The sequence below is a fragment of the Corvus moneduloides genome, chromosome 6 (assembly GCF_009650955.1).
Source record: "Corvus moneduloides isolate bCorMon1 chromosome 6, bCorMon1.pri, whole genome shotgun sequence".
NCBI classification, from domain to species: domain Eukaryota; kingdom Metazoa; phylum Chordata; class Aves; order Passeriformes; family Corvidae; genus Corvus; species Corvus moneduloides.
Window position 1 is genome coordinate 18,386,143 of NC_045481.1, and position 72,089 is coordinate 18,458,231.

Sequence of the window (72,089 nt, forward strand, 5' to 3'; positions counted from 1 at the left end):
TAAAATTAACCCATTCTCATCAAAATGAAAGAATTTTTACTATCAGTAAAATGGAGTATTTTCAGACTGCATTATTGAAACCCAGGAAGAATTTGAATTTCATGTGGGACAAAACATGGATTGTGATTAGGATAAAAATATTTTTCATCTCTGATGTTGTAATTTGAAACCTCACCGATGAAAAAAGAGATATCTTCAACTAGTTACTATTAAAAAAGACTTCTTCAGTTAGTCATGCTTGCATCCCTGAAGAATTTGATAGTGTTGATTTGGGTTTTTTTTTAAAGCATGGTATCTTAATTTAAAGCAAGCTTTTAAAGGGAAGACAGAAAAACCAAACCTTTCAGTGACTTATACCCCTATGCACTTTCCTATATTGGAGTTTTCTGAGGTGACAATTGCCTCTAGAAATGTCAACTCATTTGCATTTACCTTGGACCAAACAAACCATTATGAATACAGACATATCAATGTTAGAGAAATCATCAACATTTGTTATTGGCCAGAACATGAATGAAAACTTGGCAAAAAAAGTGCTGATCCATCAGTGACAAACAGAAATTCAGATATTATTGACTTCCTCATGACATCAGAAGTCAGGGAACATGGAAATGGGAGTTTAAAATATATGAAGTCAAAGGTGCAACTTCTAGGAAACCACTTGACTTTTCATCTTCCCTTGTAATTACCTAGTGTACATCTGGGAAAAAACCATCTCTTCTTTCTAAAATTCCAGAGGACATCCATATTTTATTATAGCAGATTTGTCACTGGTTAAACAAACTTGCCTAAAGCAAGTCTCTGTGTTCTTAGCCTCTAATAATATGAGGGAAGTATAAAATATTAAATGCACCCCACTATTAATCTGGAAGTGAATGAGTATTTCCAACTGATGTTAAAATGTTAAAAACATGCATTAAACAAACCATCATTAGTTACTAACATTTGAACGCATTCTTTACTTAATACTTTTCAGTGTCATTCAGTGTTTCTAAAATGTCTCTTAAATAAGTAACAACAGTATCTACCTCAATGAACTTAAAGGATAACTTCCAAGAACAGTGTTCCCATTAGCCACCAACACTTTCTTTAGGCTCTGGAGTAACATAATAGAGTAGAATAGAATAGAATAGAATATAAATAGGACATTATATATAATATATATAATATCCTATGTTGGTTGGGATATTATATATAAGGAAAAAATAATAAATGTTTTTATAAGCTTACTGAAAAGTAAAGAAGGGTCTCTTGGCATTACAGGCAAAAATACAAATACAATAAATATTAAAGTAAATGTTAAAGACCAAGCTAGTTTTATTTTGATCAGTTTTGATGTAAACTTGATATTTGCAAAAATGAATATGGAGATTTTAGAAGACTGATGGGATTCAAAGAAATTATAAAACCTTTATGCTGCAGAAGCCTTGGAGAAACGTTAGAGGGCCCTAACTGAGGAATGGGGATAACCACAAAGTGACCCAAAATTTTTATTGGTTCTTTCACAAGCAAGTCTCTTGTGAGTCGAAATTCCACAGTGAGCTTCAGGTCAATATCAGAACATTGTGGAAAATACAGAGCTGCTGCTGATTCTCAAGAAAACTTTCACAGACTTCTATGTTGCCGTATCTGAATCTGAATCTGTATACTTATAAGCCATCAGCTCTTGCTCCTTGATGTCAGGTAGAAAATTCTGGGTAGGAACCTACTACTTCTAGAATACTTAAATTACTGTATTATTGCCCTCCTGCCTCAGTTATTCTTATAAATGGATATTTTTGCCTTTTTCTGTTCTGAAAATTATCCCTACAGGCTTGTTAACTAAGAGTGGATGGAAGATTTCCATTACAATATATTTGATGTACCTACCCCAGAAGAAATGGCAATTTAAAGTAGCACTTGTGCAGGTGTCAGCCAAATTGAATATTTCAATTTACTACAGAGCTTGAATTTGTGAATATCCAAATAATGTTGGAAAAATGTGATAAAGCTTTTGCTACCAACCTTGTGTTGCTGCTGCCTGCCTGTACAGCAGAAATGTTTCCTAGTACACTGTTATCAATTTTCAAATGATCAGGTTTCTAGGAATAAAAGTAGAAAAGTGTGAGAGTGAGAGAGTGTAGAGATCAATTAAAAGTATTTAGAATTCATCTTCACTTATCTTGGGTCTTCAAAGGGAAGCAATTATGCTGAGAAGGTACTTTGCTTAGAAGGATGTTAGACAAAGATGATGGGGTTTAGCTGCTGAAATGAGGGAGTGCACATTTGAGTAATCACATTTAAAATTTGATTCATCCTTCAGTATATGCCTGCACTGGACAAAGGATTAATTCCTTAAACTCCTCTGACTGTATTAACTGGATCTTCTTGGCTACAATGGGACCCTCTGCAGCCAGTTGAGCTTGGATAGATATGGCATCATAGATAACCTAAATCATAGTAATCCCTTTATATCAGGAAAACTTGCACTGTCTAGAGTGAAAAACTAGAGAAAGGGGAATACACTATATACTAGAGATCTAACTGAAGACTCTTGTCTAAATGGGAGTTCATAATCAGAAAAGATGAAAAACTTTACCATTTTTAAAACTGGAGCTGGGACACATATATATATATGTATATATAAATATATATACATAAAAGGAATTGCAGAACATACTGTAGTGAGAGAAAAGAACAGGACTTGACTGAAGATATCCTTTCCTGTCCTATATTATATTGAAGTAAATCTGGAGAAATAGGTTCAGAATTTCAGTATAACTATTCATATAAGCATAAGTTAAAGCCCTCTCCCATAGTTATACAAAACTTGCTATTAAAAAAAAATCCTGCAAATAAATTTATAACAAGAATACACTAATAATGTAAATATAATGCTACAATGAAATCAGTGAATATTATATTTTATCCTAGCTAATACACTTAGAAAAATATTTTTAAAAGATATTGATGGTCATTTTAGGTGTGCATTAACTGGCTATCCTTACAATTTTCATCCTAATTGCTGTTTTTCATTCCTATTCAGAGCTTTTCACATAACAAAAAAATCCCTCATGAATATTTTAATGAATAAATAGAGTTGCTATGCTGTTATTCTGTATACCTTATTGTATATTATTTGACAGTATTCTGACAACTGACACTTTGTTCATGAAAATGAGTGCAAATCCCACAAGTGAAAACCAGTGTTGTTCATCCAAAAGCCCATACTAGTAATATATTCTATGGCTTTCTCTAGTTGTCCTTGTTACATGCTTGTTTAAAAAGGATCACATATTCATTGGGCTCCAAAAACAATACTATAAGACTTAAGCAAAAGACTATATATGATAAAGGAGTGCCCCAAATTGACTGATTGTTCTGAAATGTGCCATTTAAATAATCTGATCAATGATTAAGTATTTACAGTATGAATAATTAAGGCTACAATCGAACCACAAAGAATAATTAAAGACATAAAAGAACTTGCATGGTTAGAGACAAACATACTTTAAAACTCTTTGCCGGTTTGTAATAAAACTTGTTTACAGATTGTGGTGTTGGTTGTCAAGGATGCTAGAATTAACAAACAAGGGAGAGGGAAGAGGAGAGAAGCTGACAATTGTGTTGTTTTGCTCTGGTTTAATATAGATGGCACCTCTACTGATTGTACTGGGGCATGATGGGAATAAACTCTCAAGTAAATATAATAAACACAACACAAAAATTAGCAAATCCAAGTATTTGAACAAACACATAAATACAAAATAGCCTGTAAACTTACTTTAGGAGCCTGGATAAAAATATATGCTGATAACATCTAGTCTTCTGTTTTACCTCCTTGTGGTGATTTTTCTTCACCTTGAAACCATATCTTTATCTTTTCCCTTTGACTCCTCTTTGTCTAATAGTTTTTGTTCCAGCTTCCATTTTATGATTGCTAGAGCTCATGGTTGTGATAGTTCCTCCTTTTAAATATTTCTGGTTTATTAGCCCTTTAGAAATGGCATTTCTAAAATCCATTTGTTCTCTAATTCCTTAATTTTTGAGAGAACAATCTCTTTAGTGTCTGTTTATTCATCTTTAAATTTTAGGGTTGGGCTTGGATTTGATTTAATCTCTGTTACAACTTTATAACCCTTGCACGGGTAGCTTTAATGCTCCCTTGCATCCAGTGAACAGACATTCTTGTTCATAATACAAATCTTTGAAGCTTGACATAATTTTTTGTTTCAGTAGGATGTACTCAATCAGCAGCAATTATGCTGTTTCCAAGATGTGGTGTCTAGGCAGGGGGAATACACATCTAACCAACTCCAATCCCAAACCCCAAGCAACAGGTTTTGGTTTTTTGAAGACTGAAACAAACAAACAGAGTTGCCAATAATGTTGAACAATTTACTGTTATTTTTAATAGAGGTGAACTAGGCGTTTTAGTATTTATTTGAGATATATATATCTTAAAAAAAAAAAAATATATATATATAATGAGTCACCGGAACAGCTAATTTGAGAAGAATTAAATTCAGTTGTACTCGCAATCTGTCTTTACATCTGTGCTTTACTAAGTTTAGGCTTGCTTCTGAGAATTATAGTATAAAGTGTTACATATGCAAACTCAGGTTCCTGCAGGACCCTAATTTCTCTCCTGCATTAGGCTACTTAGTGATCTTTCCTACCAGCTTCTCCTTTTCATGTTTAAATTGGATCCAGGAGCATGAAAGATGGCTTATATACCAAGAAAGTGACAAAACTATGCCAGATTATACCAGCTGAGGATTTTTCTTTTTGTCTGTTTCAAATATTCCTTTTCCATATTAGTTAGTTATGGTGTTAAAAAGACATGAGCATATAAGAGAAATCTTTAACAGCTGCACCTCTTGCCCAACTGTTGTGAATATTAACAGAATTTAACCCTGTTGTCAGTATGAAATTTTTCATGATCATGATTGTTCATTTTATCAGGATGGGAGTGAAGACTAGCCCCATCAACTTCTACTCTAGGAATCCCTGGAGCATCATGAGGTACATGATGAATTTAAATCTGATCATGGCCTTAATCTGTCTCCTAAAAAAACCTATAAGATAAAACAAAAAATGCTTTATATAGTAGGAAAAAAAAGGCATTATATCTCTTAATTTTATAAAAAATTACAGAATTTCAGAATGAAAAATATATTTTCTGTAATTTTTCAAGACTTCTCCCGACTTCAAAAAAATTACATAAACTCCAGGTGCACAAATAAATTTTCACTAGTCAAAAGAAACAGTGGAATGTAAATAAAAAATGCTTTCTGATTGATTAAGAGAAAAATGAAAAACACTTAAAAGTGTTATTTTTTATTAAAAAAAAAACCCAAAAATGGACACGAAGAAATCACAAAAGAAAAAGAAAAAAAAAAAGACAGTAAAATAGGCAGTAATTTCCCTTTACAGTATTGATGACAGAAGCAGAAAAGAAGAAGATTCTGGAGAATAAACTGTTGGAGTAATTGCTAGTTGGAGATGTTCTTCTAATTGATTGAAGCTTCCCCTGAGTGTTTACAAATTCTGTGGGTAGCTACCAGACAAAGCTACAATTTCAAACCTCCTGGTTCTCCCGTGTGAGAGAAAACACACAGAAGGCAGCTGCAGATTAAGTCCCAGTTCTGCGGCTGAAGGGAAAAACTGCTGCACGTGGTACCTTCTGCACATGCCTGTGCCTACCCCTGGCCTTGGGCATTTAGGGAAAGCACGTTGATGAACAAGATTTGCTGAGTGTGAACTGTGCTCATTCTAGGAAACACTGGAAACCAAATCTGATTTTCTCTGTTCTATTGGTCACATTTTTGTCTACGTATCTTCTGTTGAAGTCATTGACTGCATGCAGTTTATTTAAGGGAGTTCAGTCAACTGTACAAATAAAGGAGTTTCCAGGAAAAGACGAAGTGTCTGTTAGCTGGATAAGAAAGATATGACTGATACTTGCTTGACATAAATGCAGATTTAAGGACATTAAAATATGTGACAGTGTGTAGACCTTTTTTAACATAGTAACACTACCAATAGCAGAACCAGCAATAAACATTTTTAAACACAGCTAAATATGGAAATGGTATGTAACTGCAAACAGGTAAATGGAGATTTGTGGTATATTTTCTCCAACATGGTATTTTGTGCAAGTAGCAAAATCTACAAGGCAAGAACAAAGTGAGAGATGTCTGATAGAGTAACTCTGCAAAACAAGCAGGGAGGATGTTTGGTGAAAACAGAATAAGTTCTGTCCATCCTCAAATAGAAAAACTATGTCAAAAGCAGCTTACATCACCCCCTTTATTTTGTAGAAAACATTGAGCAGAACAAAACATGAGTAAGGAAAATGGAGAAATAGAAACATCCGTACTTGGGCACCAGTTTTCTTCACCAAAATGCTCTGAATCCTGGCCATCTCCATCTTGGTGACTGGGTACCTCGGTCATCAGCCCTAACTTGCCTTAACTGGAGATTTGTAGGATTGTTCACCTTTGGCTGATTTAACATAAAAGTTCAAGGATTAACTGTCTGCATATGTACTGCTGATGATTATATTGGCCATGTGTACTGTCAATGAATGTCAGTCCAGTAAAATGTTGGATTGAAACTGATTTATCAGTTTTTTAAGCACTTCTATCAGAATATTTCTGACGAAATGCAATATACAAATATATTCAGTCTGTGGCACAGGCAGTCTCTCTGTCTTGTCAGTTTACTCTGTAGTGGAAGGATTGCTTCTTAATGTCCATTCATAGTAGACAAAAAGCTTTTTTCTGCTCATGCTTTTCAGTGCTGCTCTAGCACAATTAAATAAAAGTTATTTATTATTGTATTAAGAGAATATTGAAATCTCACCCAAGGAAATTATTTTGTAGATTTGAATTTTATTACAAGAACAAATAAATAGCTCCTGTTAAGCACATCCACAAAGATCTAAATGCTTCATTATAAGAAGTCTTTAAGATGGGGCTTTTTTCCTCTTCTGACTTTTTTTGCCTTCACTTTTAATTATAGATTATGCTCTGTCAACAGCAATAAAGTACATGGAGGTGTTTTAACTGTACTGCAGATATCAGCATATGGGTATATTTAGCAAATCCAATAACACTTCACCACTCATTCTCAAAGCATTTAAAAGTGTACAAAAGTGTGAAGATAAGCCCCCTTAGAGATCCTCTTGGCTCTGGTGGCATGTAGTAGCAGTTCTTTAGCAGTCTCAGAAACCATGGTCCTTGTAGTTTTCAGATCAATTTGTCTAATGAAATCCAGCAAAGCACAGATTTAAAAAAGTAAAATATAAAAGAGTGAAAAAATCAAGACAATTTTCAATTTTTTTTGAAGCGTAATTTTATATATGTTTTGCAATCTGTACAAGAGGCGAAATCTGTGCTGAACCCTTTGAAATCCACTGTGTCCAAGTAAGAGAGAGCTTTATCTACATGTTTCCCCTGGGAAAGAACAGTCAGCAGATAAGGTGTTGATGGAGACTGTGTGGGGAAGAGCCTGGCATCTCTGTAGATGTGTCTTCTGATATTACAGAATGCAGAGTGGGTGAAAAATGGGACTGGTGACTCTCCAGTGCAATCCCACCTGCTCCTTAGTCCTTGCTTGCAAGTTCTGGCAGCACAGTGCTGTTGAAAGAGCATTAGCTGAAACAGATGGTCTCTGAGAAGGCAGTCATCCAGCCCTCTCTGATCTGAGTGGAAGCTCATGATGTAAATTGTACCTTCCAGAATTAGTCAGATTTCTGATATGGCTGATTCTTGAACCGGTCTCTGGTTATATAATGTGATAGATTCTGGATTCAGAGATACAGGACTAAGTTAGAGATAGTCAAGTACACACCTAAAGGTCCCATTCAAAGAAAACGCATAGGTACAGCTTTAAATCAAACACAGAGTTGAGATGAAACTCCTTAAAATGGAACTCCTAAAGTCAGTGTCTAATATTAAACAAGTGCTTAAATATTTTGCCAATAGATTGATTACTTGCATTGGTGTGATGAAGAGCTTTGCTGCAAAAGCACTTGTAGAAAAAAAACCACTACTATTATTTCCCACATAGCTAATGTGCCATGATTGGCCTTTGAGAATATTTGTCTGCATCCTGAAGGTGGGAAAAGCCTTCTTAGGTCTACTGATAAATGAAACAAATATCTCTGGTCTAGTAAGGATTAGAGTTTATCATTATGAAAGACCATAGGAATTAGGGAAACGCCTAGAGAGCACATGCTTGACTAGAGATCTCTAAATTCTGAGTTCAGTTAGGCCCCTTCTGTTTCCTCTGTCAGTTCTTGGCTTACCCTTTATGTCCTTTTCCTTCTAGTTCCTCATTTTTTATCTCTGTAAGCACCCTTATTATGTCCTTTCCAGTCTTACAATTGGTATCTACTTTTTTTCTTAATTTCTTTCCCTCACCTTTCATAGCAATTTTTCTCTGAATCTGTGCCAAATTACTTCCACTCTCCACTCTATATTTCTTTTCTTTCCTTGTCATTTCCAACCAATGTCTGACCTACTTTTGCTCCAGAAATTCTGTCTGCCCATAATAAAAAACCAAAAAAACCCCCACATATCATGTGCCTAAACACTGATCCATGATCCTCAGAACTGCTTAAAAGCAGCCAAGCACCTAGATGCAGTTTACTCATCCCTGTTCATTCTTTCGAGGGCAGTACTCAGGCATGGCTCAAGCCACAGCAAATGCCAAGGATATTCTCCACATGCAGAAAAATCAAGGTTAGACCAGTTTGATTCTCATGTCCTACAGTCATTCAGGACTATGACTTTGACCCCTCTAACACCTCCAGGCACCCTCATGACAGAGATCAGGGAATGCTGATTGGTTACTGTACAACCCATACATGATTTAAGTTCTGAACTGACCAAACATATATTTATATTTTACAATATAATAGGATTTTGCAATACCTTAGGATACGGATCTGAGACAAGGTCCAGGGACAAGCTCTAATGTATATTACAAAATACTCTGCTTTAGAAAGTGCACTCTTGCTGTGAGCCTGTCTGTGCCACTCAGTCTCAAATGAGAAATCATCCTCAACTTGTTTTACATACTGCTGTAGATTTACCCAAAGGACAGACAATGACTGGCTTTAGAAATACCTCTAGTTTCCTCAGCTGCCTCCCCTATTCTGGCACCCTTAGCAGGAGGGATGTGCCAGAGACTCTCCAGAGGAGAAAGTGGCCTGGAGCAAGCTGTCTTACTGCCTTGAAGAAGTCCCTCATAGTGGCCATAGCTAGTCACCATAATGTTAAACTTCACAAATGTAAGTAGATCTTTCACTGAACAGGCCCTGGCACCTGAATGTGGGGTTTCAATCAGACCTACCAGAGCACAGCTCTGCAATAGACACAGAAAAGCAACAGTGAAATTGCAGTGATGCTTATTTAAGGATGTGAAGCTGGTTTTTGGTGGAAACTTAATCTATGTGTAGATTGCCTTATTTTTCTTGTGCCTAAAAAAGAGCTTATCTTCCACTGAAGACCCTCAAGTTTTATTATTTTTATTTCAGTAAGGACTGACTGAAATAGCAGAACTGGTCGTCAGGGAGTCTATATTTATTACATTTTAAGACAGGAGTTAACCTAATGAGAATATCCGTCATTAGTAGTCTCACACACACACACACACACACACACACACACACACGATTTTGAAGCCCTTGAAGCCTCCCCTGAAGCTTTAATATTTCATTGTTATGACTAACTTGTCCTTATTTTATCAGTTTGCTTATTATTGTTATGCATTTTCACAGGTGAAGCATGGTTGCCCAATTGCCCTAATTTTTCACCCTAGAGTTACAATCACAAAGGCAAATTCACCAGTTTAATTTGAATGAACATCCTTATAGATTCAGGACTCATTTATATTGCTACCAAATGCCTTAGAGATGTATCTAAAGGTATGAAAAGCACCAGTAGATGGCTCTGTAGTTCCTGAATTATAAGCAAGGAAACAAGGGAGGCTTTGATAGCTTTGACTTTTGTGAGTAAATTTGATTTGGTGACACCAATGACAGGAGTAAACTTCATGCCGACTTGCTGAAATGGGACACTTCCATTTGTTATGCCACACCGTTTCAAAATGGCCCTTCTGTCCTCGACTCGCATCGACCTTGAAGACTTCTGAGGGAGCAACAGGAGTGCTGCTGTCCTGTACAGGCAATGGCTCCAAATAAATCAGCAGCAGGATGACACGAGCTTATGGGAGAGGGCAGAATTACTAAGCATTACCATGTGCTGCTCATGGCAGAGTGATAAACAGGAAGGTGTGGAGGCTGCTACAGATGCCTGAGCCCAGTGGTGGTGTCCCCTGGTAAATGGGATTAAAACTGAGCATAGCTGAACATGTGCTTGCACTGAAATTAACTACCAAACACTTAGAAAAGGTTGTTTCTGTTTTACCTAAAAATAAATCTGACTGAGAATGGGAAAGACATAAAGCAGGAAGGAAATGCACTGTGTAAAAAAAAAAAAATCTGCTTTTATAAATCAAGGAATTTAATAATTTTTTACAGGTAATTTAGAGGAAGTAGTAGGATTTCCTCTCTGCACAACCCTCATTCCTGAACACAAGATCTGGGTGGGCTTTCAAAGGAGATTTTAAGCATGCTTGACTGCTCTGGCACAGGTCAGCAGGGTCCCCTTGTATTCCTCCACAGTTTAAACTCCTTTGAATATTTGCAAAAATTACTGCAGGAAAAGGGGATTTTTAAAATTTATGTGTGGGACTCTGCACCCAGCATAAATGTTGGCTGTATCTAAATGTGAATTAATATATCTAAACTAAAAGCATGGGAGTATTGGGAAACTCTCTAGAGTTTGAAAATGAGCAGGGAGCAATTCAATTTCTAACAAAGCAAAGCAGTTGCATCTGTACCAACTGAGATGGTTATTTGTGTGCTTTAACTAAATCCAAACCCAAATGAAAATAATATAAGAAGTTTGGGCTGACTGTATTCTGCAACAGGACATACAGTAGTGGCATGTTGAGACTCAATAAACCAAAATAAGTTGAATTTATAAATGTTAGCTTCCCCCTAAAGTAGATCTTCTACATGAAAAAATTTTAATTTCATACTTCATAATGAAAAATATTATTAGTAAACTCCCAGAAAAATTGTCCTAACTGTACTGCTGATGGAAATGCATTTTACAGACATTTTCCAGATAGTGTGTTTCAATGGCACATAGATGTCTCTGCTATTTAACTGCTTTAAAAACAGATGTAAACTGTTTTAAAAAGAGATCCATCCATCTTATGTAAATGGCAAAAATTTGCAAGGATTTTGCTATTCAATCATCAACACAAAAAATCAACATTAAACATTATGTGTTTACGTCAGCAACCCACCCTCCAACCCTAAGTATTCTGTGATTCTATAAGCAAAATAATGATCTGCTATGCTTTGTTATAAATACAAGATATTCTCTAAGCACCTTAATAGCTTCCCTTGCCATTGGCAATGATTTTCAGAGTAAGGAATGTAAGATTACAATGGAGAAAATTCATCTAGCATTAATCTTTATTTCACTGCAGAGAAGCTGCATATGGAGAGATCATTGCATTAATATAATGCAGTAAATTTCTGTGACCCTTCATTTCCTTAGAAAAGGCTAAAATATCTCACAGAATTCAGCATTAAGCACTGGTATTATCTTGGAAACAATGCTCTTTAAGTAGCCTGAGACACAAATATTAATATGTTTTATAATGTACAAATGCAGTCATATTTGCCTGTGTAAAAGACAAACCTGAGTTTAAGGAAACCCATACATTCTAAATTTATGAAGCCCAAAATATATTTTAAATTTCCCTTATTGATGACAATTAAATACATTTTGCTTCTATTGAGAATAATATTATTAGGGCAAGATAGCTTGAATGACATTACATTCACTAGCTAAGTGAGCTAAGGCAGTCCTAATGGAATAGCTGATGTGTGGCAAAGTGCTTCCCTGATAGCTACGTTCAACTTCTACCCTATGGTAAGTCTGAGATAATTCAATTGCAGTATGTGAATACAACATGATTCTTGGATTCAAATGCCTAAAGAATTGTGGTGGACAAAGAACTCTCAGGTTCAATTAAATACAACATATTGACCTGCTTATCTGAGTATGGTGGTGATCTTATTATTTGGTGATACTACTTTATCAGAAAAATTTGCTTTCACCAACATTTGACTTTTTGTGCTCATTTTGTCATGTCAGATAGGTATCTCTCTGAACCCAGACTGCTTCTGAACTCCCAGCTTTATCTGGCATCACAGAACTGACAGAGGCTGATGGAGAGATGCTCCTTCATTTCAGATTTACAGAATTATCCTTAACCCCTTTCCTGTCCGGGTTCAGAAGCATGTTTGAACTCTGTGGACATATTATACTTCAAAATCAGAATTCAAAGTTTTATCTAAAAACTGTTAAAACTAGTCTCAGAAAGCTACAGGGAGAGAGCAAATCAAGAAACTCATATAGTATAGAAAAAAAATATTATTCTAGATGCACTCTGCAGCACATTGCTAAAGATTTTTTTCTGTGGGGTTTTTGGCATTTTTGTTTGTTCTCTTTCTTTGGTTTGTTTTGGTTTTTCCCCCAGTCTATCTACTGTCGGGAAGTTCCTGCATATATTCAATTTTTATTCTAACCACCAACAAATTACCACAGTGTGAATTATAAAATTCATATTAGATGGGATAAATGCAATAATTTTACTAAAGTTAAAAGAGAAACTCCAGCATACTGAATTTACAGAAAGTGCTTGAAAATAACATCCATTCTTCTCTGCAAGATACAGTATTAAGACCAGATTTTTGCAGGGTTCTGAATGATTAAATTTAAAACCACTTAACCATATAGACATAATAACTCCTGGAGAAGTCAAAGCATGGACGCTTATAACTTTATATGAGGTACACTTCATATAAAATATGTGTAGTATATATCTGATTCAAACTAATATATAATTTCCACTATGGATATAGTGGAATGAGAAAAAAATTATATGGTCTCAATGGAGACTTTCCAAATTTTTTTGGAAGTGTGTATGGATACAAAAAAGAACATTGGCAAGTACTGTTGTCAAAAAAACACAAGCCACATGTGCATGGACACACTCATGCACAAGCAAACTGTTATACATTAGGGGATTGTTTGCCCTCATTGGTCTGGGGTTTTGGTGTGGGGTTTTTTTAACACAGGAAAGATTCTTCTTCCAAAAGTGGAAATACCCTTATCCTCTATCAAGCAAGATTGGAAAGAACTGAAAGCAGATGGTATAATGTAACCGTAGTGAGAGATGAAGCAAATACTTCAGAAAGAGTGAGAAAGCCGTTCTATCTCCATCATGCCAGGACACTTCTCAGCCCACGTCCACACTATAATTAGTTAGCACATGGGATGGCTACTAATGCTTTCACACAACAAGCTCAGAATGATTTAGTACAAAATTTAGAAAACGTGCAGGTTGAAAATGACATCTTAATTTTTTTGACACATTAGGGAGTCTTTATTTGAAAAATGTTTTGATATATATTTTTAAGAGCCTTTAAATGTATAAACATAAAATAACATTAAGTCATAAATATCTAGTCATTTTCCTTAAAATGTATCTATTTTTTACTGCTATGTCCATGTGCTCTACTTTAAATAAAAGCAAGTTCATGTGGTATACATCTCTTAAGTCTGTTCTTGATGGCAATATTGGGAAAGACATCAGCCTTTCCCCATAAAAGTTCTCTGTAGAAAGTCTTTAGAGAATGCTCTTATTTCTGTAAATGAAAACTAAGTTTCCCTACAGAACTGGTTGTGCCTCTGACTGAATGCAGAAAGCCACAGAATCCACAAACACTGCTAGGCAGGAGTGGCTAATGACAACATATCTCTTTATGAGCCAGAAGGAATTATATTCTCTATCCAGACCTTTCCAACAAGGATTATTTTATTGATTTCAGAAAACTGAGTGAATTGAATGTCACAAATAAATACGTTATTAACATGCAACAGCCTCAAAAAATACAGGTTTAGATCAGGTCTCCAATATTTGCTCAGCTGAAGGATGCATTGGCACCTTACCAAGAGCCCGGAGGTCGCATTTAATTTACATAGAGGAGATCAGATCTCCTTCCGTCTCATCTGTTTAAAGGCAGGATGAGATTCACAGATTCATTTATTCAAGCAGATGTTGGTTAGACAAATATATACAGGGAAGTCCTTGGGTGATTGATAATAGACTAACAGATCAAAATAATGTGACCTTGAAATACAGGGATTTTGCCTTTCCTTAGAAACAGATATCTGAACAGTGATTAGGTGTATTGCTTTCATTTTGTTTCCTATTCACTACTGAAAATACTATTATCTTTCTTTCTCTATGGAAAAAATCAATTAATCTAGAACCTCTGAATTAGGAATGAAAACCTCTCATACATTAAACTATCCAATTCTCTAGTGGCCACTTTTACTAGAGACTCTTCCTCTTGTCCACCTGGGCTTTGGTGGAGAGACATGATCATGAAGACTATCAATACATTTGACAGCAACAAGGATATTGAAACCAACTGTAAACTCTCACCAGTGGGAATTAAGGAAAGACATAAGGACAGCAAGACCAAATACTTCACTAACAGTATAACCAGAGTTTTTTAAAGGAATAAGTGCAGTTTTTAGATGAGCTTTTAATGAATGGTAACTGTTTTGGAAGTTTAACTGATAACAAACTGACCATTTTTAAGAGGGATCTGAAAATAAGTAATATTATAGAAAAATGTTCTTTTAAAAATGATTTTTTTGGTTGTTCCTAACTCCTAAAATAAAAAACACAGTTACTTGAAAATACATGATTTTATATTTATTCATGGATTTAACACTCAAAATGTAAGAAAGATAGATTGTGTTCCTTGTACAAAACTAAATGATTGAATCCTTGCTTTAAGTAAACTGCTGAACACAACATTAATTATTAATTAGGAATCAGATGAACCTAGGATTAATTATAGAACAGCTGCTGCTGCAGACCCATGATCAAGTCTCTGCTCTTGAGTGAGCAAGGATACTTGCTGTGGGAATTCAGGGTGAGAAATTCTTCTGTGTTACTAAGGTGAATCATTTGAAGAACTCCCCAGAAAATACTTTAGAAAATGTCAAATGAGAGTTCTAGTAAGAGCCTATTGCTGTTAACCCAGATTTAATAAGGGGATTGAGAGGCAGATGAGGAGTTGGTATAACAGTAAGAGTACGTATCTTTGCAAGGACAAAAACAGCCCTTGAGTACTCTACTGCAATTTATCCAGCCATGCTGAAAGAGATAAGGAATGCTTCCTAGTAGCAGACAACAGTTATTTGAAGCAATTGTATGTCCAGAACAACTTCTATCCAAAACCACATGAGCACTACGCGGGTTTTTTTGCATCTTAAGGTTTACCAAAGTGGTGTCGAATAACCAACCACAATTCACTACAGGAGAATGTCAACAGCTTGTAAAGCTCCACAGGAGGAAATCACAGACTCATAGACAGCTATCCTATCTTAAAAGCAGCAGAGACAGCACTTGAAAATAAATGCAGAGTTTTAAGGAAAAAAAGAAGATCCTTCTCTATGTCCGGTAAACATTGCGCCATATAAAAGTGTGCTGAAAGTTCAAATAGCTGGAAATCTTATTAAGAATTTATTTTCTCAAACCTGTCTTCCTTCTTCATTATGTTTTTAATGAGGAGATTAAAAGACCAATTTGGTAAAGTTCATGATAAATTTTAAAAATGGAAATTATTGGAAAAAGAGAATCATGGCAAAATTTCCTGTGGCAATTTGATATAAATGTCTGTAAGAATTTGTATTTAAAACTCACAACATATGTGTCTGCATGTATTATACTCTCATAAGAGGGAGGCAAATCCAGAACAGTTAAAAATCAAATGTAATTAAGAGTTGTTTTCTTACCATAGAATTGAAAATTTGGCTGCTACAGAACTGACTCAAACCAGCCCAGGAACAAATAGATTTGGCCACGGTATGGGTTTCAGTGTACTCTTCAAACAAATAACAGTGCTAAGTTGAAAGCTGCTACATGAGTGGCAACTGGAACAAAGTAAGATGAGTGTTCCAAAGTGTCTGCAAGTGCAATGCAGGTAGGATAGTATGCGGTTGAGTGAGTGAAGGTTAGCCAAAATACCTGCAAAGGAGGGGGAAAAATGAATTTTAAGCTCTTCCTTATGTGTTTACAACATCCAGGATTGTTTACTTACTGTCTTTGTAGAAATCTATACAATTTAATACCTTGGTGCTCTGCATAGTACATAAAAAGTCTTAAAATTCAAGACAAGGTTTATTACACTCATCTCTGCATAAAACAATATCAGTTTTGGATTAAGTAATATTAGCCTCTACTCTCTGTATAGTTGCTCCCTGTTAAAACCAGATCTGGTTTTAAGAGCAGATGAAAGCATTTCAACTACATTTAGTGTTTCTCTTGGGAAGGAAGAAAAATTTTTATGTTTGGAGACCTAGGAAAGGAATCAGATATGTGAATTCTACTCTAAACTGCACAGGAAAGCACAGATTGCTAACCAAAAATTGGAAAACTTCACGAAAAAATATTCTTCTTGGTGCCACAGAGTCCCTTTATAGGCTTGTTTGCTTGCAATGGTAGCTACTATGTAGTACTTAATAAAATTACATCTGTTGTATGATTTATCATCTCAATAGCTTACTTTCATCAGTAGTGGGTTTGCTGCTGTATATCTAAATAAGAATTTCTTCTCTCAGCCCTGTTGACTTAAATATTTCTTCTCAAAGTAGAAAGAAGTTCAAAGGCTCTTTCGGTTCCTATTCAAAGAACAATGTGAACAGCACTGGTGTGATGGATCATCTAAAAGGCTCTCACAGCTCTGGGACCCAGATCCTCTGCTCTTATGAAGCATCACAGCCCTATGAGGAGCTTCTCTCTCGAATTCAGAGGAGTCAAGATTTCACTCATGGAGACAATTGACATGAAGTCCCAATGGAAAATGACTTTGCCTGACACATTACAGTGCATTTTAACATTTTGCAAAGATTGTAATTCAGACTGCTAGTATAATTTATAGGTTTAGATTCTTCAGTATAGCAAATATTTTGGTGTTATGCAGTACATTTGTCACTGCATTCATTTTTCTGTGTGCTTTATTACTTTCTCATATAATCTGTGTATTGTGTCAATTTTTTGGAGTATAATACATCTGTCTTTGAAGAGAGAGAGAATGTATATGAAAGTTTGCACTAAAATGTGTGAATTTATACAAGATAGCTGTGGTAAGTTTGGACTGTAAAATCAAATTTAATATTGGATGAAAAAGATTTGATAATTTCAGTTTTGAAACTGTCACTCCAAACATTCTGCTGACTTATCTTTCATTAATTTACATATCTCTGTCTAATGTCAGAAAGAAAACCACTTCCTTAGGGTAAACCAGTTTGAGATTTACAAGTACATTTGCTCTAAGCAGTTGCAAAATAAAGTTTCATTTGCTGTGATTTCAAAGCAAGAAAGAATGGTAAAAAATTAGTAATAGTAGCAATAATGGTAATGTTAATAAAAATAAGCATCGTAATAGAAATATTTACTTGCATTCCAGTAGAACATTGTGCATTCCAATGAGAACTCACGAAGTACTGAATTAGACAGCACTTGAATACAACAGGACAATATCTGAACACTATTCAATTTTCACAAGTATCCAAAGCTAAAATCAACCAAAAACCGGACAGTTGCATATAATAGGGCTGAAATGGCATTTAAGGGTCAGAGCCTTCTGCATACTTACTGTCTGTTGCTGGAGGATCCTAAGTTCCTATGTCCACTAGTTTTCAATCAGGAACTAAGAGACCTATTTTCATTTCCTTTACTTTCATATACAGAAGCACATTAACTGTGGCAGCACAGAGACAAGTGTTGTAGCTTGTGTTCAAAGTGAAGTAGACAGGCATTTGCCTTTATAGCAGCTTGATATCATAGGTACTTTATGAACAAATTTCTGATAAATTTCTGAATTTATGAACAAAACTATATAAGGAGAAGCCTAAAACTTGTTAGCAGCTTTTGCATTAAAATGGTATTAATACTCATACATCTTTCTGAGGAGTGATTCTAGACATTTGCACAGGCTCTGGAGTTCAGTTTTCCCATCAAGATTTAGAAGACTGAAAGTTGCATTTCTTCAGCTTCCACAATAACATTGTAAAACAACAACAAGAAATTTATTAGTTATTGTTCTTTGGCATAAAACCACCAAGAACTGTTCTTTTGAAGCTACCCCAGCATAAACCCTCACCTCTCCCCCAACACAGAAAACTGGACATCAGAAATAGAGAAAAAATGTTCTTGGTTTGTGCTTGGGACATACACCAAGGAGAGGGAGAATCTGAATTCTGTTCTCTATGCTGAGGATTGTTTACACATTTTGAAAGAAAACACACATTTTTCAAAATATATAAATGCCCTGAGCTGGGAGAAGGGCACAAATATCTGCTTCTAAGTACATTCAGTAGCATAGAGAACATGAACTCAACTGATAAGACTGTTTTGTGTTTTCAGACCTAAAATCTTGCTTTAATTTCTTCACTGTGATACACGTTTGACTGAAATGGAGGATAAATTGATTATTTTCACTGAACCAGTGATGAAAGCACACACATACTGTTGCTCTTTACACCTATGGCCTTCCTAATTGGATACAAGCATTTGAATCTCTGGCTTCCAGATCACTTGAAAAGGCTTTAAACCCCAGATGACTGTGATAGGAATTGTGTCTTTGAATTATAGGTTCCTCTAAGAATTAAATAATATTCCTAAATTGGAGACTTGCACTTAAAAATCTCATTTCCATGCAAAATATTAAAACCCTGCAATGAAACATCATGTTTTCTTCCCCCTTTGGTGCAAAAAATCAGTAAAAGGATAAAGAGACCAATGTACTGAATTAATAAACTTGGCAGATAAAATATGAGTAGGTATGGGATTGGGATTAAAGTGGAACTTTAAAAATTAATTTCTTTATCAGCAACATTTTGTTTTATTTTTATTTTCTGTTTCAGATTCATTTGGCTGGAAAACTGATGATTTTGGATTCCCTCTGTAAGTGAATAAATTACTGCTGAGCTCTCAAGAAGCTGTGGCTTCTGAAAGGGTGAAAATCTGGTAGACCAGCTGCCAGAAAGCAGTCTCAACAAAGGTGAATTGGCAAGCAATCAGGCAAACTTTGAGAATTTAATCAAAAGTGACTTATCTCTATGAAAATCCCCTAATTTGATGAATAAGTAAAGTCTAGTGACCCTCAAACCCAGTTCCTTTTACCATGACGCTTTCCTTGTACGAGTGATTCTGTGACAAGTAGCTGCTAAGAGCACTCATTCCATGTACTTGCCAGGTATGTGAAAAAGCATGCTGCTCTTCTGCATGGGGGATATTGGAAACAGAAATTCTCTCAACCTCCTGGCCAGAATCGGGCTCTAACCACAGCTTTCACAATGTGAACCACACACTTGCTTGCTTGGTGTGAATGTGTCAAGAAAAAAATGAATGTTAGATATCAGACAACCAGTACATCTGGCTTTTATCCTCCTCACTGCCTCAGGAAGGAAGGAATATGGTTATTTTTAAATCTAAGGTCCATGTGTTGAGCCAAATGAGCATAACTCTCCAGCTGATGCAAAGATGATAGGAAAAGATTTAAATGCTTTAAATTCTATAGGTTTATTTATCATCCGCTAAATCCTCTCCCCCCAAAAAATCAAAGGCCTCATTTGTTCTTCGGGCAATCATTACAGCTTTGGTCCCCATATAAATCCTCAAAAAACCTCACCCCAAAACATGTACTGAAATACAAGTAGCAAATTACAAATATTCTTCATTAGCAGCTCATCAACACTGTATGAAGCCTAATTTATTCAATTTTATTGATTTTCAAGCAGCTGTAACATTCAACCAGTTGAATACAATTCTCACCATGATGGTGTAACTAAATTATGACAAAAATTCACAAAACTGCAGTTGATTGGTTGTCCAGCAGCTCATTCTGTGACCATAGTTTCTTTTGCTTTTCATCTCTTCTACTCAAATATTTTGGGTGTGGGTTCTTTCAAGCTGCAGTTACTATTGGAAACAATTTCTTAAACAGCATTTGGGTAATGGGTATATTATTTTATTGGACACTCTGGAACAACAATTACCAGGACTTTTTTATAGGTTTAGCAATCAAGTTGCTCATAACCCCATGTCCTACAAATACTACTTCCCCATGAATTGACCGTGAATGACTCATTTGCAGCTAATTACGAGTTGGATATATGTTTATATACTTTTATATTTATATACTTTTGTATATAACTATGTATTTAGTGATTGACACTAAACAAATGACATTTATAGTAATCTTCTTTAAATAAATAAAAGAGTTTCCTTTATCTAAGAATATTTTGTACATTTGCAAAATAAGGCTTGGTCAGTTCTTTGACTAGCTGAAACATTTAAGGTTTTGACTAACTATTTTTAAGTATGTACACTTTAGAGGATATTAGTATTTAAGTATAGAAAGCTGTAGTGATTCAATTGTTCCTTCTTTTTTCTTGACAATTTTGGTTAGTGTTCTGTTTTTCATCTAGTCTCAACAGTGTTATTAACTTCAGCAAGTATAATAGAGAGAACTCATAGTACACTAAGTAAAGATCTTCTTTAAACATAATTCTAGCAAAATAAACCCAGAAAATTATACTCATGCTATTTAAATGGTTGTAACATTTAATGTGTTTAACAGTTCTTTCTGGATCTTCCCAGATGAGATTTTCAAATTAAAAAAACAGATAAAATCAAAATGCAATATAAGAATTGGAAGGCAATGGTAAAATCAAGAGTCAAAAAATATGATCTCTATTTGTACTTTTTATTGTAGGGAAAGTGTGCTTCTACTAACTTTACCACTGTTTGAAAACTCCACATCAGGGATGGAGATTTCTTTTTATTTTTCCTTTTCTTTTTGTTTTGTTTTTTTTTCTCGGACATTTTCAACAGTCAGAGGCATGTAAATGCTTTGCCCTCTGTTAATCTGAGATGGAATCTGTGGCAGTTTGCCTGTTCAGGGTTATATAGATTTACAGTATATATTGTAAATCCCATTAACTTGTCATTAAATAATTAGCCACATCTGCATCAGACATATCTGACACTGGTTATCACAATTTTTTTCTCAAATTCAGCCTTTTTATTCCCCTCTTCACTTTCTTCTCCTCGTTGACTTACTGATCATGTCTTATGTTACTATTTCCTTGTACATCAGAAGACTAGGATTTTTATTTTCATGCTGCATATTATTCCTGCTTGTTTTCAACAGTGGTCCCAGTTATTTGAGTGAAAAGAAGTGAGCTCCTTTTGGGAAAGAAGAGAAAAAACAGTGAGGCAAACAGCTAAGAGTGAGGCAAACATCTAAGGAACTTATTTCTTTGTTTGAATATGCTATTAATTTCTGAGATCCTAACGATCAGATCCTCAGTTCAGGTTAAATCCCTTTCTGCTACTCGAGTTGTGCACTGGGTGTATGAACTCAAAGTGAAGGAGCAAGTGGAGGTTTTTTCTTCTCATCCAAATCCCCTTCCCATCTGGTATTAATCCTGAACTACTCTCCATCATAGTGTGGGACAGTTTTGGCCCCAGGCCAGGGTGAACCTTTTTGTCCCCTTCACTACTGTTCCTCCTTTCCCCCTCACCTGTTTCAAACACAAGCCCTGCAGTGCTCTGCACCGGACTCTCAAAGCTCAACAATGGCAGGGATATAGTTGCCCTATGGAGAACAAGCAGTTTTGTACATGCACTGGTTTTGCATGCACAACTGTACTTGAAGTTTCTTCACAAAAATGGTTACAGTCACCTGCCGTGTTCACACACTGGTACAAGGGAAAGACATTCACTGATAACACCCAAGTGAGCCCTAATTAACTAATTAATTAATTATAATATTAATGCAGAATGCACAAAAGAATTAGGTTGCTTCTGAGTCTGTGAATGCTTCATGGCAAGATCAGAAGGGATTCATATGCTTAAGTTTTTTGGAGATTGTTAGGATTTTAAGTGGGAAATAAGATGGATGTATGGAGACTGTAATCTCCGTACACGAGGCACCTGCTTTAGTTAATGTGATTATTTTATACATCAAGAAAACAGTAACCACTTCATCAAAAAGCTTTGTAAAAGTCCTCAGATAGTCTAAGTGAAAGGCATTACTTAAAATAAATAAATAAATAAATAATCATTATTCTCAAACTCTGTGAATCCCCTAGAGAGATGAATGCTCTCATTGCAAGAAAATCCCAACCTCTAGCCCAGAAGAAACTGGATTCTTCTGCAGATTCCTGGCAGAAATGAAGGATACTTTTCTGTGGCATTTTTCAGTGAAGATCTGCTTTTGGAATGTGAAAGGAAGTGATGGAGGGAGAAGTTAATTATCAGAATCTGCATGAAATACCCAGACAGGCATAATGCAATTCATCACATGTATCTCTCTGACACATGTATGATCTTTATTTATACATGAGCATCTATCATACCACATATTTTCCAAATCTCGATAGTCTTTGCAGATACAGATTTTACACAGATGCTTCTTGTGCTCATTTCCCTTTCACAAAGCACGAATGCCTTGCTCTTTTAAATACACATATCTCTTTTACGATTGTAGTCAGTATTACAATTTAAAGGACTGGACTATGCCAATTGAGGACCCATATACTGTAAATGAATTAGTAGCACCTTCTTTCACTGCCTTCCTCAAACACATGCTAGTCTATAGTCAATGATAACTTGTAAAATATTTGCAATCTTTCTCTGCTTGTACAGCATGATATAAATAAAATAACAATAATACTTATAGCAATATTTTTCTGTTTCTGATGAGGAATAGAAGCCCAGCCCAAAGTCCTTGGGAGGGTTCCCATTTGCTTTATGATAGGTCCAGATTTATCTAAAGAAGGCTACAATCTGGTAGACTTGGAAAATAAAGTCTGAGCCTCATTCTTCTGCTGTCAGCACAGGCTTTTCCATGCAGCAACCTACACAGTGATGAAGTGAGTCTTTGCCAAGCCAGCTGGCTCTGCCTGAAAGCTTGCTTGTGCTGCTAAGAGAAAGCTTGTCTCCATGTCTCAAAGGGATGTCCTTTCACTCTTAAACAGCTTTTTTCTTCATGGATTTAAGTGTGTTTACATTTCTTTCTCCAAGTGCTGACTCTGTATCACTGCTGGTTTTCCTATCTCTGGCTTATAGATGCTGTTCATACTTCTCACTTGTGGACAACATCATCATCAAGCTTCATATTATGAACATTCCTTGGCAGAGCTTTTCTGAGAGGTGATTTTTCCATTGGGGGATTTTTCTTCATTTTGACTTTGCTCCTAAACTCTCCACTGAGTCTGTCTGGATGCTGGGAGCCCACTCCAGACTGACTGCAACAAAATCCCCATATTTATGCTCACCTCTCCTTAGTGAGGTATTCATAAATACTGTCATGTTTTCTAATCTAAACTCATGGTAAAGTTCACACATTTCTTCAGTAAGACTGAAGGGAAGTGTTAAGCAAAACTTAATGTGAAGGTATGCATGAGATATTAGAAAGGAACTAAATCTTGCTGTGAAATTGTGTTTTTGCATTACAGGGAGGCTCAAAAATTGGATTCTCTTAAGTTCCAAAATTAATACTTGGTTTCTTTGAAAAAAAGACCAACATGTGGCAATAAGAAAGATTTGGATTTCTGTTTTCTGCCTGAATTTGTGACTGATGTGAATGTCATCTCGAATTTTTTTACTGCCTGAGACTTCAGGGATTTGGATTTTATATTTACCTCACTGAATGCATTGTTGAAATCAATTTTGTCTTAGGATAATAAACTAATCCTCAGATAGACAGCCTCACAAAATGCAATGTTTTAAACATTTTTACTATTTCACAGAAATAAATTGGGCTGTAAGCAGAACTCTAATGCCACTTGTGTACAAAACCAACTTTGTTTTTGTTCATTTTCTTCTGGAGGAAGACCAAAAACTGCTTTAGAGCACTGGCTAGGGCACTTATCCAGGGCGACATAAACAATGTCTTCTCCCAGGGCTTGGACATCTAGTTCTTATGTTTAATGTCCATATTCTAATCCCTGGGATAGGTGCCTATTTAGATGTCAGGCAAGGGTAAGAAGTGATTGTTTTTCTACTTTCAATCTGAAATTGCATTCCAGACCAATGTTTTTCAGAAACTGATATATCTGAGAAGATAGAAGAAGGAATTTTGGACACATCATCACTTTGAGAGAAAAAAAATCAACTTTGATTTAAAATTCCTCACTACACAATGTTCCAAAATTCATTAGGAATTACAAATTACCAAAAGAATGTGGTACTCATAGAATAAGTTGTAAGACAGACAAAAAGGCTGGAATATAGTATGAGAACAACTTCATGTTCACTGTATTATCTTATATGAAAACAATTCAATTTCATTAATCATTCTCAGTATGAGTATGTTGTTTCCATAATAGTTTATGAAAACAATACCTAGTTATTGAGATCCTTGTCATACAAAGATGGTTAAATTTCAAGGAGGGTCAGTAAAATGTGAAGGTAGACCATTACTTTGTAAATGATTTTGGACTGGAATGAGATGATGGCTGAGTTATTACGATGAAGGTTTTGCTCTTTGCCTTCTGCCCCCTAAAAAACTTCTTTCCCCATCCAAAATCAAGCAGCAGGGAACCAGCAGAGCGAAAGAACTATAGCACTTACAAAAGAGGATGCTTCAAAAAAATCTAATCATATAAATAAACCCAATTTTTCTCATATAAGAAGCTTCCAGACCTGTCTGGTCTATATCTATACCTCTTATAGATGAGTGGAGTGTGTGTGTTTCATCCTTTAAAGTGAAACAATATTTTTAAAAACTTGTCTTGGCAATTAATTCACCTCTGGTCACAGACTAATTAAGGGAAGAACCGCCAAATAACATTGCCTTTGTTGGTAAACAATAAAAACATACAGAGTACTGTGGCCAAAAGCGTACTCTAAAAGTGAGAAAATCGTGTAATTGTTCCCCAGAATAGGTTAAAGTATTTTTGGATAAGAACCAGACGAAGGAGAATGATACAATTATCCTTGTAATCCTGAGAGAAATGTTACCTCATTTTTTGAAAAAAAGTATTGCCAGACAGAGCAATTTAAATCAAATAACCCTTGCTCCACTGAAAATCTGAAGCAAACCTCAATTAAATTGTCAAAATACCCCAGATGTCCTGTTTTCAGTATGTCCGGTCTGACTCATCTAGAACTGTGAAAAAAGGTTAATGATTTTTTTCAACCCACCTCTGTAGAGTCAAAAAGCTTCATTTGCCTCCCTTACCATAATCAAATGGAAGCCATATTACAACCATTGAAAATCTTGTTCAAAGAGTTGAAACAATTTTAGGCTCCTTCTACTTAGTTCAAGTGAAACATGCTCTGTGTCCTACTTAGGAACAGAAAATTGCACCTTAGCACTCCTCACAGCTACTGTTAATTGTCACAGGGTTGTTACCTGTTATATACTGCTTTAGATAGAGTTTTTAAAGTCTTTTAGACTTAAAACTCTACTGCTGCTTCATAAAGAGCATAGCTATTACTTTCAAAATCTCTGTCTGGATGCTGCTTCTAAATCATTCAAGTGAAACTGAAGTCATTTACACTTACACTTGAAATGGAATATGACATGTCAGATTAAAGCCCTCCATCTAAACAGTATTTATTTTTAGTAAACCACTACTTCAGCTCATAAGCTAATTATTACTGTAATGATAGAAGTACTGCAGGAATTCTCTGCCAAAGTTCATTTAATTTGCATTTTAATATACTAAATCTTCTTTTCATTAATAGTGCTGATACAGGAGTTTAAGAGACAAAATAAAGATGTGGGTGTGTTTGTGGATAACTCTGAAATCCACTGTGGCATATAAAAGCAAATGAGAATCCTCTCTTTGGCACCATTACCTAAATTCCTCTCCACATCTTTTCTGTGGGAGATGAAGGCTGTGCAGATAGTTTGGCATAATTCACTCAACCAAATGATTCAGAGGCAGGAAGGTAAAGCCCAGTTTACTTAAAAATTCCTTTCTTTTTGCAGTGTACTGCAGGAATTTGCTACCTGGAAGATTTTCTTTGTTAGAATTTGAACAACTTAGTCTGGTAAGATGCCATATTTTTCCAGCTTTGCTTCTTCAAAAAGCCTCTCAGAGAACACTGTAACAAAGTTATCATATTTGCGTTTTGACAGAGCTGAAATACAGGTGTTAAAATGACATTGACAGCAGCACATTTGTAAACTTCTGTATTTGCCACTTTTGTATTAAAGCCATCTAATGAAAGCACAAATGAAAGCAAAGAGTTACCAGGAGGCAATAGCTACCTGCACTAGGAGGCTTGTTTGACTTCTTTGTGAGAGAGATATTTTCTAAAGAGCCATAATTGGAGATGAAAATCAATTTGTCACAAAGTCCCTTTTTTCACTCTTTCCTTAAGTGCTATCCCTTTATCTGCCTTGACAGAATTTACCCAGCTGTTTTCTTGTGTATCTTAGATAAAATGACCATATCTTCAAACTGCTGCCAAACAGAACTATTTTCTGATGGCATTTTTATAGAGTTACAAAAGATCCTCACAAAATGTATGATGCTGTGCTTTTAAAGTTTACCTCAACCTCAGTATTATCAGCTTATGTTTCAGTAGTGACATATGTGCATCTCTCATGGGAACTGAGGAACTGAGCCGTAGGAGATTTTTTTATCAGAAACTTTTGGATTTTGAATAGGAATCTCACATTTTACAGAAAGCTTTGAGAGTCACTGTGAGCAAAAGAGCAACTTTCATAATGAGTCTCTTTTCTTACAAGCCAGCGTTCTGCCTCATTTATTTCTTTTAAGTGTTTTACTCTGCAAGTAGTGCCATTAAAAGCAATGCTAGAGACAACCTGAATCTTGAAAAGAGAAGGAAAAATGTATTGTAGTTTTTAGGAAACAAAGCGGAGAGTTCAGACAAAAAAAGCCAAATCCCAGCTAACTCAAAATCTGCTGTAAACCCTTTGTGTAATGTATTATTTAGTTCAGCACATACAATTTTGTTTAGATCATATACTTCCTCCAGCTATCTTTATCTATTCATTGATCCCACCCAAATTTGTCTGCCTGATGATTTTTAGTATTTCTATTGCTTCATAAGGTATTAATTTAAACCCAGTTGGTTTAAAGTTAGTTCTCAGATGCAACTGAGGGACAGAGAAAGTTATGACCTAGGGGAATTATAACCATTACAGGCCTGTAAATAACGTTGCCTTACATTATGTTGGTTGATTTAATTTTTTTTCCTCATGTGGCTATCCATTGACATTTGAGTTGTCCTTGGGTACTCCACTTAACCTCCTTTTGTCACTCCCTTAAAGGGGTCTAGCTCTTCCACAGGTTCTCTAACTGTCATAGAAACCACAAGAACATGTCCTAAATACTTCAGGTGATGTCAAGTGGCACTGGACACCAAGCTGTACCCAGGCAAATCAAGCCTTAGAAGTTTAACTCTGTTCAAAGCATCAGAGCTGTCAGGATCAATTGATAGCTAATCGGTATCAAGATTGCAATTCATCTTCCCAGATGTGCAGGCTTAAAAATCTGCTTTAAGATGAGGTGTATGACAGTGTGAACCATACTGAATTCACTGACTTGGCATTCCCTGACTGAGATGAAAACTTGGGTCACAATGGAGACACAGATAAGGTGAATGCTGACATGAAGACCCTGACTGCTGATCTTTGTCTCTTGACTGGTTTGCACTTAGTAATTTATTCATTTTTATTTTTTTCAGTATGCTTCATAAAAATATATATAATCTGTTGTAATCAGTGGAATTTAATGTTGTTTCCATTAGCATTTGGGACACAAAAGCTCTAGGTTTACTCACCTTCTTTTTAATGAGATAAATAAACTAAGCATGACCATTATGGGCAGACAGACTATCAGGGTTGGATGTGGTGGTTAATGAGGGCAAGTTTCCCCTCCGTTATCTCAAAGAGTCTTTTTTTGGTTTATATTATCACTGATAAATGTGTGGCTGTGTTATAGTCAAGAGGTGTTATGGACCAGTGGGTAGCTGCCATCTTATCCCTCGGCCGAACTGAGAAAGGGAAGCATGATTCTAAAGCAGTACTATGGAGTTTGAGTTATGAGAGAAATAGAAAGTGAGAAATAGAAAGGTATTTAAAAGGATATATGTGTCTACAGTAGATGATCAAGTGAAAACACTAGCTGTTTTCTGTTCGCCAGAGACAGAATGTGGAGTCTGAAGGGCCAGGTCACTCAGCCAAGCAAGACATCTCCTTTTGTTCCCAAACATTTTTACCTGTCTTTTGTGAGCTTCCCCCAAATGACTCACTAATCCAGTCAGGATCAGTACCTAATGATTCAAAGTCCCTCAAAACGATGCTAGTTTATTTCAGATGAATCTTCATATATATGACCATGCAAATTCTTCAAGTTGTTCTTGTGAAAAATTGCCTCATAAATAGTTCTGGTGAACCAGGCAGCAGACAACTTAAGTGAAACATATCATGACAAGTATGCAAATAATGTCATCAGGCCCAGCCAATAGAGTGTCAGATTACGAACCAGATCCAGCACCTTTCCTGCCACATGGTGATTCAATGTTTCTGGACTTTGTCAGCAAAAAATAAATCATGGATCTGAAAAACTTAATGCTATTTTTCAGACATGGCAAGCAGATATGTACAAAAATTACTTCAGATCTGATTTATTAAGATCACCTTTTTGTCTCCAGAGGATAACTGGAACATATGCATTTTTATTTTTTCCTCCAAAATGCTCATTTATGGAAGAACATGTTTCAGCCCTAAATGATTATTCTATGCTTGTCAGTTTTAGATTGCAGCAGCAGTTCTGTTAATGATTTCTGAGGTGATGCTGATGCCTCTGAGGCTGCCTGGCAGAACTGCTAGCATAAAACTAATGAGTATCCCGGAACGACCCTGCACTAGTAGGACATGAAGGCGAAGGGGGAAATAAATTAGAAACCTGTGTGTGTAGAAAGAATATCTGTAAAGGCACTTAATGGAGTCTAGAATAGAAAATTAATCACCCATAATAATTAGGGTTTGTGAGACTATTTAATTTAATTCCATTTATACATATTTTCCACCCAATGATTAATGAACTCTGGGATAACTTGTAAGCAAAATCTGAACCTGATATATGCTTTAGAAGTGTGTAGAGTAGAGAGTTATTAGACCACAACAGCTTTTATCTGCTGTTTTCATTCTACATCTAACAGGTTTCACATAATCTTTGGGTACAAAATGACATGGCTACAGTTTAAAGTGCTATTGGAACATACATAACCTGAAAGTACTTGATATAATCTAAGTGAAAAATGGTAAATTAAACAATATCAGTGTGAAGCAGACTATTATTAAACTATAAGAAAGCTAAAGTGATTACAGTTTATTGTTTCTAATTCCTCAGCCTCTAAAGTCTTATTTAGCATTTCACTTTTTCCAGGTCAGTAATATGTTGATTTTTTTTTTTTTATACAATCATTAACTTCCAACTCTTCTTATGAGGATAATTTACCATACTTTAAAACCCTGGAAATATTTGTCTTAAAAGTAACTATCAAGCAAACAACTAAAATGAGGCATTAAAGATCTTGTCTTTTTTGACTTTTGAGTGCCCAAGCTAATGAGAAGTCAGTTTTGCAATTTGTGGCACAAATTTCTGAAATTCAGTGTATGTTATGCAGTCAGTGAAACCTCATGGTCATATTCATTCCTTCTGTCATTTGTGCCTGTGCTTGTGTGAAATGGTTTTAGAAGAAAGACGATTGCATTGTTCCAAAGATGGAAATAAATTCCTAATAACAGAAATAGCATAAATTCAAACCTCTTGGGTAGCACTTCAGAGATTGACACCTCTCTCTCAGATCGGCAGCTACCGATTTGTATAACTCTTCAGAGCTGCATATTCCTACTAAATGAAGTAGGGAATTCATAGTATTTTAGACCTGCATTTGAGGCCTTTGAAAGGAAAAAAAGAGAGAACATAAGAAAATTTGTGGAAAGGGGATAGATTATAAAAAATACAGATTAGATATTAATTTTTTTTTAATCAACAGCTGAAAACTTCCAAACTTCTGGAGATGTAGTCATCATACCACAGAATAAAAGAAGAATGCAAAAAATAAAAAAAAATGTGAGTTTATTTCCCTGGGTGTGAAGAGTGTCAGAACAGTCTTTTTTTTTTCCCAAAATGGTATAAAAAGAGAGAAAAAAAATCAGCATTTTCTATGAAAAAATATTGTGAAGAGTTTATTTTTTGTTTTGTTTTGACTTATTCAATTTATCAAATTTCTTGTACTTTCATAGTTTCCTTCTAAAATAATCTGGGATATATAATGTCTTTTTGGTTTGACAGCAAATTTAATTCTAAATCAAAATGGTTGCATCATAATTTCTGCAATTTTACGCAGTGGAAATAGATTTTAAAAATTCAAGATCTATGCCTCATTTAGCCTGATAGTGATTTGGTTCACCAGTTCAGATATTTTATATTTAAATATTTTCATTATGTTAAAGTAATTATAAAGGTAAGAACACTTTTAGAAAATTTGTGGAATTTTTTCTATCACATTCTTTCTAAATTAAAAGTAAAAAGCTTATAGACCTCTCCTGCTAGTATTCACTCCTCTGGGTTTTGGGTATCCTGGATTTGAGTTGAGACATAAGTACCTAAATACTGACACCTTCTCAGGTGAACCTGCAGTGAACATTTTAAGAAATCTATTTTTTTCATTCCATTAATCCTCTCTAGAGTGCATAGCAATGTGTCTTTATTCAATCACTTAAGCAGAGCTAAATGTAAGCTCATGTGATATCTTGCTTTTGTGGAAGATAACTGCAATGAATTTGTATCTGGTAGCATTTCATGAGTTGGCAGAGTCTACCAAAAGTAGAGTGGAAGAGGTTAGATGTTTAAACCTAGAGGTAAGAAAAGAGTAGGAAAATGAATGGTTTTCAGTGGAAAGGGCATTTGATTAAGTAGAAAGTCTGAAGGTCCTGAGATGAAATTGGAGACAGTTGAAAAATAAGATCCTGATCCACAGCTTCTGTTTTACCTTTGACTTCAGTGCATGCATGCTATTGAAAGCTTGTTTAACTACCTCAGACTTCTGGAAGAGAACACTCTTGTAGAAAAAGTGACAGGAATCACAGGAGAAGCACACAAATGGTAACTCTGGATCAAAAGAAAGGCTGAATCACTTGACCTAGATTTATCTTATATTTAGCTGCATAGAAGTTTAACATTTGGCAGGTACCAAGTAGTTGGTCATTTGGCATTCAACACATTCAATAGAGGTAACAAGCATGAGTATGAAAGTAGCAGCTCATTCCAAGTATTTGTATTTGTGAGATCATTCTCTGTGGAAGTACGTTTCAGAAGATCTCCACAGAGAAAATGTAGATGCCTTGCTGTTGATAAAAAAACAGGGTGAAGTGACTGAAAGTCCAGCATATTGTACTAACATCTAAAAGGACCTCAGGCTGAATAAAGGGGCTGACAAAAACCTTATGAAGCTCAGCAAAAGGAATTGCCAAATTCTGCATCTGAGGGGGAGGAACCCCAAGCACCAGCACATGCTGGGAGCCACCTGGCTGGAAAACATCTTGGCCTGCTGTACTGGTGGACACCAAACTGAACATGAGGACACATTAGGGGGAGTGTTTTAAAAAATGAAAATGTTTTAAAAATTGAAAATATTTAAAAAATTTTATGAATTTTTTATCCAATACCAAAAGTTCCTGTTGTATTAAGCCCTGCTGTTTCCACCAGCTACTGAAGGGTTAGTTACCAGTACACACATTTAGATATGTGATGATTTACTTACGATTTTTCACACTCTGCCAACTGATAACTTTACCTTGCAGTTCTTATCTAGGCCTGTCACAGTTCAATGCAGCCATCTGTAAGCTTATGTGGAGGAAAGAGTCTTAGCAGAATAAAGAAAGAGAGCTCAAATAGAGTCCCACCTAAAAAGCAATTGGAAAAGTAAAGCTGGTAATGCTCTGAATGGATAAAGGGAGCTTACCTTGAATTTCAGTTACTTCAACCCTTCCTTATATAATGATAAATCAGTGTTTATGCTTTGGCTCGACAGCTGAGTGAAAGTGTGTCAGATAGAGCAAACACATAAAAAGTTTTGTGCAACAGAAAAAGTTTTCTGTCTTGCAAGTAGCCGGTTCTTTGGAAATAAAATCCTGACAGGAATTCCTGTGCAATACATATTGTATCTGTGAATACTCCTTATGTGAAAGTTATTCTACTAAATAAACCCAGTAGGACTCTATATGCATTTATTAAAATTGAGTAGACTAAAAGCTTAAACATTTTTTAGCTATATTTTTAAATTCAAATAGTGGGGACAGAACTGTTCACAGATTGTCAAAAGGTACTTACAACATCCCCTAGAAAGTTATCGAAATAGAATGGCATTGTGAGGAGTGACTTTGCAGTACCTAACCTTAATTTATTGTTTTTCAAGTGTATTTGTTTATAAATAATCACTAGGAATAAATCAGTTTTAAAAAGCAAAAGTTCTTGTATACTACATCTTAGAACCATTGCTGTGTTAGAAACTATCATTTACACAGATAGCATTTGAGAGCATTGGCTAGGTTAGATATTAAATAATGTCAAGAACCAAGAATCTGAGCCAGACAAGTTATGTTAAAATTATTAGCAAATATAAGGAGAATTCCTCAGAATACATTACGTAATCGTAATGATTTGTGTTATTAAAAGTTAATGTCTTCAGGAGACTATTCTGGTTTATTTAACACACACATAAAAATTGCTCTGGCTTCTTTAAATGTATGTGTGTGTGTGTGTATGTGTGTGTATATGTGTGTGTACACTCAGAAGACAATAGTTCTGCTGTTCCATGATCACAGTGTGAGCTATGGAGCTATGGGTGTATTTTCACTTGTAGGAAGCAATGGCACTAAGTATAGCAGAAGAATACCCACAGGAGCCAAAATTTGCAAAATCTTACTCTAAAAAAGGGATAAGGTTTTTGATCTCCAGCCTAATTAGGCCAAAATATTTCTGTAGTAGGAATGAAGTCCCAGTCTAGTAAAGAATGTAAACACATTGACAGTTTTAACTGTATGGAAATCCCATCTATGATACTATATACATACATTTTAAATTTTCTCTCTCACTTGCATAATTTCTGGACTACAGTTTATTCAAGTATGAGACTCCTTAATTAAAGACTAATTCATATGCTCTGATTTACAGCTACCTTGACGCCTGTACATCTAAAGAAAGCTTAGATCTATGTTGGCATGAAAACATTCTCATGGGAACAACCGGTTCCACCATAATTCAACAAAATCATGTCCTAATTCCCTGGTCACTCCACTAAGACATTGGAAACTCCCCAGTAAGCAACATCATCAAAAAATGGCATCACCTTTTCAGAAAACAACCCTGTGAACTTTTGCTTAATAAAGAAAGGGGGATGTAAAGCTACTGAAAAAAAGATGTACTAATCTACATCTTTTTATCTACAGGTTGAAACTTTATGATAGCAGAATGGTACACAGAGTCGACCCAAGAAAAGTGCAGTACCAGTAATGTGGCATTGGATGGTAATGTGTTTGAGCTGGGTTATATTTTTCTTTCAATTAACAGCGAATGCAATAGAAGTAATTCAAAACTAGTTTTATGCAAATATATTTATATTTCTTTTAAAATCCTCCCTAATGTGTTGATTTTTGCTGGGATAGAGTTCATTTTCTTCATGGTAGCTAGTATGATTCTGTGTTTTGGATTTGTGCAGGAAGCTGCTGAAAATTCGGGAGTGTTTTAGCTATCACTGGACAGTACTTGTAGAGTTAGGCTTTTCTCCACACCCCTCCACCAGCAAGTAGGCTGGGGGAGCACAGGGTGTTGGGAGAGGACACAGCCAAGACAGCTGACCCCAATTGACCAAAGGGATATTCCATAACATTAAAAGTGATGGAGTCCTGCTTCACTGGGGATGGTTGAACATCTGCCTGCCCATGGAAAGTAGTTAATGAATTCCTTTGTTTTGCTTTGCTCGTGTCCCCAGCTCTTGCTTTGGTTATTAAGCTGTCTTTATCTCAACCCATAATTTTTTCCACTTTTACTCTTCTGACTCTTTCCCCCATCCCATCTGGGGGATAGTGAGTGAGCAGCTGTGGGGCTTGGTTGCTGGCTAGAGTTAAACCACTTAGGAAGAAAATGGGCATAGGAACTCTTCTATGTTCAAACTGTCCTGCTGTCTTTTCAGCAAGTTTCCTTGTATCTTTAAATTTTTCCTACAGATGTGAGTCACTAAATTATTTTTTTGTTGTTGCTGTTCTATTGCTTTTGCATATGGTGATGGATTACCTATGCAATGTGATTTTGGAATTCAGAACTGAAGGGTATAGTGATATGAATGTCTTCCTTTTCACACACACTGTTATCTAAATTCTCTGAGATTTAAGTCTTTCCAAACAATAATAATTGTGTGATAACTGAATGGTGGAAGATGAGAGAGCGCCATGAAGGACAAGAAGAATGGGGTAAAAAATGTTTTACAATAGTTATCTCTCAATTCAAGAAACAGGAAAATAAAATTCAGTGGAAAGAATACAACAAAGATAAGCACACAATTGGTTGGATAGCTGAAGAGTGATATTTACTTTTGAAATATAATGAAGCCAAGAAGTCACTAAAAAAATAGGACACATTTAAATGTCATATAATATCCAGCACTTTATAGGTTAAAAAAATAAGCTGGAAATTCTTCTCTAACTGTCAGCAAAAGATTCCTTCAGAATCCTCTAAAGCATCTTTACTCAACTGTGGTCAGAAAATTCGAGAGTAAATGGACCATGTTACCTATTCTAAGTGCTTCAGTGAAATTATAGTTTGTTATTTGGGATTTCTGGTTTTGGAAATTACCTAGCACAGCATACTTCTTCTGCAGCTTCCTTGTCTTTCAAAACTCCATTCAAAAAGGCCATCAACTATGCTTTCTAAATTTAAAATAATGACAGTCATCTTACATTAGGTGTTACAGAAAACACTATGATTAAAAAAAAAAAAATTGCAGTGTCTTATATCCGATTATGTCAGTACGTTTTTGCTTAAACAGCAATCCGATATGCCCAAGGGTAACTTTTTCTGACCTCAGTGAAATGTTTCCAGACTGGTACCTTTCAGCAAACATGCATTACAGACATGCATCAACACATGAGTTTCAGTCTAAAGCCTGCAAAAATAGCTGGAAAAGCACCTAACTCACCATAAAGATCAGTTCCCACATCTCAATTTCCTCCTAATCAGAGTGAAGGATTTTTTTCTTATTGATCCTGCAATATGTCTGAAAATACCTACTACCAAGAAATAGTCTTTTTTATTCACTAATCCAAAGTATTAGCAGCTTTAAACCTTTATTGGAAAGATAGTGCATGTTTTTTTAAAATGCCTGGTCATAAGTACTCAAATAGTTGAAGTTTTGTACTAGCCTCTAGGAGGCTAAGAAATTATTCACTGGATCACCAGCTCAGTTACCTGTCCTGAAAATCTCTTTGCCTACTCTGCCTGGTCTTGTTGGCTTTGTCAGAGCTAAGACAATATTCATCCATAGAATTTCTCTAAAGAAGAATTACTCATGGAAGATTCCCTGAGCTATACTCAGTTGTAAAAAAATGGGAGTGGAGCTCATCCTTACAATTATGTACAGTTTATCTTTGACTTCAGTCTGTAATGCTTGACTTTGATTTCATCTGTACAGAATAGTGGCTTTGAACATGCATCTAGAGATGCCTAGAGCATTCTGTTTGAGCTCATAGTTGTAAGCAAATCTGAAGAGGGCCATATCACGGATAAAAGGATTTCTCTTTCCAAAAGCATTCTAATAAGTTTCAGACTCGTGATTTCACCCATGCTGACCAGTTCATGAAGATGTGTTGACACATATTAATGTGCATACACAAAATTTTATGTTTCATCTTAAATAACTCCTGCCATGCACTTTGCTGCATGTTATGGAGATAAGGAGATAAGGAAATAAGGGGAGAGAAGGCTGAGTCTCCTGCAAGTGGTAGATGCTGCCCATGAGAACTCTTTATAATCCTGTCGAGGTTTGCAGGTGTAATCCCATGAGAGCAACCATATGAGAAAAATAGCATGAGAACAGTAAAGAAAAATTACAGCCAAAGTGGAAAACACTGTCTCAGTGGCCAGCCTGGGAGAGGTACAGACTGTAAATAGCAAGTTCTTAGCTGTGCTAGAACAGTGCTGAGGCACTGGGGCACGTAGGGTGCTGTGAAACCACTTCCGCTTACAAAGTGGCAACAAATGCTTTGCTCCACTGTACTTGAAACTTCGCAACAATGACTATCAGGGATAGTAGGGAATTAGAATTTTCAAACTTGTTTGCCTCATTTCAGACAGACTGTAGAGACCTCAGAGATTTACAGGTCTGTAGCTTTTCCATTTACATCAAAACTCTCATGGAATGTCAACAAATAGCCTATGAGCCGACAAAGAACATGTATTTCTGTCTACTGAGGGAACTTGCTTTCCTAGTGAAATTCCAGATAATCAATTCCTGTATATCCCAGAGGAGAGAAAAGCTCTTATTGCTAGGATCACAACAAATTAACCATGGAACAAATGTACTATATTGCAAAGGAATATCCTTGCACTTGACCAGCACTGGAAAAAAAGAAAAAGCCAGTGTGACTGAGTGATATCAAATAAAGATACTACATCTGCATGAAAGCTTCTTGGGAAGAGACTTCTTTTACTCATGCTATGTGCAAGACCTCAAGATTCACTTGCATCACCAAGAGCAGCACGTTCTTCTATATCGCATTACACTGGGCCTAATCAACACTGTCAGAGAACAGGCAGTTCTCTTACTCTCTTCCAACTAATTTGAAGACCATGAGAAGAAACTCTGATATGATGATCCATTGTAGGTTGGTGTTCTGTCTCCTTTCTTCCCATACACCAATTCTCTCTTGTGCAGATGGATCTCATGTGTGTACTTTTCTGGGATGCTGTGCTGCAAGATAACTTGGGCATTGTTGAAACCATAAAGGAGGAAATTTTTTTCCTTGTCCTACTTTATATAAATAGGCAAATGGAATCAAGACCATCATAACTTCCTGGTTATTTCCACATTTAAATGCAGAAGATTAAAATGTGCAAAGAATAGCCTGACAAGCATATTTTGTAGAATTAAGCCATTAAACACACATATGTTTTCCAATGGTTAGAATACAACTCTAGGCTTGAAAGTGAAGAATTCTGGTTTATGCCAATGCCCATCAACCTTGATTTTTCGAACTCCTTATCCAAAACCAAGGTCTTAATGCCTTGCCACGTATCTATTCTTCCCTCTTTGGTGCAGAAGCCTGTTGTGAAGGTATACAATTTTCTTCTAAAATCTAAAATCAAATTTAATTTTTTCTGATGCAAGAAGAAAGATGAACTTTAGAGACACATCTCCATGTATATGCAAAGCATAAGCATCTTTTTTATCATAAAGAGCTTAATTTTGTATTCTGGAAATATCTTTTTACCCTTATATTAGTACAGAAAATAATCCTTCTTCATTCTCAGACTAGAAATAGTGAACTTTTTCTCTAGTCCAAGCAAATTGTAAAAGTGCTTCTTTTTTCCTGATTGTGAAAAATTGCCAAATATTCTACACACTTTTATTTAATTTTACATTGGTATTTTTTTTGTCACATGAGTGCCTGTTCAATAGGTCTTGATGTGACTGTGTTTTTATGACACACTGATAGCTGCGCATGGAATCTCATGTGCAAATGTGAGGATTTCAAATGCAGCTTTCATTACAATGTTGAAATATTGTTATGAAAGGCAACTCACACTTTTCTCAATGAAAAAGTATTTATGCATGTATATTCACTCACCTTTATAAAAGCCTAGTTTCATCTGGCAAACTTAGGAAATTCATGTTGGAAAATCAGTATCTTAGTACACATCTGTTGTCATATTCTTAAGAGGGTTGTTCTTTCTATAGAAGCTATCATTCGTATATACAATTTGATGAAAATTTAATTTCTGTGACAACATTGTGATAAGAAATAATAATAATAAAATAACTAATAAAATAGTAATAAAAATGGTAATAAAAGTCAGGTTAGCTGGTGTACAGAAGGTTTAAGAGGCTACCTCTCTCCCTGTAAAAGCAATGCTTACATATTCTCCTGTAATCCAGTGATGAGACGTGAGTCCTGAAATATCAGGCCCTGCACTCTATTAAGGAGCAGAGGCGAGCAGCAAGACTCCTTTTTCAGGAGACAGCGTTTGTAACACATATTTGACCCACTGTGACAGGGTCACAAGAGAAGCACAGCAGTACTGAGATCAACTCAAGTGTTTGTGAACAATTTATCTGAAATGGATTCTCTCAAAAGGCTGTACCCTCATTCATCATCTGCTCATCAGGGGCTAGCATGGGAGTCACAGTGAAAGAAACAATCAACAAGAATGATTGACCGAGTTGTTCACCAAGTGGCTGTGCTAGGCTGAATGCTCAGAGCGTGTCTTGGACACATCAAGCAACTGATGCTACATGGAGTAAGTGGGTGGCACTCATCACACAAGGAGCTCTAATAAGAAACCACAGTTGTCCAGGAATCTTGAAAATGATCATGGACTGGCCAAAGGACACATATTTTGGAATATAACCCGAGGAGGAAGGGAAATATGCTGAAGAGGTCTCACTAATAATAAGTTACCAAAAAGTGAGAAGAAATAGCCTTGTTTATTGATGGGTCCAGATGTATTGTAGGAAAGCATTGGAGATGGAAGGAGGCCAGATATGACAAGTTGCAGAAACTGCTGAAGGAGAAGGTAACTTGAGGCAGTTTGCAGAGGTGAAAGCTCTACAGCTGGCTTTAGACATTGCTGAATGAGAAAAATGGTCAAGACTATACCTCTAAATTGACTGATGAATGGTGACTGCTGTGATGGAAGCAGAATAACTGGCAGTGCAGACGTAAACCCATCTGTGCTTCTGCATTCTAGCAAGATATTGGGTGGGGAACCTGGCTGTGAAGGTATGCCACATGGATGCACATTTGAGCATGGGTTGGACCACTGAAGAACATCAAAACAACCAGCAGGTGGGTCTGGCTGTTAAGTCTGATGTGGCTCAGGTGGATCTGGTTTGGCATTATAAGGGTGAATGAGTTTTGGCTTGGTGGGCCTATGACACCATCAAAGAAGTAATGCGACATAGAGATGGGCTCGTGATCCTGGGGTGGTCTTGTCCACAGACACTATCACTCAGGTTATTCAGGTGAATGTGACACATGTTGCAATTAAGCCAGCTAAGCAGTTTGGTATGGAACCTAATGGCTGAAATCTAAATATGAGGAGGCCTGCCATATTGACTGTATCACTGTCCCGGAAACACACCAAGGCAAACACCATGTGCTTGCAATGGTGGAAGCCAACATCAGGTGGCTGGAAACATACCCTGTGTCCTATGCTATATATAGAATACTATCCTGGGCTTTGAATACAAGTCATGTGGTGACATGGCACCCCACAAATAATTGTCAGGCAATGGAACACATTTCCAAAACCTCATAGACACTTGAGCCAACGAACATGGCATTGCGTGGGTATATCACAACCCCTGTCATGCACCATCCCCTGGAAAAATCAAATTATAAAATGGACTATTAAAGACTGCACTGATAGCAGTGTATGGTTGGACTTTCAAACACTGGGAGACACATTTAGTAAAAAACACTGGTTAGTTAGCACTGGAGGATCTGGTCCTGCCCAATCAAAACTGCTATGTACTGTAGAAGGGATAGAGTGGTACACATAAAAAACTATGCTGAGAAAAACAGTCTGGGTTATTCCTGCTTCAGTAAAGACAAGCCCATTTGTGCAATTGCTTTTGCTCAAGGACCTGGGTGAACTTGATGGGTAAAGCAGGAGGATGGGTAAGTACAAAGTGTACCTGAAGGGGATTTTCTTTTGGGTGAGAATAGTCAATAAATTAGATTATATGATGTTAATTGCTGTAAAACACAATTGTATATTGTATAGTGTCACAACACAGTGTATAGTATCACTTCTAGGTGGCTAGATGTCAGCACACTGGGTGCCTCATGGAGCCCGTCTCTGCCACACTGAATTTGGGGATTGGAACTGACTCCTTTTCAATCGCCATAGCTCAGATATTACTGTAAAAATCACCCATATTAATAAAGAATTTACTGTGATGAAAAGTGCATTGGTGATGAAATCACACCTGGCTTCAACATGCAAGAATCCAACACTGCGTACCATCTCTCCTGCTCTGAGACACTGTTATGACAGATAAAGGCCAAAGTAATGGACTAAATAGACTCAATGGACATATTATAGGGATAGTCCATTGACTAAGGGAATAACATCTGTTTGTGTATCTTGAAAGACAGGAAAGGTGACTGTGTACTGAAAAGTATGGGACCCGGGCATGACATAAATGTTATGAAAAAGGGGGTAGAAACTGTCCTGGTTTTGGCTGGGATTGAGCTAATTTTTTTCCTAGTATCTGGTACAGAGGTGTGTTTTGGATTTAGTGGAAGAATAATATTGATAACACACTGATGTTTTTATTTGCTGCTAAGTAGTAAAGGTAATAGCGAGGTACAAATAAGGGTAAGGAAAGTCCCGTGCTCTGAGAGCTGCACAAGAAGCAGTGAGGGAGCACAGCCAGGATAACTGACTGAGATGGCCAGAGGGATATTCCATACCACAGAACGTCATGCCCAGTATGTAAACTGATGAATTTGGCTGCAAGGGGGCTGAATGCTGTGGGGGATTGGAATAGAAAGTGTCGGATGAAGATACCTGTCACTAAGTACTTCTGATTACTACTGGCTTTTTTTAGGTCAGCTTTTAGCTCCGTTTGAGATATCCTTTATGGCAAGAATTTACATGGAATATAGACTCTCAGTAGCTCATAACAGACCATATGTAATATGGTAAAAATCTTTAATAGTTGAGATACTGCTGTTATGTCAAGGACTTCCTTAAAAATCTTTTCACCCTGGTGTTCTCTGTGTGCCCCAGAACCATCCCAAAAGACAATAAATTTAAGAATACCTTTTGTCCTTGACAGGCTCTAAAAACCAAAGTAAAGCAAAACAAACAGAAGGGTTCTTTTCATATATTAAGAATGAAAAGAGAGAAATATTAAAAAGTCGAAAACGTACATTCATGCTTGCTCCCACAAAAAGACAATATTCCCTCATGAATTGCTTTTCTTTTGTTATCCTTACAGTCTGACAACTAATGTCACTGTCTGCCAAGTTAATCTATTTATAAAATGCCAAACAATCAGCAATAGCAAACAAAAATCATATAGAGAGTGGCAAAACTACAAATCAGACAGCTACTGCTGATTAATTTTTCCCTAGATTTTCCCAAAGGTAGTCTGTGAGAAAAGACGAAGAAGATTCAAGGTCTCTCTATCATTCCTATAGAGACCAAAAGAGTTAATAAATGAGTAAATAGAAATCAATAAATTTAATTATTTCTTGTATTGGTTTGCAAAATGCACTGTAGTTTTCACTACCTGATTAGCATTGATCTGTTAGGGAATAGGGGAAGGGAAAGAAGTAATCAACCAAGACAATTCCAGGCAAAGTTTATTTTCTTTTTCCAATCTGGCATTGCAGTTTCTGTGTGTCAAAAGATCATGCTTAGGAATTATACATTAGCAATCTGATCTTGAAAGTCTTAAATAAATATTATAGAAGAGAATATTTTGTGTTCAAATAGGGTTTATTTTCTTTTGTAGCATGCCTGGAGTCATTAGCAGCCTGTAGCATTAATCTCATAGATCGCATCTAAGACCTTAATGTTATTCTCAGAGAAATTGCTTTCTGAATGCTGTTTGGAACAAACTTCAACTCCTAATTGCCTAGGAGGAGCTCTCAATCCAAGTAGCCATTCATTCGCATGTCCCAAATGATGAATATGCTAATGAAAAACAAAGAGAGAAGTGAACATAACTTGTCCTAACATGTATTTCATACCATCTTCACAAGCTTATGAAGGGATAGAATAATGCTGACATTCGGAATTAGCTTGCCTGTTTTTTTAAAAAAAACTCTTCCCTTTTACTCTTTTAGCATTTCTTGGACTCTTCACAAAGCAAGCTGCCTTTTCCCTGAATTTACCCATAGCAGTTTATAATTAAATAGTCACATTTTGACAGGGGAAAGATATAAATTTATATTGCTCCAAAGAACTGAGAATTAAAACTTTCCTTAAATTTCTAGAGAAGCATTCCAGAAATTCTACTACTTCCTATTAATGGTGACCTACTGCATATTTTGGGTTGCCTGACCTGTTAGCACATATTCAGTACATGTGAATGGGGGCAAGGATCCTAATTCCTCATATGAATTAGTCATCCGTATTTCCCACACTGATGAAGGCATTGCTAAGTCACCTCTGATGGTGTTTATTTGGGTGTGTTGTGCTGCGATAAGAGGTGCTCTGTCATTCTGGTATGACTAAAGATGGCGGGTAAACATTTACAAAACAAAATATATTTGCTTTAATTCGCAAGCTCCACATTGGTAGAGTTTGTCATGGAATCTGACTAAAATGCCAGGAACTGGACTACCTAAACGCTCAGGTCTTCCCCAGAAAATGTTCCCAGTGACCCAAAGTAGGTTTCTATAGAAATTCTGATCTATTACCAAACTGATGTATCAACTTAACTCAGCAAATCTCCCAGGTCAAAGCCCTTTTGAAGACCTAAACCTACTTGCCTGTGGTGGCCTGTTAACCCCCGATTCTGTATGTTCCCCCTGTTCCCTCCCTAGCCTTGGCCACTCCCTCGGTTTCTCCCTATTTGCTCCTGTATCCCAACCCCGCCCAGGGACCGCCCCTGGGCCCCTGACAAAACCACCCTGCACCCAGACCACATTGTCTCTCTACCTCTGAATATCGTGGGGACGAGATGTGATTAAAGCCATTTCAAACCCTCATGAGAGACCCTTCTCTGCCTTCTTTTCCACCACTGCGTTGTAACGCTGCTGGCTGCCGGAGCCAGATCGCGGGGCTGTCCAAAATGGACTCCAGGATGTGACTGATCGCATGGACCTAGGAAACCCTCGCTGAGCTCTCAGGGAGCAGCAGCCTGCTAGGCAGAGTCCAGTGGTTACAATACTTGCCATTTTGTGTGTCTTCCCTAGGATAGGAAGTGTAGGTCACGAAGTTAAATAAATAGAAGTACCAGACATGAGTTCTCCAAATAGCTGTAGATACATAGTTTACTTAGAGATACTCACTTGAACTCTCCTACACAGGGGAGTGTTCAGACTTTTCCAAAAGTCTGTTTTCAACTATAATCACTGAAACTTAGGGGCTGTGCATGAAGTATGTTTAGAAACTGAAGAAATCAGGAATCAAAAAATAACATTGAGTCCTAGAGAGAGATATGCTAACAAAAAACTTCAGGAATTAAAGAAAAACAGTATGTAGTGGGAATGAAATCTTAACCTTAATTAAAAACCTCACTATGGTGTGCCAAAACTTGTTTGATCTTGATAACAGGAGTAAAAAAAGATTATTGAAATATAAAAGGTAGTTATATCTAGAACTACAACAGACATCAGGTGAAATAAGTGATCATTTAACTCAAAACTGCTCAGAAAAAAAATGTGAATAATTCTACTGTATTTCTTCACTTTTAGTGAAAAAAGTGGAATTTAGACTATTACTAAATATATGTACGTTACTAAGGAAATATCATTAGTTGATGAGGATATGAAATAATGTTAAAAATGCAGGAGGCTGTGCAACACAAATTGAGTTTCTAAATTTAGCAAACTATTTAAAGTCTTAACAAGTAATCATGTCTTCTTAATTCATTTCATAAATTCCTGTCACAAACTGGTGTTTTTTCCCAAATGATCTTGTCAATACAGAGTAAAATTTACTAACAGTACTAAAACGATGAACATTTTGAATACTGATCATTGCTTAACACTGAACTGCTTTCTGTAATGATTATGATTTAACAAGAGTCATGCAATCTTGTTAAATGTCTCAGTGGTCTTCAAAGGCAAAAGACTTAGAAGGTCACTGGAAACACTTTAATTATACATGGACATCTTCATTCCACTTAGACTTGAGGATAATATCTTCAGAAACTAAATAGAGCCTTAGGATCATATTGAGTTTAATATTAAATCTCTTTGCTTTAAAAGCCCTATTCTAAATTTAACTTTCAACTAATCAAATAGTACACCTTAATGCAACTTTTAAGCTTTTTCTGTTGAGTTATATTCAGTGGTTATCATACAGTTTAAACAATAATTAAAAATCCTTGCACTTTTATACAGTAGAAGTATTATAAATTCACAGAGTCACAGACTGGAAGAGATGGGAATGCAGGTCTGAAGGTCATCTTTTCTAACCCTTGTGCTCAAGCAGGGCACCTAGAACAGGTTGCCCAGGAGCACATTTGGATGGCTTTTGAAAAATTTAATGACCTCTCTGGGGAAAACTATTCCAGTGTTTGACCATCCTCAGAGTTAAAAGGCTGTTTCCTGATGTTCAGATGGAACATCCTGTGCTTCATTTTGTGCCCATTGGCTCTCATCCTGTCACTGGGCACTACTGGAAAGAGCCTGGCTCATTTTTGTAGTATCTTTTCAGGCATTTATATACAATGAAGAGATCTTCATGAGCCTTTCCTTCTTCAGGAAGAAGTCTCAGCTCTCTTAACTTTTCCTTGTACACTCTTGGTACTTAACCATCTTCATGGCCCTGTGCTGAACTCTCTTGTATGTCCATGTCTCTCCTGTACTGGGGTGTCTGGAGCTGGACCCGGTGATGCAGGTGTGACCTCCCCAGTGCTGTGGAAGAAAAAGGATCACCTCCCTCAACCTGTTGGCAATACTTCTCCTAATACAGCCTCCTAATATGATACCTTTAGACTTCTCTGACAGGGGCACTTTGCTGGATCCTGTTCAGTTTCTATGTTATCTTTGAACATCTGACTAAAATATTTAAAACTTAGTTACAGATGAAAATATGAAGCTATTAATAAAATTATTTTGACATAGTGTCTAAGTTGAATAAACATTAGAATTTTGATCAAATGACCATTAGAAGGAAGATTTTAAAGCAGAGAGAAAAATCTGTAAAGAAGTTTGCAGGAAGTGTGATTTCCTGCTCCTTCCTTACATGAGGTTTTTTAATCATGGTAAGTGTGTAAGAAAAGTTTTAAATTACTGTTGTGCTTACCTTTTCATTTTCAAACTTTCTAATTTGACATGATGTTAGTCTTTTACCCTTTACTTTATAGGAGTGACATTCTTTTGTTTTCTATAGTGACTTTCTGATAATTTAGAAATTCCTTTCAATAAATTATGAGAAAAAGATTGACCCTAAACAAACAACTCTCTAATCTACTACTCTACTTCATAACAATTTTAAATACATTTAGTGGCATCTTCCTGCTTGAATATAAGCAATGGTTTTTTTGTAGCTTTCTTATTTTTACTGAGTATGCAGATTTATTAATTGTTACTATTTGTCTCCCTCAAACTTTTTTTCATCTAACTTGTATTTGAATAGGGTAAAGATTTCCTATTTAGAGTATTTTTTGCAAGTATTGTTCTTTGTACAGAGAAAAGAAATTAAGATAAATTCTCTTGATCGTGAATTTAACAAGGAGGGCTTATCAAAAACCTTTTCTCCACATTCCTCCCTTTTGTAGACAAGCCCAAGTTACTCAGAACTAGAAAGTGGGATCAAAAAGACTAAAAGGAGAAAAATGGAAGTTAAATTTAAAAAAAGGAATTACAAAAAAGGATCAGCTTTTCCAATATTTCATTGACCATTTTAACTTTGAACACTAAACAAGAACAGGGGATTTTATTTACAGAATAATCTGTAGGGGAATACCAAGTGAAAAAGTAGTGTTGCCCAAATATGTTATTTTTCATTCCTTAAAAGGCCTTTGGGGATTAAAAAATCTTTTTTAATATCACTGATATGTTGTCCAGAATGAAAACACTGCAGTCATTTTTTAAATCTCCTTTTAATATGTGTATCATTGTCTGTGAAAGCAAGTAAAAAAGCTTTTGTAAGAGCAAAACCTGTTGGCCATGCTTGTGTTAAGCTTTCATTTTTAAAGGGAATTTTGCTGTAGCATTTTGATGTCAAAGACAAGTGAATTGATACAGATACAGCATAATAGGATCTTTCTATTCCCACTCTAAACTTTGGGAAAGCATGAAACAATTGCTGCTTGATGGTTGATGCATCAAATGAATGCATCTGGAGTGTAATGTTTGGCAGTGACTTGTTTGGAAACCACAGTCAGTCACCAGTGCCCTACACCCTGGTTTATCTGCCTCTCAAAAAGGATTATTATTTAGTTAATCAAAGGCTCAGTAAGGCTTAATGAATACATGTAATGAGTCCTAGGAGCTCCAGGTGAACATCCTTGTACAGAAGAGAAAATTGTTATTATGAAGCAGACTTTGTGAAGTGCAGGAAGGCCTTGTGCCAGAGCAGGGTAGTTGCACCAGGAACAGACAAACCAGATTGGAAGCCAAAGTCAACTGTCACTTGATATTTTTATGTCTGGACTCCATTGTGAGATACCTGAGTCCCTGCTTTACCAGGATTACAGCTCTCTACCTTCCCCCCTCAGTATCAGACCTCTTCTGTCCTTCAGGTGTCTTCCCCACACTAAATGACAACATATAGGAGCTGATGACATTCTCCCTCTGGGCTAAAACCCTTATTGTATTGTTTAAGGCAGAAGATAGTCTCTCAAGAAAACTTTTAATCCAATTTCCATAAAAGAATTTCAATGATATTTTGTCTAAATCTGTTATTCCCTGATCAAGCTGTTCCTGTTCCACTCCTTATCCCATTGCATAGAATAAAGCTTATTTCCCAAGGACCTACTGTGGCTTCTGCCCTTTGTGAGAGATTTAAGCTTGTGCTCCATTTACAATAAAAAGGGCTGTGTAGAAGCAGAAAGTGTCATCTTTGAAGAGGGATGAGCTATTTCTGCAGTCAGTGAGGGACATTAGAGGATTTCTGTGTAGGGATCTTGACAAAAATTTCTTCTTTATTTCTTCACCTGGAGACACGCTCATTTTCAGTGAGTTAGCATTTCATTGTTGTGCAGTTGTTTAATGTTGCTTTCCTTTGACAAATGGTACCTTTTCAACTAAATAAAACAAGTTAAAAATGAACTGTGTGAGTAACTCATTAGCTAATATCCATGCAAAATCTAAAAACCCTGTGTGTAGAAATAAAACTAAAATAATAGAAAATACCTCAGGCAAGTTAAGAAAGTGAAGCTGAAATTTAGAGCAAGAATTTTTTTGAAGGTGTCTGTATCATTACTGATATGCTATATGTTTATAAGTGTGTTTATTTAAATTGCTTCTGCTCTAGTATTCATTTGATGTGACAGTCAAATCATTGGGAAAACAAAGGTCAAATTCTCTCTTCAGAAGGCATGTTAAGTTCCTGCTTGTTTAATGAGAGCTGAACTTTCAGGGTAGTGCTGCTTCCCAAGTGTTGTCAATGCAGCTGAAGTTGTGAATAATAGAGTCTCAGTGGAGGCTTTGTTCTTCCAAAAAATTCACATAACATTTAGCTGGGGTGATTCAGAAACTAAATCAAGCTTATAGAAGATCTATATTTGATATATGAAACAATAACAAAATATGTATTTACATAAAAATACATATTTTAAAGCAGTCAGGCTTACTGTCATCCTTTCAGTTATTTGTTTTGAACAGTGAGCCACAAGAACATGTTCAATATTCTTAAACTGTGTGATTTTATTGGACTTTATAAACATAAGGAAGGGGTCAGCCCTCAAATTATAAATAAAATCATGATAGGCTGGGCTATAAAAAATCAGGATAGTAGGATATTACATTTTTCAATGTAACATCTCTTTGTTTTGAGCTGTTGAATTTAGGAGTGAAAATGTCTCTGGCAGAACAGGTAGAATTGTATTTGAGTGGGAGAAAATACCTTTATGATCTTTGGAAAACTCTTTTGTTTACCATGGGTAGTAGCGTCCAAAGTGTTGTTTGATAGGCATGTAATGCTGGTGTATTTTCTCCTGTATAAACTGTATGGCTGGAAGAAACCTTTAAAGGTGAACTTAGCAAACACTCAGAGGGACCACATCAGTCTTGAAGATTTATTCTGTGCAGAGACACTGTCACCAAGTGCCCTCCAGTCCTGCACAGCTCCTGTGTGACAACCTGTCAGCAGGACTTTGTATTCTCCATCCCAAGGCAGCAAGCAGGAGGCTTGGGTCTCCTTCAGTCTAGTTCTGCCAGAATTGTCAGGGGGCAAGAAGAGATTGTTCTACACTCTGAGTAACCCACTTCTGGCAGCAGATGCTTGAGGGAGAATGTCTTTTGGTATGAAGAGATAGAAACATGAGGAAGGGGGAGATAAGAATGTGTTGAGATGGACAGAACCTAGGCTTGGGCACTGTGGCTGGTATGTTGGGAAGCAATGGATAGCTAGCAAGGGCAGCAGGGGTAAAAGATGAGAGGAGAAAAGGGAGAAACACTGGAACAAATGGGATTCCCTTTATCTTTTCAGAAATAATTGTAAAACATACAGATGTCATCAAATTGTCATGGCTATGGTCTTAAAAAAACAAGTGGCACAGATTTTCCTGTTTGAGTGATCATGAGACAAACACTCCTTGGAGGAAAGAGTATGTAGTAGTCTTAGAGTTGTTTTACTGTAGGCCTTGCTATGATTTCCGGTGAATTTTCTAGGTTAATGCATTCTTCTAATGAGAGATTGAGACTCTAAAATTGATAAAACCTTTTTTTCCCTATTTCATTTTTTTTACAGGACAACCTTTTCCGTAATCCCTTTATAATTACAAAGTAGATGTATGTTGAAGGCTGACAATTTCACCATGAAAAGCATCTACTTTAAGTCCATTCACATTACCTGAAAAACTATTTCCTAATCTTTAAGGGCTCTTTTCAAATCAAAACATCAATTCTTGGGCATTTGTAACTGTGCAGATCATTGTAAGATGAAGATCTTCTGCCACCTTATTCACTAGTACATCTTCATGAACATTTTTACCAGGCAGACAACCATAATTTTGCCAACTTCAGTGTTGTGAACATGGAAAGAGTTTCCTGTCTGGAGGATTGTTTCAGGAGTTTATACATTTGCTCAGATAAGGAAAAAATATTTCTAATCTGCAAATTGCTCTGGAAATATTGAATAAAGGGAGAAAAAAAGGGCAGGCATTGGTTAAGCAAATAAAAACATGCTGAACCACTCATTTTGGATAATTTATTTTTCATTTGATCTTTCAGTTAATTTTTTGTGTAATAGGTAGGCTAAAACTAGTAATAACTATAAACAGTACATAATTTTTATTGAACCTGAAACTTGGATTTTTCAGCAATTTCAGGACTCTAGCCAGGTGTAACTTGCAATATTAAAATAAGAATATAGCTTTTTAAAAGGTTACAGCATTCCAAATTTAACTTCATCTTCAAATCCATTTCCACTAAAAAGGAATTATTTATGGATTTTAAGGTTCAAAGATATTCCTCCCTTACCCTTTTCATGCTAGTTGTTCCCTGTCTGACTTAAGCGGTCTGGGTAAAGGCAGAATTGAGTTAGAATTTAATGAGTTTTTAAAGTAATGATGTGACAAGTTAATAATTGAGGTTTTTAAACCACAATGCTATTGTGAATCAAAAAATAAAATCAATTAATATTTTATATGTTTTATTTTTCTTTAGGTTCACTATTAGTCCCAGACTAACCACAGGAATCTCAACATATCTCCTGTGTTCATTCACAGCAGGGGTGAGAAAGTGTGCCAACCAAACTCCTGGAAGAAAAGGCAAGATTGGATAAAACATTAAAAGAGAAAGAGAAATAAAAGAATATGAAGACATGGTGTCCAACAAACACTTATGAATCATTCACCACCAACACTACTTTGTATTTTTTTTAGTTTTGTTGGCTTCTAATTCTGAAAGTGATTTGTCCTTCAAAATTTCCTATTTCATTCTCTACAAGGAATGAGAAGTGTGGTACCAACCAATAGCTTCATCAGTTCAGTTCCTGAAAAGCACTCAGGCAACTAAGGAATTTTCACTCCTATAAAATACAGCCATATTATCTTCATCAGGTGTCAATGACCACCTTATTATTCACAGTTAATTAATTCAAGTCACTTCTCACTTCTACATATATAGATGACATGGCATTTATAGAGGATTGTAAAAGTAGGAAGGCAGATGAAGCCTGAGAGCTCATAAGCAGCCCTTTTGGAGAATTTCATAAGTTCAATGAATGTTCTCAAATGTTGAATTAAAAAATGGTATTAGTAAGGAGAGAGAGAGTAATTTGTTAAAAAATGCATATCCCTTTTGCTTTCCCTTGACATTTATAACATCCAAAGTAATTGAAACAACAGTTGGGGCAGTTAGGGTAGTTCTATAAACAGCAGTAGATCAGCAGGTGGTAACAATAGTAATTTGGAATGGAACAGAACTGACCTCTTCACTTCTTTTTTTTTAACACAGGATTTTATTTTAATTTGTTTCAGAAAACTTCAAAGAGAATGTAAAAAAAAAAGCCTTTATATACTTTGTGAAATATATAATTAATTCTCTTATCACCCAGATGCAGCCTTGATATGAGAGTAATGAATGCTTTAGAAATACAAAGAGATTGGATTTTCTTTATGTTTCTAATCAGAGACAGTTTAGGTAGCTTAGATCCACAGTTTTGGATTTGTAAAAAACAAACAGCTTATGTATTCAGGAAGATCTTATAGAAAGAAAACCCAAATGAGGTTTTCTTTTGACTCAGAAGTGTAGGAGGACCCAATCTCAAACATTATATATCTCAGCAAACACAAGCAGCCCATTTTAACTCATTTTACAGCACACACAGCTGCACTTAGGTGCATGAAGCACTTTTCGAGACATAACAGAAATATATCAACAGAAGGTAGGAGTACAGATTTTCTTCAATTCTGTAAAAATAAAGGCTTAGCAGGTGTTAGTGACAAATTTATTTAATACCAGAAATCTAGTACTATTTTGGAAAGTTAAATCTGTAATTTTGTGTCTGAATCATAGTCTTGGTTTATTTGACATCTTTATAGCACAAATCACACTGAGTACCTCTCAATAAATTCAGTGTCATTCAGCAAGTCATAAGAAATATGTCATTACCACCATATTAGAGATTTGAAAACCAAGCACAAGGAAGTCAAGAGACCTTCTGTTCACAAGGACTAAAAACATTATGACAATTGAAAGACTGCTGAAAATTTTGTAATCTCTACCTGTTTTGCTCTAAACCTAGACACCAAGTTTTGCTGTAAGTCTACATCCATGAAGCATTCATACTTGAACCCCACTTATAATAAATATAGACCAGTAAGAGCTAATTTAATAGTTGGAGATAGTGGTCTTACCAATAATTTCATACAGGGCTTTTTGTTGAATGTTGCTTGGGCTTTTTTTAAAATTTTTTTTCCAGTCACTGCCATTAATATAGATAAATATCAAAGTATTTTTCTCCTGTTCTGCTAATTTTTTTTGTTTTTTGGGATCACTTTCTCTTCTGGTATTATCTGTATTTACAGTGATTTTTTCCTCTCTTTTCCCAGAGAAGAACTATGTTTATCACAGACACAAATAATAAATCTATGTATGGGCATATAACTGTCTGGTTTTGACACTTCTGCTTCTGGATGTTTGTGATCCAATTGTTCTGAATTGAGATATGCATTCTCAATGAATTAAGGATCAAGAGAACAACAGTCTGCACTTCTTCCCAGTTTTGATATTTCTACTTACATGGCAAATTTGCAGCTGCAATTGTAAGCTCTTGCTCTAACGTAATTTTGTCATTGTAATTGCTTCTTCAGAAATCAATGTTGCTGCCATGATAAATAATAAAACCCTAACAAAGGTAATAAAAGTCCAGGGCATTTGCTCAGGTTACAGGTTTCTCAGGTGAATACACCCCTCTCCCTGTGTTTGCCTCGACAAATGTCATGAGTGATAGAATAAGTGAATTTCAATGAGATTTAGCTCTAGAAGTGCGAGGGAGGGGAGAATATTACCAAATGTTTTACAACAACATATGTTCGTTACTAATGGTGTTACACAAAATCATAAATAATGAAATAAATTGATATCCTGAGTGCAGTTTGTCTAGCATGTCTCAATTATACTAGCACGGGGTATATATCAAGTTTATGGTATTGTGTAAATCTTTATTAAACACTATAAAAGGTTTACACTTTTGTAACAATATGCAAATAGACCATTTAATTTACTTACAGACCTATCAAAATAAAATCCCCATAGGGTATATAGGCAGCAGTAAACAAAATCAGGAGTTTGCTGCTGACCTTTTTATAACTGCTAAGCTTCCAGGTACTGCAGGGAATACAAAACTTGCTGTGATAGCTTCTCTGCAGCAGCAGACAATGACAGATGATGTTTTGGAGTACTGTGTACTATCTTATAGTATGGGTTAATTCATGATGGACATATTGTACACATGAATGTATTTTTTCTGATCTGGCAAGTGGGATAGGGGTTCTAAAAAGCCATCAGGAACTGTAAGTGCAGATTGCTCTTCAAATCCCCACTATAGTGACGTAGGTTCAGTTGAAGCTGAATTTCATAGATACTTTCCAATTTTTTTGGTGAATCAACTCATGAAAATAACTTTTTGTCCTCACAGGGAACTCTGGGCAACTGAACACTACTCTGTGAGATATGCCACAAGATATTATCTATCTTCCTTCTTCTGATGGGAGATTGATATACCAAAAAATAGCTGCACTCAAGAAAAGCTAAGCCATTTCATATCAGAAAAAGAAGTAGTGTTTTATTGGAAAAGAAGTAAAATCAGGACAGCATTAGAGAGTATGATAATAATTTACAATGCATTTGTATTTTATACAAAAACTCTTAATAATTTTCACTTTCAGAGAAGCATCCTAACCCAAAGGACATAGGCATTATTATTTCCTCTGCCTGTATTTTAGACTCGTTCAATTTAATATTCACACTGATTTTAAGGGATGCTGTTAAGAAGGCAGGCTGCAGATACCTGCCACTCAGTACTGCTTGTGGCCTGGTTGTAGAGAAGTTAAGTACAAAGTAGGAAGAGTGCATGGATATGAATATAAAATAGGTGCATCTTGGATCCTGAGAGAGTAGTTAGTCTGGATCAGTCATTTCTAGACTGAGCACTGTTTCCTCTAGCCAAGTTGTTGTGAAATAGAAAGTGAAATGCTGAAGGCCAGGATAGTGTTTTGTGAAGGATAGTCAGGATAGTGACTCTCATGAAGAGAGTGACACCTTTTAGAACCCCTGAGTCAGGTGCCTAAACCCCAAAGAGAAATGGGATTTAAAACAGTTTCCTGATTTCAGTTGCACATTTTCTTGGTCTCTTTAGTGTATTGGACAGCACAGAATTTTTTTTTCTTTCTGGGACACCCCAAAAAGTACCTGTTTTTCGCTCGTATTGCTATCATTCTCTTTCTAATCCAATTCTAGTCAAGAGTGACTTAAGTGAACCAAATCTCTACTGCAATCATCATTATTGTCATGAAGCAAAACTGAACATCACCCATGTCAGGTGTGCCAGTTTGTTACTCCAAGATGACAATTACTCTATCCTTCCTCCAGCTAAAAACTAGAGATGTGTAGTACTATTGGCATAATGCTTCAAGTGAAATACAGGTCTAAATGCTGAAGTCATTCCAGAGTAGGTAAATAGAGCACTTCAAGATGGAAGTGCTACAGAAGTGGAAAGGATTATACCTACTGCCATTGAACAAGTAGATTCTGTTCCATTGTCATAGGTTAGCAAGCATAGTCCCGGAAGGGACGTCCTTGCTAAGGGGTGCTTACAGTTTCCTCTGGGAACTGATAGAACCTATCAGCTGGCCAGTTTGAATATGGACAATTCTCTAAGCCACTTAAAGTTGTGATCACCTCTGTGATCCACATTTAAGAATAGGCAAACTCCCCCTCCAAGCTCTCTCTCGTTTCCGGCGCTGGGACAGGTGGCTGCGGGCCCCGTGTGGGGGCCAGCGGGCCCGGCCAGGCCCTGCTTGGGCCAGGCCGGGCCGGGCCACGGCCATCCTGAAGCCATGGACCTGTTCCAGCCATGGAACCCCCCCCACTGCCTTGCCGTGGGCAGCCGGAGCGGCTCGGCTCTCCCCCCTCTCCACTGCGATAAGAAACATTCAACATTCCAGCTGCAAAGCTGCAAGGCCGAGGTGAGAGTAACCCTTTTATTGCTGTGAAGAGCTGAAAACCTGAGGGAAGAGAGAGAGGAGATGCTTAAAGCTGAAATTCTGTTGTGAAGCTATGATATATCAGAGTATCCTGTTGTAATTTCATGAAGATCTGGGGGGTGGAGTGTTCAACTCGTAAGCAAAAGCACCTGCGCTGAGATAGGCAGATGCTGACGCAGCTGTAATTTCATGAGAAGTTTGGACAGGGAGAGAGATGAACCAGATGAGGACTTTTGCTCCAAATGGGAAAGGAGAAAACCTCAGTTCCTAGAGATGCTCCCAGAGATAGTCCTAACGATGAAGATGATGAAGACCCTTTGCTCCCAGGGAAGGAGAAGGGCCTCTGTTTTTGTTTCTGAACGGCTCAACCTTAAAATTATACCCCAAAAAACTTCAAGAGTGGACCCTCGAAAGCAGTTGCGGGAAAAGCTGCAAGTCGGGGGAAAGGACTCACACGCAGGCAGAGAGACTCCTCTTCCTAAATGGACTGAACAATATTTGGAAGTGGGCGGCTGGCTCGTTGTGATACTGTTTTCATAGCATGAGCAAGAAGAGACTTCTCTTTCTAAATGGACAGAACAAGGTTATTATGGAAGTGGTAAACAGACTGAACATCTTAAGGGTTGTCTTTTCACATTGTCAGTGGGAGAAGGGAGGAAGGTGGGGGGAGGAGGAGAGTTCTGAAGGTGGTATAATTTTTTTTTTCCTCTTTTAGGTCTGTTAATAAACTTCTTTATATTCTTTCAAGTTTAGTGCCTGTTTTGCATTTCTCCTAATTCTTATCTCACAGCAGATAAACAGTAATGAGTATTTTGGACCAAACCACTACACTAAATTGGTGTTTCCGCCCGGTTACAAACCGAACCCGCGACATCCATTTATTGATGAATTTCTGTTTATAATTTTCAATGCAGTCTCCCTTGATTATCTTAATCACGTGATAGAAATGTTTGCAGAAATAGATGGCAGACTGAAAAATGTTACTTTATGTATTAATTAGCATTCATGCAGTCTAAACCCAGACTTTCAAAGAGTATGTAATTGTAAAAAGCTATTTGTTAATGGATAAGTTTACTTTCTCCTCTAAATATATCCAGGAACTATTATACCTTTGTTATTTACAATCCATTGGTAATACCTAATTCATGCAACACCATTTATTTTACCAGTGCTGATAGCACACTGTTTCTCCTTAGCTGCACACAGCTCCATTTTGCATTTAAGGTTTTATGTCTTAGTTTTAAGTCATTCATGGCCTTTTTTCCTATTGTATGTGAGCCTATGTTTGTGAATACATGTGTATACATATGACAACAGGAAGAGTTTTTAAGGGTTTTTTTTTTCATTGGCTGTAGAAAATAACTTTTGGTCTCTATGCAATACAGATGTTATTTTCTTTAAATGCTGTTAAAGCAGACTTGTAAGCAACTCTGGAACAAAGATTTATTGTGGGATAAAAATGGCAGTAATATTTTACATTTAGATGAGATTTGTCAAAGCATATCACAAGTTACCTACATATAAGATTAGTGATGAATTGCAGCTCCCTCTGAGCTGTGAACTCAAGGAAGTTGGTTGGCAAACCCAGTAGAGACCCATGTTAAAAACATCACATATTTCAATAGGTTTGGGGTTTTTTTAAAATTAATTCTATTGTATAGACTTGGTGCATTTTTTTTCTTTTCAGTATTACTCTGATACAGAGATGCTGGACTAACACCTCTCTGTTTTCTACCATTAAAAAACTTTTAATTCTTCCAACTGCAATGATTTAAAATCTAAAGGTCTTCCCATTGAAATATTCTTTTCCTTTACAAAGATTTACTGACTAAGTAGGATTAATACATAATGAGAAAGCAAATATCATAAAGTGAAGATTGTGCTGTAACTCGGAAAAACTGGGGAGAAGAGATAGCAGTCTGGGAATGCTAGAAGTTGACATATTTTTTATTCCAAAACTTAGTCTATAAGTTTATGACTGTGTCCTTTTATGCTTATTCATGGAGATTGTCCTACAGGAATACTTTTGTATAATAGCATTATGAGGATCTTAAATGAATGTTATGAAACTTATGATTGAGTCATGAGCTTTTTCCTAAAAAAAATTCCATTTCCTTTTAAGTGAGTTGCTTTGATGAACAGGAGAAAACCAACCAACCAACCAACCAACCAACTCTTCCCCCCCCCAAAAAATATGTGCTCTGAAAATAAGTTCAGATTGACATTTGAGGTACCAACTAACAGATCCAATAAAATCCTGAGAGAATATCTCAATATCACAGGATCAACTAGATTGGAAAAACCTCTGAGGTCATCAAGCCCAGCCTATGACTGAACACCAGCAAATCAGCTAGACCGTGGCACTGAGTGCCATGTCCAGTCTTTCCTTAAACACCTCCAGTGACTCCACCAGGCAGCCCATTCCAACATCCAATCACTCTTTCTGTGAAGAAAATCCTCCTAATATGCAACCTAAACCTCCCCTGCCAAGCATAAGACCACGTTTTCTTGCCCTGTTGCTACTTACCTGAGAGAAGAGAGTGATAAGGTCCTCCCTGAGGGGAGTCCCCAGACTAAACCGCCCAAGCTCCCTCAGATGCTCCTCCCAGGACTAGTGCTCCAAATCCTTCACCAGCTTCATTACCCTTCCTTGACACACTCCAGCACCTCAATGTCTTCCTGAATTGAGGGGTCCAGAAACTGGACACAGTACTTGAGGTGCATATGGGCTTGTCTGTAGGCATTTGAGAGACCTGCTAGTTGGGCTAAGACCGCATGAGTTAGATATTTAATTCTTTCGAAGAATATGGGTAAGAGAAGGAAACATCATAAGTAAACAATGGGGTTTGATAAAATTGCCCACTCTAAACAGCAATGAGCATCTTTCCTTCCAGAACATTCAGTTCATGGTCTAAAATTAGAGAGTGGCAAGGTCACCTGGAATGCAGAAGCAATAAAGGAATTAGCCATATTTAATGGGATGTAGCTAAAATTTGGGTTTTTAAGCCTGGATTCAAATTATTCTTCACTCCAATTCAGTCTTAACCTAGCAACTATTAACTTCCTCAATTGTCTTCAGATTTATTTCTCCAAATGTAGGCATTTTTTGTCTGCTTTACTTGTCTAGTCTTGCTCCAGAGTCAGTTGAAATAAATAGATACTTCTAGGTCACATTTTTCTGTTGTAAGCCTGGTGTTTAAAATAAATCAGATGATTCACACTCCAGACAGGTCCATTTCTCTTCATTGATTATAAATGTCTAATGTTAGGGAAAACAGAGTCTATGCCTCAGGTTCTTGGAGCAAAGGATGGTGCCATGCAGGCACCACTCAGCAGGTTCTGGGTAGCTCCTTTGTCACAAAAGCAGATTCTAGCTGTTCTGGAAGCCAAGGAATCATATTATTGTATTCTCCTGACTACACTCTTTTACTTGCTGCTTTTCACACATTTGGAGCTAGTGTTTGGCATTGACTTGGTCCCTGCCTGTAACTGCAGTGCTGTTAGGGAAATAACCTCCAGGTTTCCCTTACAGGTTCTTCAGCTGTTGGAAGCTATGTTGCCATTCATCCTGGACTGATTTTAGCTTCTGGTTTGCAGGTTCATATCTAGACCATCAGTGTAGGCTTTCAGGCTTTCGCAGGAACCTTAGGCACCAAAGTACTTTTCATGCCAAGTAAGCTATCAGGATGTCAGAAATCATCTGCACACCAAACACAGGCCACAGAGACACACTGAAGTTGTAAGGTAAATGTCAGAAAGACCATTTTCCAAAGAAAACAGAGCTAGAAACTGCTGGCATAAATGCGTTTCAGGGCTCTGTAGAACACATGCCCAGAAACCATTGCAAAATAAGCACGGCAGCCCAACTGTCTCAGGACAGGATGACGAACAACTGCAGGGTTAGAATGAAAGAGCTGCAGATGGAAAAGGTGAGGGAAAAGAAAAATGGATCTGTATTTGCATACAGACATGCCAGATTCCCTTCTCCACTGTTGGCCACAAAACACACCTAAAGAATTTATAACAGTCCAGCACACACAAGCATGTCCTCCACTTTTCTTATGTGGTGATTCTACTTCTGCTCCTGGAATTGATCAAACATCTCTGAATTATGAAACCTTGCAAGCAAAGATATCTAGAGGCTGTGTCCCAGCTGTTATTTGCCTCCAACTCTATAAGTCTCTTCAAACCTATAAAGACATTACTTAGTTTTGGAAGTGATGAAACTTTATGAAATAGAACTATTTAAAACAAAATGTTTAGAATTTATGAGTAAATATTTTCCTCTTGAAGGACATGTGGTGAGGGGCTTATTCTTCACACACAGTAACTCATTCATTTTCACATTCATGTTTGTGGAAGAAAAAAAGTCTGAATTGTATTTTCCATTTTTTGAGATGCCTTTTATTTCCTTCTGTACTTTGGATGATGAAATTTGGACTACAGCACACTGTTATCTGAAACTGCATTGCAAGGAAAATTCAAACTAGGGCAAAAAGACAAAAAATATCTATTTTTAAATACATTGATTTTAAAGCCTTCTTCGTAGGTATAAGTGGTTTCTCTTAGTACAAAACAACAAGGCAGACTTTACTTTTTTGATAAGTTTGATAAGTTAATATTTGCCTGCTTTTTCTAATAGATTTGGTGGTTTAATAACAAACTCTATGACTTCTAACAAATCCTGCCAGTTTTGAAATAAATCATTATGAGATAGAACAATACTTTTTCGAGAACAAACAGTTAAATCTATCTTTGGTTGTCTGAATTTTTGTGATTTTATAATCACTATTTCTTTGCTCTGTTGCTGAAGGTACATTTTCATTGCCAAGAAGTTCTCTCTTCTAATTTTTTTTGAGAATTTATACACATTTAGTTACACTTTTAGTCCACAGAATAATTTTGTAACTCCTGCACTTCTACTTTGGAGTACCTGATAAAAAACACTGACTGGAAAATTCTTCTTGACATGTTAGCTGTGATTAATTTACCACCTCCTTGCTTTTCTGTATGAGAATTTCAGATGCTTTTTGGCCATAGATCCACTTCACTTTAAGCTGATGTTTCATTACTGCCTGCATAGTCTTTAGCATCCGGGCTTTCCAGACCACCTTGATGTAGCACTAGAGAATGGGACAGTGGCATGAATCCCTTGTTAGAGATGCACAGCTTTGCCATTCTAATAACCCCAGGCTGCTCAGTCATATGGCTCTCTAGTTATTTGTAATTCTTCTTGCCTCTTATGTACTAACTTTTTTTTCAGCAGAAATTTAATATTTATTCCTAGATTCTGGATTAAAAAAAAAATATTGAATAGTCTCAGATTGAACATCAGTTCCTCTGAGAACATTCTCATTCAGTGATGAGTCTTCCTGACAGCTACTTTTGGAGACCCATCAATTTCTATTCTGTTTGGCATGTGCTTTATTTTGATTGGCATGTGCTTTATTTTGATTGAGTCTAAAGGTAATTTTAAAAAATCTGAATGTCAGATGGTTAAAGTAAAAGTTTTAGAGAAATCTAAACATATTCAGTCTGCAGCAATGTCTTTATCTGCTAAATATGTAAACCATAAAAAAAATTAGGTTTGTCTGGCAGGCTTTATTTTCATAAAGCCATTTTGACTAGTATTAATTATACCTATATCCTCTCATTCTTTATTAACTAGTTATTATATTACCTCTTGTATTATTTCATCCAGATGGGTATCAGACTAAGCAGCTTGTTAATACCCTGGTTGTCCTGCCTGCCCTTTCTGCAGTCTGTCACATCCATAGCATTGTTCTTTTATTCTGGAATATTCCAAATACCTGAAGAATATTAAAAATTAACATGATTCAGATATTTTAAAGTTGGGTCTTATGCTTAGCAGCTGTTAAAACCTCTTCCATTTCTAGTAGGCTGTAATATAGTTCATCCTCTTAAGTTTAAATAAAACATACTGGTTTTTTCCATGTGGTGCAGATGTATTTATCAAATACATCTGCCAGGTCTGCATCAATTTTTAACAAATTTACCATTTCCATTTAGTACACCTACAACAATGTAGGATTATTATTTATCCATTCTTCTTTAAAGAGCAACTTTTATTTGTGTTTAATTATCCGCAATATATGTAGTGTTTTGAATTTTTTAATCAGCTTTCTACAGTTCATGGCTTTTAAAGCTTTTTTCCTTCTACTTCCCAGTTGCTCCTTTTTGTACATTGCATTTTTAAATTTCTTATGAATTCCTTATCATCATCAAATTAAGTTAAAATGTACAAGAAAATGGCCCTTTTTGTAATTGTGCTTCTGTATTTCTGGCTGTATTCAGTGTGGCTCCACAGGGACTGCTGCTTGGGAAGTATCATTTAACAAATGGCAGAGAACAGGATGAAAATGTGTCAAGACTGACTCTGTGGAAAACATGATATCACTCAGATTTTTTAACCCATCAGCTAATTAAAATAAGTATCTTTTGTCATAACCTTTCTTATTTAAAAGACAATGTACAAAAACTAGAAAAAGTCATTCTTGATAGAAAACTGTGAGCACTTATTTCAAACTTAGTTTTGTAATATATATTTCCCTATGATCCAGAATCTGAGAACCTTTGGTACTTCAAATGCTTATGATTAAAATATTTCTCTACTGAATATTATTATTATTGTTACTGTTATTATTATGATTGTTAATATTATTAATATCATTATTACTACTATCATTACTATTGCTATTATTATTTAAGCATTTATGTTTCAATGGTTGTAGAAAAATTACCAAAGCAAGATCCACACTTTCAAGAGATTATGTGTGAATATTATGACAGGGCACCTGGAAAAGCTGATATTGAATCGATCTTCCTTATCTGCTCTGAACAGCTCAAATTCTGTACACCCTGGGGTAATTTCAAGAAAGAGTTAAACTAAATTTAAGATGAAACACCAGCTGGATTCAAACGTTAAAATTCAATTGCAGTTTTGCAGTGAAACAAATGCAAAAAAAACCCCCAAACACAGGTCATTAAAACCTCTCAGTAACTGCATTTCAGATCAGTTCCTATTAAAACCTTTGTTTTCCTTACCTGAAATCTTTGATTCCCTTTGAAGACATGCTCCAATTTAAATTTTCTTGTCTAGTTATTCATGGGGTTTTTTATATTGTGAAGGCTATGAAATTGCTTCTGAACTATGACATTTTCAATTTTATATTCCTGGTAAAAACCATCTATGAGAATATCTCATCTGCTCTTTTTATATCTATTTTGAAGTTTCTCACCTATGTCTGTTAGTAGTCCATATAAATATAAACAGAATACAAATGCACACATATGCATGCATGATGTATATTCAGTAGAAGTACTCCAGACATATTAAGACAATTTCTCAAGCCCTGGCATACAACCTACCAGTCCAGGAAAATTTGACCTTACAGTTCAGCTGCACTCTCCTGGATCTTTCTGGCCTTTTCTCACCAAGACTCCTATTTCACAAAGGAATTTAATTTTTCTAGTTTAGGGACTCATCAGGGACTCATCAAACACAACAAAAATATTTTTTAGATTTAACATCTCATTGTTTATAATTTAAAAAATTTCCATTTACAGAGCACTTTCATCCAGATTGATTCCAAAGCACTTTAAAAATTATGTCTAACAGGAATACTTGGATATTTGTGAGCAGAATGGTTCAGCTCTTGATAACCATTTAAATTACATAGTAAATTACAGAGATGGAAAATCATTAATATTTTGTGAAAATAAGTGTTTAACTAAATAAGTTTAGTTCAAACAGCAGAACTTGTACACTGACACCTTAGAGAAATCTCTGGAAAAAATTCAAGCACCCAAGAAGTCACCTGGGATAAAAATATATCAGCCTGGACTTCTCTTAACATAAATTTGAATCTTCCCCATGGAACTTCTTTCATGTATCAAAACAAACCTGATCATCTTTAGAGGTTTATCATTCATAGTGTAAGAAGCTGTATATTATTTTGGCTCATAAGCCTTCCTAAAAAGTGCAGGAAAGCCTGTTTTGACAAGAGTTTAAGTCTCTTGTCTCTCACTGATTGCATGTGTTCCTACTTGTGTCATGTACCACAGAATCGCCACAAATGCTCATTTTTACCCAGGCTAAGTCAAATAGTCTCCTGCAGAAGGCAGATTCTGATCATTTGCATTGTGTTATACCAGACTTGTAGTGGAACCAGTCCTCAGCATGTGCTCAGATATGTGCACTACTGTAATGGCTAATATATAGAAGCAAATCCATTCACGATTAGCAAATGAAACTGAAAAATCTAACTGCAAAATAAAATAGGTTTTTCCTGGTCAGTGTTACATCATTGATAGCTGCTAGTAATTCTATTAAATTTTCATTAGAGAGGATCTATTCAATGGATGTTATCAAACAGGAAGCATCACTAGTCTTAGAAAAGTGAGAAATGAGGATGTATTAAACCCTTGCTGCACAGTTACAAAAGGTACTAAACACATAGGAAGGTTAGCAGAGTCTTTTCATGGAAAATTTACTCTTGTCAACTTGATGAAATTATCTCGAAACCAAAACCACCCAGGCTTTCTCAAGTTCAAGAAAGCTAGCAGTGAATTACTATGATGCAAAATAAAATAAAAGCAATTAAAAAAAAAAAGAGTTTGAAACAGGAGACAAGTTACAAAACAATGTTCATGAGGAGAAAGGAAATAATTGCTCATGATCTATAAACCAAATGTCCTGACTGAAGGCTGTATAACTGTCACTTGCTAAATAAAATTTCTTTGGTGTATGGGCAACTGCAGCAAGTTCCTGCTTTGGATACAGGAAACCTTACCAAGAGTTAGTACTTCTACCTGAGAGCTTTAATGATGGTTTCAAGAGAGAAGCCCTTGGGAGTGGAGACTGAAAGGATATTAATCTAGTACTGTTTCTTTTTAAACAGCATTTAAGCATTGTGGAAGAGTATAAAATTTGCATTTTTAGTTCCATCAGCGAAAGAAGATCTCATCCTTATGACAAAGATTCTTGAATTTTTCACTCCTCTCAATTTGTTAAACATGGGAGTTCAGCCTCTTTGCTTCTTATGAACACCAGGACTCCTATACAGAGCTGTGCTTGTCAGAGCTTGTCAAAGCCTGGGACATATGATCATAGACAAAAGAGACAGCAGAAATCACCTTTTATGAAAGAAATTATGGTACAGACAATTTTGGACTGAAAACACACTATGGGTGTCCTGAAGAAGTCCTGAAACAGCAAGGGTAATACAATTGATTTGGTAGGAACGTCTGGTTAATTTTTCACAAAGCGTAGAGTCCTCAAAAATCAATAACTTTCTGCTGTATCTTTATTCTTCTGAATAAACTGTGTCTGTCTAAGAAACTTGATTCCTAAGCTCAGTTAGGTTCATAAAACATTCACAGACATACACAGCAGAAAAGAAACACAAGATTTCCCAAGCAGCAGTGAGCATTTAACCCCAAGGTAGGACAAAATGAATTATTCTTCTTTGATAGAGTATCGTCCTTGCACAGATGTGATTTCTCTTTTTTTCTTTGGTGCTATAATTTTCTTTCTTTTTGTTGGCAATACACAGGCATCTACCCAGAAATTCTTTTAAAATTTCCATTTTCCCTATGAATATTACATTTAGTCTATCACATTTTAAATTTTTAAAACATTCAAAAGAAAGATGACTACTTTTACAAATGGTACAAGCAGGGGTGCTCATGGTGTTTCTGCTACAGTAGGCTAGCACATACTTTTTGAAGAAGGGATAACACAGCCAGAAGGGTAACAAAATACAGAAACTGTGAGAGATCAATATGAAAACAAGGAATTTTACCTAGAGGAGGCTGGAGCAAGCTCCACCTTGAATAACACTGTGAAACCTAGCTGTGCTATGTTAGCTACTAAGTTAATCTTTCTGTATCTGATCTATTTAGGTCTACTGATTACAGAACATCTAGGGAAATAAATATCTTGAAATAAGTGTATGTATTTACCTGTCTGAAGCTAATCTGTGTAAATACTCGATAGGTCCATGAAACATCATGGAAGGGATGCAAGCCCCACAAGTTGGGCTCGTGATCGAGGTGTGGGCATGGCCACAGAGACTATCACACAGGTTATCCACAAATGTGAAGCACATGCTGCCATCAAGTGAGCCACACAGGTGGAATCTTGGAATAGAGGGCAGTTTCTGGCATGGTGAGGCCTGGCAAATTGACTACATTGGACCACTCCCATGAATATGCCAGGGCAAGAGCCCATGAAATGGGAAAATATTATCTATCTGTGAAAGGATGGGGGATGTAGTTAATGAAAATGTATGTTTGGTATAGAGATGGTTTAACGATGTAGTTTAAATTGTACGTGTGGGTAAGAAGGGATAATGCAATGGAACAGTTGGAAGAGGCAAAATTACATGGAAACTGAGTACGATGCAAAATGGTATGGAATAAAGGGTAGAGATTGTATTGGGTCAGGCTGAGCTGGAGTTCATTTTCCCATACAGCCCTCACAGTGCTGTGCTTTGCATTGGTAGCTGCACAGGTGTTGATAAAAGGGGGCATCAGGGCTGTCCCTCTAACATTCCCACCCCCATCAAAGTGCTGGGAGTGGGCAAGATCCTGGGAGGGGACACAATGAGACCAGCAGACCCAAATTAACCAAAGGGGTAGTCCATAACATGTGATGTCAGCTCAGATGTAAAAGCTTAGGGAGAAAGGATGGGGCATATTTTTTATTTTGCAGTGCTTGCCTTCTGAAGCCACTGCTGTGTGCGCTGAAGCCCTGCTTCCTTGGAAGTGTCTGGACATTGCTTCCTGATGGGAAGCAGAGATTAATTTTTTCCCCTTTGCTCCTGTTCAGGTAAACTTTTTCTTTTTTTTTTTTTTTAATTTAGTAAACTGCCTTATCTCAACCTACTAGTTGTTTTCCATCTTATCTTCTCTCCTCTGTCCCAGTGGAGAGCGATACAGTGTCTTGGTGGGCACCTGATGTCCAGCCAAGGTCAACCCACTACAGCAGGACTCACCTCTCCTCCTTAATTTGCCTGTCCTTTCCGCCTCAGAGTCAGTCAATTACAGGCAATGAATGAAAATGCTGGCACATGGGACAACTTCACACAAACTGAACCCATTTTCTATAATAATTTTGACATCTTCCCTCTCAAAATTTGTATTTTAAGTGTTTTGCAGACACTCACCATATTTGGCTACTTTTCTCATAGAAAGGCTATTTAGAAGGTTTATAAACAATTTGTGGCAATAAGGAGGGAAGGAGAATTAGTTAATTAGAACTAAAATACCAACTACTCCTCCAGACACTGTACAATGAAGCACATGACTAGGATGCAAACCTGCAGTAGTGGATGTCACCTTGAGTACTGTTATTTAATTGTCATGTCTGCACAGGCAAAAACAGATCCTTACAGGGAGATGTGAGGCATGTTACAACATACATTGAAGTTTGGGTGTGGAGTCAAAGGTCTGTGTAGCTACAACAAACTCGGAGAATGTAAAACAATTGTAAACTTCAGTGGGTTATTTTTTCTCACAGAATCAGTGACCAAGAGGGTGTAAAAACCTGGATTCATCCTCAAACTTTCCTATCATAAAATTATTTCTGATGAAACATTGCAGCAGTGAAGACAAATAACCTTAGCAGTAGAGATAACTCTGTTTACAGAAATTTCCATTATTGTAGGCAACTGGCCATGATGTTGGCCAGAATATTTTTTTAGAAAATCTCTAGATTCTAAACTATGTAGTTTTATTTTCTCCTGTTAAGTGTAGTATCATTTGAGGTTTGGTGGGGAGCTTTTGTTTGTTTTTTTTTTAGGAAACTTATAGAAGTATGCAGTAGAAAAAGAAAAATAATACCATTAATTTTGATTTCACTTATTATATTTTTTTTTTCTGGATTCTGATCTTTCAAATTTTACTTCACAGATTTTAATGACCTTTTAAAAAATTCTCAGTGCAAATAGTACAGAGAAATATAGCCTTATTGCTTATCACCTCCAATACATACAGTTATCCTACTTAGCTAGTATTTCAAGGACAAACTGTAATTGGTTAGGAGCAGGAGTGTGCATGAGCACTGAAGTATGTCAGTATCTGACTGGAGTGCATTTATATCTAAGTAGATTCTATAAGACTGAAAAGGTTGATTGAAATCTTACAGCAATAGATTTTCTTACGAGCTATCTGCAATGACCTAAATGATATAATTTGAGTTACACTGGGAAACATCCTTTCTCACAGTTAGGTGGCACAGTGTTCCAATCCATATCCATGCACTGGACAGTAAACTGACTTTGCATTCGACTGCAATCGTTAGAGAAGGGCTCTCCCATAGATAAGACATTATGATAAATTTTCATTTCATCATACAGGAAATAACATTCCATGACAGTTTCTAATTCTGATGCTTCAGACAAGTGTAAGGTATTTTACTGATTGTGGAAAAAAACCTTTTTGAATTCTTACTTCTTAATGGGAGAATGATGGAAGAAACTTGATACTCATAGGTATTAAATTCCTTGTGGAATTAAATGAATAAGGTCCTAGTTATCTAATTTCTCCAAGAAAGATCCCTGGCATCCATATATCTGCAATAAGAATGAATTTGGGTTTAGGATTAAAATTGTCACAAATTTTATCTTAAGTTTCTAGATGGAATGAAACCAAGGCCAGTCAATATCCACAAATTTTTCCTTGGTTTAATGTCAAGTCCTTAAGCTTCTTGTGGTTTTCATGAGAGGTTTTCACACACATTAGCCTGGGATTAGCAAAAAGAGCATCTGCATTTTTGCCCTTTTATAATTTCTGCTGCATGTTATGCTTAGAGAAAAATTTATGTTATGCTAAGGTTAAATTACAAAAATTTTGCAGCAATCTACTGAAAATAACCGAAGTATATACATAGAAAAAAGCATAGAAAAACACACATACAGTAACAAAAGTACCATACTATGCTTTTATATAAGTGCCATTTAAAATTGCTCACTGCATGAAAAATTGTCTTGGAATTTCAGATACAAGACAAAAAATGCATTTTCAATTTCTAATTTCTCCATAACCATTGTCACTGAACAAAGACAAAGCTCATTTTTAAACCATGTTCTACAATAACAAGAGGAATGGTAATAACACATGCTGAATGCATAAGTAAAATGCCAACGACTGGAAGCTTAAGGCTTTCTCCTGACTTCATGGATCACATTTCACAGCTGTTATTTCAGCAGAAGCATGCTCTGTGCAGAAACTTGTTGTCAAGGAAAAGATTTCATTTAAAAAGCCTTTTTTCTTTATCGGTTGTTTGTTTCAGAGTACCAAAGGGCTAATGGAGAATATTTTGGTTTAAAGCATATGAAAAAGAAATTGATTCCTTTAACAGACTTGCTCAATCAATCTTTTTCTTTCCTCAAGTAAACTGCTTTTATTTTCTGAAAGCATATTGGGTGTAGGAGCACATTGGGTGTAGAAGTTGAAGGACGGAAAAGTTCAACTTCTGTTGCTCATTGCCAGATTGATCAAAGTTCAGCATGTCCTGGGCTTAGAAATCTACAGCCCCCCTTGTTCCTCTTCCATCCTCCTTTCCATCTCTTCCCCTGACACTCTCCTTTCCTAATACTCTACAATCCTGTAACTTTTATCTCCTGTTTGTCCATCAAAGGTAAACAAGAATTATTCTTTGAATCTTTCCCAAGTTGAAGCTAGTGATGCTTCAGAATGGTGGATGGGGTGAGATTTTAGAAAACTTTTAGCCAGTGCTCCAACTTAGCAGCTCCAGCTTTCAGAGCACCAACTCTTGGCCCCATGGAGGCCAGGGTTAGAACTTGATTATTTTCTACAGGGTCCGTATTTCGTCTTGAGTTTATGGCCAAATAGGAAATATACCAAACCTGTTTTTCCCTACACATGGAGAGGACCTCTCAAGCTTTTTGGTAGAAAATCAAAACAGTGTTTTTCTGTGGATTCCTTCATATAGAATATGTTATTCATTTCAAGAAACGTGAAATATTATGGCTTCTGCAAATATTTGCAGGCAGTTTTTACCTAGTTAAAGGTCCTCTGCAAGCCAAGTGGCATATAAACTTGAGATGAGACATAACAGTAATGGGAACTTGCTGTAGTTCTCTGTTTCCCTTTGTGCCCCACCAAGAACAATTTTCTAGCTGATGTAAGGCACATTGCTGGACTTGAGAGGGACATTGAGTGCTTCACTGCTGCAGTTTTGACCAGAAGAACTTTTCTGGAGCTTCCAAAAATTCCTTTTGTCACAGAAGGGCCAGAAAAGTGAGGGAGTAACTGACACACCAGAAATAATATTACAAAGTTGCTCTTGTTGACAGTGTCAGTTTATAAATTTTTTTATTCCTTTTAGCTGCATGCAATGTTGGAGAGTCTCTCAGGCAACACAGTACCAGTGACATCCAAAGTACCAGTTTGGAGGCAGCTGCTTTAAAAAACTCAGCCTCTGGGAATTCCTGTAGTTATACTCATAAATGGATCAACTCTCATTTTAAAGTTTCCACATGAAGTGAGAGTTAATGTGATTGTAAAGGACAGCTACATGAATTATTATCTGAAGAACAATAGAAACAACCCATGGGAGTGAAAAAGCTGGTACAAGGAGATTAGAATTGAGCCTAAATGCCAAGACAAGACAAAGGAGAAATATACTCCAAACCCACTCTGTGATACATAAACCACTATGTATATTTTATATATATATATATATATATATATATATATATATATATAGTGAATATAACCCTAAAAATGGTTTGGATTATTACCTCTGATAAATAAAGCTAATTTTCATGTTTTTGAGTCTCAAATTTGCACAGCTTCCATAAAAAATACTGAATAAACTCTACAAGGGTATTAGTTTACTATTATTATTTCAATGCTTCTAAAATAAAACCTACTCTTTAGTACACTTTTAGATTAAAAAAGTGAAAAGTTTACTCTTTTTAAGATTTGCAGCACCCAGCCTTGTAAGAGATAAACTACTACAAAGTCCTGATCTTCAGATATTTTACAGTTAATAAATATACTGATAAAAATGGTGTTCATGAAGCTAAGGCATGAATATTAGCACTATTGTGCAGACAGAGGTCATTCAGAGTTCTCAATAGCCTCTTTCACTGCACCTTAATCGGTACTTAATCCCCTGGCTATTATGGGCCCACAGTTTTCACACATTGCTTTGCCAACATACATCAATCCTGGTCTGTGAAGTGTGCCCTGTTATTCCTGTTCCACACCTTTCTTTAGGAGAAAAATATATGTCATTCTTAATGGTATAGTGAAATCTGTAATGTGGATAAACTGCACCCAGGGGATCAGATTGAAGCCATTAAAATTATTTTCTCTGTGGGTCCTGATGCAGAATTGGAGCACTAATCTCCAGAGATAAAGGGCATCTAGCTGGTTTACCACTTCGGTCCCCACTTTTAGCTTTGATTTTATTATTTGTTTGCTCTGTAACTTTCATCTATATTCTAGACCCTCGAGCATTCAGAAGATCTTGGCAACATAACTGTATCAAACGTACTGTGTCTGACTGATAGCTCTGAAGTGTTCAGAGAATACCTTCATTATCTGAACTGGAATTAGCTGACTCTTTGTAGCTCAGATTATATTGATATGGAATAGGCTATTATACAGTAGGAATGCAGCATTTTAAAAACTTGTGGAATGGACACAATGCTTACTAGATTTGTATTGATTTCTCCAACCAGGAATTATGATCAAAAACTAATTTCAAGCTGGGTTAAGTTTCTCTAAGATTGAATAAAACTTTCTATTAGTTCAATTACTACACACCAAAGAGTGAGATAGCGTTCAAAGAATAGCAGCTTTTTCAGAGTGATTTCCAGATGACTGAGATTCTCTTAAGAACAGCTTCTAGGATTTACAACATGCATTCAAAGAAACCTCAAAGCTTGGTGCATCATTTTATAACTATTCCTCTGCTCCATTTAGTTAGTAACTTTGACTTTCATTTCTTCTTGTTAGTGGAATAGATGGAAGAATACAGATATTACGAGCTTTTCTTTGCATGTCTGTATGCTTTCTTCTACGTAGAAATAAAGAGATTTCAAATATTTGGAATATCTAAATTAGAGAGGCAATTAAAAGAGTAAAAGTGTCATTTTTCTTATGGTTGAAGTCAAGGAATTCAATGACTTCACTATAGCCTTAAGGGATACTGAGTGTGAAGAACAACACTTCTGGAGACAGGTTTTGAAACATTGCATAAATCATGGTCTCCTGAAACAGTGAATGTAAACTGTTTTAATGGTTCACTGAAAAATCTTTCAGTGGCCATTTGGTATAAGAAATGCTATTTTCCTCCCTTTCTATTTGTCTTGGATGAAACATGTAAGGACTGAGACATTGATTAGTGATTTGGGAGAACATACAAGAAGAAAGCAAAAAGGAGAAAAGGTATAGCAAAGGAACTGCAGTTTCTTACAGACATCTCAAGAGACAAGCTATGATCCATTTGTCTGTCATTTTTCCATCAGTTATTTCCAGATATCTGCAACAGCATGATCTTATTGTCAGTAAGTATCAGTACAAAAAGTATTGCATGTGGTTATGGGCACAAGCCCCTGTAATGACTAGAAGACTTGCTTTTGGTACAGAAATGTTTGGGGTAAATACTATAATTATGTGATTGCAATTGTACCACAAAAGATGCACTGAATGTAAAATATTTCCTCAATAAATTTCTCCTCTGGACCGAATCAATTTATTCTTCTGAAGTATAGATATCATACCCAGAGTTTTGATTCCTACTGTAAACAAGGCTACTGCTAATTAGAACACGACAATCTTTTATCAATAGAATTGTAATTCCACAGGTTGCAGCAAGTCACAGCTCTTTTCCAGTCTTTGGATGAATTAGAGTTGCATCTACAGAAAGATAATTATATGCATCTAAATCCTACATATGAAAATACTCATGCTCTTAACTATGCTTAGGATCTCGTTGTTCCCTACAGTTTCCTGCAGAGGGGAAGTGAAGAGGGAGGTGCTGATTACCTCTCTGGGATCCAGTGATGGGAATGGTTCAAAGTGTCACCAGTAGAAATTCAAATTGGACATTAGGAAGCATTCCTTTATCAAGAGGGTGGTCGAGCCCTGCAACAGGATTCCTAGAGAGGTGACAAGCCTGTCAGAGTTTAAGAGACACTTGGACAATGCCCTTAACGCACTTTTAACTTTTGGTAAGCCCTGAATTAGTCAGGCAGTTTGACTCGATGATGGTTACAAGTCCCTTTCAACTGAAATAATCTAGTCTATTCTAGTCTAGTTTAGTCTTTTCTATAGATCTGTTGGAAATGTTCATAATTAATCCATATTTCTTTAAGTATTAAAAACATGTTCACGTGAAAGAAATTCTTTATGTATATTATTGACTGAAGCCCTCTAGTTTACTCATGTACATAAAAGTTAAAGACTCAAGAGGAATCAAAGCAAGTTTTTTTATGTTGCCTGTCAAACAACACATTCTTTCTTTCCTAGGGACATGAGATGCATCTTCAGCTGGGAAATGGCTGATTTTTTATTGTGGTTTTTTTAAT

The 72,089-nt window shown here is 36.3% G+C and overlaps 1 long non-coding RNA gene across 1 annotated transcript; it reads left to right on the forward strand.

The window, feature by feature from the left end:
- The first annotated feature begins 19,080 nt into the window (after positions 1 to 19,080).
- Positions 19,081 to 51,760, forward strand: LOC116445909. Its single transcript, XR_004240939.1, has 3 exons — positions 19,081 to 19,122; positions 33,671 to 33,748; positions 49,958 to 51,760. It is a non-coding gene; the product is annotated as an uncharacterized LOC116445909 (long non-coding RNA).
- Positions 51,761 to 72,089: the final 20,329 nt, after the last annotated feature.